We start from the raw sequence: 61,620 nt of genomic DNA on the forward strand, positions 1-61,620 counted from the left end.
AACACATTTCTCACACGAGGATTCGGGTTGCCCTAAACTTGGCCTCAGATTCTCTGTAGCTTCGCAGAACCGCTCAGTTCTACAGGACTTCGAAAGGTCGAATGCGCCCACCCCTGCCGCTTTGCATTCTGGCCCTTGTAGTTTGCCGTTGTTGAGCCGCGTCGAAAAATGGCGGAGGACCGAGCACGTTGCCTATCTTGGCATGACGGGACTTGTAGTTCCCGGCGGTAATATAATCCCTCGACAAATGATTGGAAGATGGCCTCGTTTTTCCTCATGGCTTCTGGAAAGCCGACGAATGCCGGCCATCGATGGTACCAGCAGAGAAGGCGGTGTTTCCGGTATTGGGTGGGGCTTCCTTGAAAAAAGAAAACTCCCCGGATGCTGCCTAGCCTGAGACCGGCTCGGAACTTTCCAGAAAAGTCGCGGTCGTTTTGTCTGTGGGAGAGAAAGAGGCAGGCGAAGGTGGCTCTCGGCGGCAGGAGCGGGTACACTTACCGGGAAGACGTCAGGCTGCTTTTTTTTCGGCCGAAAGCGCGAGGTGGGTGGAAGACAAAGGGAAGCCGTTGGCCGCGCCTTCCTTTCTCCCCCCCCCACCGAGCCCCCCCCTCCTCCTTTCTCCCATCCTCGTCGCGCGAGGAACGACCGCCTGGGCAGCTTCGTCCGCGCGCCTGGAAAGCCGAGGCGGGCGCGCTGCGCGAGCCGAAACCGTGCACTTGAGGGGAGGGGGGGGGAACCGATACGAGGTGGATGAAGGAGGCACGAGGGCGGAAGGGGTGGTGGTGGTCGGTGAGGGAAACTGGGGAGAAGCCTGCGAGAAAGCCTTTTGGGAACGGGGCAGGAGGGGGTTGGCGCCCATTGTCCGTGAGACGAGGAAGGGTGACCATGAAGAAGCATCCTTTCTGGGTGTTCTGTAGGGGAAAAGCGGGGAGGGAGGGCCTGGGGTCCGGTGGCGGGGGGGGGAGGGGAGAGTAAGTCCTTTTTCAGGTGAGTGACCTTCATCTGCTCGGAAACAGGCAGGTGTGCGACTCTAGGAGCGGGACCTTATTCAGGCAATTTAAGCGAAGGTGGCCGAGTCAAGCGGGAGGAACAAGAAAAGGTGCTTCTGTGTCAGATTTAGTACTTGTTTGTATAGCCATTTAGGCTGTGGGAGGCTAGTGCGGGGAAGTGGATGAAAGATGGGGGAGGATTGTTTCTGTTGAGGGTAAAAGAGGTATAAGGGAAGGGAAATAAGAAAGTGTGGGAGAGTCTCAACAGCTGTTTTACTGTTCTCTTCCCCACCATGTTCCCATGCAGGTACTGTTGCATCATGGTGAAGGAGACCACATACTACGATGTGCTTGGGGTAAAACCTAATGCCTCTCAGGAGGAGTTGAAAAAGGCTTATAGGAAGTTAGCATTGAAGTATCACCCAGATAAGAATCCTAATGAAGGTGAAAAGGTGAGTAAATACGTTTTTTAAATCTTCCTCCTCCCACTTTCTGCTAATTAGGTACCGGTATGTGGCAGGTATTCTGTACCCATTTCATTTTACATCTCGGTGTGAATGTGTTGGATTCTGGTTGTTGAACCCATATGCATACTTATCTTCAGGACATAATATTTCTTCAGGTGTTCAATGTTTTCATGTTCTGTTTTGCTTGACTGTTGCTTGCCCTTGAACATTCTTGTCTCTCGTTCTGCAGACGTCTCTTATTGAAAATGCAACTTGGTTTTTACAGTAAAGTGTCTTTTTGAGAAGATTTGAAAAACTTACATAAAATTTTCTCTTCGTGTCATTCCAAGTGTGATCTTCGGTAAAAGTTTTCATGATGAGCTTGACTCCTGGTGACTTATGTGGACATATCCACATGCAAATCAGCATGGTTTTTTTTTACTTCCCAGTCTGTTTTACAATCACTGCCCTTTGGAAAGCTTGCAGCCTAGCTCTTGTGGCAGCAGCTAGTCATTGTTAGCTGATTTTGAAAAAGCTAAAGCAGCGTTGAATCAGTGAACTAGACTTGGATATGCAAGACAAATATTCAGCAGAAAAGAGTAACAAATCACTTTATCACTATATAAAAAAAACCTCAGCAATCATTCAGTGCACCAGGACTTAAAGATTTACAATTAGGAAGATTAAAATTTAGATTTGAATTCTTCTGCTGAAATAAAACATTTTAAAAAACTCCTTCCTTTTCAATAAAATGAGAAAATTCAAATCCATAAAGTGGACCAGTCATCTGTAATTATTGTATGTTACTAATAATAGTATGTAAATGTAGTAGAGCTGATCATGATATAAATAATAAATATCATTTGGTGACAATTACATAGACTAAGCCTTTTGATTTTTTTTAAAATGTTGTAGTTCAAACAAATTTCCCAAGCCTATGAAGTCCTGTCTGATTCCAAAAAAAGAGAGTTGTACGATAAAGGTGGTGAACAAGCAATAAAAGAAGGTGGTAGTGGAAGCAGTTTTGGATCGCCAATGGATATATTTGATATGTTCTTTGGAGGAGGTGGAAGAATGCAAAGAGAGAGGAGAGGTAATGCACAACTTTCTTTCATCTAACGGAAATTTTAGTGGTTAATTTTTTATTAGTTAAAAAAAGGGGTGGTTCCCTGCAGACATTATAAAGATAAAGGTGATGATGTGGTTTCAAGGTGAACGGGTAATGATATCTTTTAATTTCAGAATTTTTATTTAATGTAAAACAATTCATTTGATTCTTTGTAATGATTGCTTTGGGAGCTGTCCACTAAAGGATCTATTAGCATTATTTGAACATTACCTCAAAGTCTGTTTGCTGTTATTGCTGTTAATATTAGCTGTATAAATTATACAATTAGTCCAAATGTTTTCAACATGATTTAAACTGCACATGAAATGGTCTTTGTAACTCTTTACTTAGAAATGCCCCATTGGATCCAGCCTAGTTTAATTTCCATTACAATAAATGTGGTTTTTTTTCTCAAAAAGTTCTCAGCTAGGAACTGAATTAATTCTTAATAACATGCTTTTCATTTCAGGTAAAAATGTTGTTCATCAGTTATCAGTAACTTTAGAAGACTTGTACAATGGAGCAACCCGGAAACTTGCTCTGCAGAAAAATGTGATTTGTGACAAATGTGAAGGTATGCTAAAACATTAATTTTATAGACGCTTAGGAGAAATTTTAATGTGAAAAAATGGAGTCTGTTTAATCTTAATTTTTTTTATATGTTTTCTAGGCCGAGGGGGCAAGAAGGGTGCAGTAGAATGCTGCCTTAATTGCAGAGGAACAGGCATGCAAATAAGAATTCATCAGATAGGACCCGGAATGGTTCAGCAAATCCAGTCTGTGTGCATGGACTGCCAAGGCCATGGGGAGCGCATCAGCCCCAAGGACAGGTGTAAAAGCTGCAATGGAAGGAAAATTGTTAGAGAAAAGAAAATTCTGGAAGTCCACATTGATAAAGGTATACTAAAGGAGAAATTAGGAGTTGTGGGATATTAAAAGTCCTAGAAAAGATTTACATATTAATTTAGAAAGGGATGATAAATTACATTTGGGTTGTCTGCCATGAGATCTGTGTCTTTCACTAATTTTTCTTCTTCAGATACCCTGTTTGATAAAGAATATAGTTCTATAGCAGTGATGGTGAACCTTTTTGGCACCGAGTGCCCAGACTGGAATGCGTGCGTGCGCCAGAGTGTCGAAAACCCAAAGACCAGGTGGCGACGGGCGTGCCCACAGAGAGGGCTCTGCATGCCATAGGTTCGCCATCACAGTTCTATAGAATATAGTTCTCCCACTACCTGAATTTCTAGGCCCGTGATGGCGAACCTATGGCACGTGTGCCACAGGTGGCATGTGGAGCCATATCTGTAGGCACGCGAGCATTGCCCTAACCCAGTTCCAGCATGCATGCATGTGCCAGCCAGCTGATTTTCGGGCCTTCCGGGCCCACTGAAAGTTGGGAAATGGGCCGTTTCTGGCCTCCGGAGGGCCTCCAGGGGTGGGGGGAGGCTGTTTTCGCCCTCCCCAGGCTCCTAGAAAGCCTCTGTAGCCTGGGGAGGGCAAAAAACGGACCTACCTCGCCCACCGTGCCACTGGGTACCAAAAGCGTGGGGAGCGCGGGGGGGGTCATATACGCATGCGCAAGGGGCGGGGCACATAGAATTATGGGTGTGTGCACATGCCCGCGTTCCCCCCGCTTTTGGCACTCGATGGCAGAAAGGTTAGCCATCACTGTTCTAGGCATTAAACCTCAATACTTCTGTCAAGAGATGGTGCTTTCATAAGATAGTACAACTTCCATAATTTTTGTATGAATTGCTGTTTAATGACTCCCAATAAGAATTGAGAGATGCTGTATCGGTGACATAATGACTGCTTGAACACTTGACATCAGATGGCTCTGGAAAACTATAGTATTTGGATAAAAATAATTTTGACTAAGGGCTGAAATAAGTAAAAACAAAAGGAAAACTACTAAAACATGTTCAAATTAAATTATTACAACTAGTGTACATCAACAGTTCAATTTCAAAATATCTAAAAAATTCAAACAGGTCATCTGTACATTCCATAATAAGAACTAGAAATTTTGGCAAAAGAAAATTAGTAAGGGATAACTCTTGAGACCAGCTGGCTTTTCACTAGCTGTTAAGGGATATGCTTTCTGTTCCTGTTTCATGCTTCTACTTATGTTTTACCAAATTATTTGCAGAGTGAAGAATGCTAAATTTATTAGAACAATAATTTGAAATATATTGTGTAGATTTTTAGCCTAATCTGTTCCTTTTGAAATAGGAATGAAAGATGGTCAGAAAATAACTTTCCATGGTGAAGGTGATCAAGAACCAGGATTGGAGCCAGGAGACATTATCATTGTCTTGGATCAAAAAGATCATTCTGTGTTTACAAGGCAAGTTTTAATAATACTGTGGAAAACACATTTGGGTAGTATGTATAACAGCTTGGGAACATAGGTTGCCAGACATTAGGGTTTATTTTTAGAAGACACTAATTGGAGCAGGTTTTAAATTTTGTAGTCAGAATAGGATGGTCAGGGTAACAATTGCACGCAGTTTCTCTTAACTTTCTTTCTACAAGATTAATTATTTCTGCAATACCTTACAACTTTTCCAATGATTTCTAACCTACTAAACAAATGTAAATCACTACATTGTAACTAATATATAGACACCTACTACCTTTATAAATGCATATTAATATGCAATTGTACAGATGACTGACTGATTCTGTCATAGTTCTGTAGCCCTTCACTAGTTATGTCAAGGTATGAAGCCTGGCACAACAGTTTTTAATTGCCAACTCCTGGTTCTTTGTTTAGGAAAGTGTATAATATACTCTCAATTTTAAGAAGTTTGTTTGGTCTAATGATTCAAGGTAATTAAACTGGTTTTAAAATGGTTTTCCTTCTCAATTAACCTTCGGATGTTAAGTAAAATGTTACATTGATTTTAAGGCTTGAAAGTCATCTTTTCTCTAGTTTAAATGCTGAAACAATTTCTTATGTATAGATGTAAATAGTATATATTTGATTACTGTACAGTAGCAAGGAAAATCAGTTTAGTTTTTTCCCATGAAATTGTGGCTGTTTTTTTTTTTTCTTTAACTTTTACTTAGATAATTAAACATGGAATGTCATTGAGTTTCAAGATATTCCTTGATCTATTATGGGGGTCCTCATCCTTTTTGAACATAATTTTTGAAAACATGATAGGAGCCCTGTGGCTGTTGGATGGGGAAAATTGCCTATTCACAAAATGGCTGCCATGGGAAAGTTACAGAGGGCCAGTTTATCAGAATGCTATGTGTTGTGCTGGTTAAGTATTTGATGTTGCCTGCTATCATGCTTATCTTTGTGGGATTTTTGGGAACAAACAGAAATTCCCTTCCTCCTAAAAGTATTCGCCTACAGCAAAAATATTTTATTTTTCAATAAATATTATAGTGAGAACCCCCACCCTAGATGTCTGTGTGTTCTATGGCACCCTGTGGTGTCATGCTGGGGATCACTGGTCTGCTATATTATATATATAGCATAATATTTAAACATCAGATATTAAGGTAAAACCTTATTTTTTTTTTATTTTCCCATATAATCAGATCTGGTGCCAGAATAGTCTTATTTCACTAACAATTTACCATTTTAAGTACCGTTTCCCCCAAAATAAGACATCCCCTGATAATAAGCCCAATCAGGCTGTTGAGCGCATGGCAATAAAGCCAAGCGCTTATTTCAGGGTTCAAAAAGACAAGGTCTTATTTTTGGGGAAACACGGTATTTAGTTTTTTTACTTGTCTTTTTGGAATTGATATCCTATACAATATGGTTATAGCCCTGCAATTCTAAAGCATATAACTTTTTCTGCAGGCGAGGTGAAGACCTGGTCATGTCTATGGATATACAATTAGTGGAAGCACTCTGTGGCTTTCAAAAACCAATTGCAATGCTGGATAATCGAACTATAATAATTACTTCTCATCCTGGTAAGTCTGCATTGCTCTGAAAAACAAACTTTGGTACAATAAGTTTAAATTTAAAAGACCATTGTTTAATAGACTTTGGATGTAAATCTGTCCATATTACTTTATGTGTATAGTCTTATTTATCTTTTTATGATCTATAAACTTCCTCTTCAGTTAAATGAACATTCTACTTTAACTGACAACTGCTCCCTACTATTAGTCTGTTAAAAGTTTGCAATTATACTGGAGTCACTATTAATTGGAACCCATCATAAAATAAATGTTACCCTGTTGAAGAATCCAAGTGAAATGCTGTAAAGATCTTAAGCAACTATAACTCTTAAATTAGTACTGTAATTAAATAGCTTTTATCAAACTCCTGTTGTCTTGGATTGACAGGAATGGCACAATCATTTGTAACTGATGAATTAGAAATCTTCTAAATGTATCTTGGAAAACCTTTTTTATCATGATAGTGCACTTTAGGAATATGCCATGTTTGGATTCAGTTACAAAACATTTCTAGCACTTGGATCTTTTCCCAGAATCAGGTTATTACCCACTGTGGATGCCTTGTTCACATGTCTTTAGTTTGCTGTCAGGATAAGTTTCTGCTTGAGCAACTTTAATTTTATATAAACTTTGTTAAACATAAGTTATATCTCTTTAATTTCTAGGTCAGATTGTCAAACATGGTGATATTAAGTGTGTACTAAATGAAGGAATGCCAATCTACCGTAGGCCATATGAAAGGGGTCGTCTTATAATTGAATTTAAGGTAAGTGACGATTGAATTACTAATTAAATATATCATGGAAAATTTCTTCAATCTATTTTAGGCAATGCTGCCTTATAATGCTGATTTCTTAAATAATTGGTGTTAGTTATACAAATCAAGCAAATGTATCTTTTATGTTAACATTCAGACACTTATTTCATATTTAAAAGTATATTTATGAGAGGCATTCATATTTTTTTCTAATTTTCAGGTGATATTTCCAGAAAGTGGTTTCCTTTGCTCAGATAAGCTATGTCTGTTGGAAAAACTGCTACCGCCAAGGCAAGAAGTGGAAGAAACCGAAGACATGGATCAAGTAGAGTTGGTAGACTTTGACCCATCTCAGGAAAGAAGACAGCATTACAATGGTGAAGCATATGAAGATGATGAGCACCACCCTAGAGGTGGTGTCCAATGCCAGACTTCTTAAGCTGGTCTCACAGTTACACTTGTGCTGCTTGTCCTGTATGTCAGTTGTGGATGAGTGAAGGACTGAAGTTGCTATATTCAGAATTGCTATTGTCTCTGTAATATTTAAACTTAGTTGTTTTTAAATCAAGTTAACAAATTGAAATCGGTAAAACTACTTGGATCAAGTTGGAATGTTCATATTTCTATATGGCCTCCTAAGGAAACCTGAAGCCACTTTACTCTGGCTTATTTTATTTTGTGCATCATAAGTGTATTGTGTGCAAATGCACTGGCTTAGTATTCAGTGATTTCTGTTTAGTATTATAAATTATATTCCCTCTTATGTATGCATCTGTATTTATGATTCATGTTAAAGATGTGAAATTAAATTTTTGTATTCATCTAGATACATTGATGTGTTTTGGATGTGCTATGGCTGGTTGAGACTTTGCACAGCATCTGTATGAGACTACTTATTTTCCATTCTGGAATGTTGAACACCCTTCATTCTCTACTGAGCTTTGCTTAGAATGCTGTATAAAACTCATTGATGTTAGACAGGATCCTGGCATGGTTCTTGGGTAGGAGTAAAAAATTCAACAAACGTCTAAGTGTAAATGGGACAAAAGCTGAAATCTTAAAAAGGATTCTGAATAGCAAATACATAATTTTTATAGAGGTAATCGTGTAACTGAAAAATAATATGCCTAAGAATAATGGTACAAAACTACATCCATTTTGAGTTTCATGTCACTAACATTCAAATTCCATGCTGCATGAATACTAGCAAAAAAAAAACAACCATTAACACTAAATGACTCCTTAATGAACTGTTAACAGTCCATAAGGTTTTTGTGTGTAGTTTCTGAAAAAGGCTACCTTTTAATGGCTATTTCAAAATGTCAATATAAGTAACCTACTATAAATTCATCCAAAATAATAATTAGGCATTGCATCATGATGGGGGGAAGGGTTAGCAAAGAATTCAAGTACCTCTTTTAAATATACCTAAGACTGCTATTTCTAACAACTAAATTGCTAACATTGTCATTTATGATAAGCCCTAAATTTACGTAACTGCTATATGTATATATCTGTATATGGGCAAATAGGATAGCAGAAAATAGCATTTCAGTTCCATATGTAATTTTAAAACAAATCTCTCACCATTAGAATCTTAAATTGGCAAAAAAAAATTGACTATCTTAAATCCTTGGCAGGGATTTAAGTTGTACAGCAAATTATTTTAGTCCTTGTGATAAGGATGAGTTACAGTGGAATTATGTGTCTTTAAAATGCTTGATTATTGTACTTTACACTCAGTTTGTACCTGTAGGGGGAAATAAAACTATCCTTCTAACAGCTTCATCTCTTCTTCCTTTTTGGCCTATATAACCATCCATTCCAAATATACATTTGTCAAGAAAATGTCCTTTTAAAAAATCCTTGGTCTAGTTTGGCATGTTGCTAAATGGGATGATCCTGAGGCTCATACACTTTGGCATCTTTCTTTATCCCACTCAAGCCAGTTACAAGAAATAAGTTTGGCAGATTGATTACTTAGAAGCAGAAAAGCACAGGTCTGCCTCCTGAGTTGCATGAGGAAAATACATGAGCTGAAGACTGGTTTGAAAAATTAAATCTCTCTAATGCCAATAAACAACATACCAAACTATTTCAGGTAAAATGAAAAAAGTAATCTTAAAAATGTTAGATAACTTCAATAGGTTTGCAATTCAGTTTTGCTAACTATCTACTGCATTTAGCAGAATTTGTTTTAAAAATCAAATTTCTATACTTGGTAAAAGGTATGGTGCTTTATTTACCACTGTAGACCATGACGACACCCAGCTGTACATCTCCACCCCCGACCACCCCAACGATGCCCTTGAAGTGATATCCTGGTCCCTGGAGGCCGTGCGGATCTGGATGGGGAGGAATAGGCTCAGGCTCAACCCATCCAAGACAGAGTGGCTGTGGTTTCCGATGTCCCGATATAGTCAGTTGGTGCCATCACTGACTATTGGGGGCGAATCATTGACCCCCACAGAGAGGGTGCGCAACTTGGGTGTCCTCCTGGATTCACGGCTGTCTTTAGAAGAGCACTTGACGGCCGTGACCGGGCGGATTTTTCATCAGGTTCACCTGATCCGCCAGTTGCGTCCCGTTCTGGATTGGGACTCGTTACGCACCGTCACTCATGCCCTTGTCACCTCCCGCCTGGACTATTGCAACTCTCTCTACATGGGCTCCCCTTGAGGAGCACTCGGAGGCTCCAGCTGGCGCAGAGTGCGGCCACACGGGTGGTAATGGGAGCGACATGGCATTCCCACGTAACACCCCTCCTGCGCGAGCTGCATTGGCTCCCAGTGGTCTTCCAGGTGCGCTTCAATGTTTTGGTTACCACCTTTAAAGCGCTCCATGGCTCAGGACCTGGGTACTTGCGGGACTGCCTACTACCACCGGCCGGTACGCTCCCATAGAGAGGGGCTCCTCCGGGTGCCGTTGGTCAAACAATGCCGACTGGCGGCCCCCAGGGGGAGAGCCTTCTCTGTGGGGCACCTACTATCTGGAACAAGCTCCCCCCGGAGATACAGAGGATCCCGGATCTGCGTACCTTCCACCGTGCTCTAAATACCTTATTATTTTACCAGGCGGGCCTGGCCTAATTTTCTCCCTCTTTTATAAAAGATTTTTAATTTTTTAATATCTTTTAGTATTTTATATATTCAGATTTTAAAATTGGTTTTAAACAGTTTGGGGTTTTAATTTGTCTGGGCCAAAACTATTTAATTTGATTTTAATTCTACTTTTAAATTTTGTATGTATGTGTTTTATTGTTTGGCTGTGCACCGCCCTGAGTCCTTCGGGAGTAGGGCATTATAGAAATCAAATCAAATAAATAAATAAATAAATAAATAAAATTTTCTATGGGTAATGGCCTGCTCATGAGGTGGCTATAGATAGTTCTTGCACATTTGGGTACAATGCTGCAATACAGAATAAAAACAAGCATTCAGCCAGCTGTGGTTTAATAGCTACGATAAAATCTTGGGCACATGGTGGACATTTTAGGTAGTAAGGGCCATAGAGGGTCTTTCCAGTTAAGAGATGGTCAGTGTTTGAGGAGAGTGGAAATGAGAGCAAACTTTTGTCATTCTTATAATAAATCCTCCCCAAACTCAGAAATGTTTCCCCAAACTCATCTTTTGTAAAGGAGATTAGAACATGGAAAAAGGAAAAGTCTGGGGCACATAGTGGCCAAAATTGTAGAAACCTTTTGGGAAAAGTATTTTTGAGATTTGATTGCTAATAACACCACTTTGTTTGCAGTAGTATCATGAAATTATATATCAATGAAAAGAATTTGATCAATGTAATGCAACAAAGTTTGTTCAATTATCTGTATTCTATGAAAAGATATAGCCATATAACCAGTTGTGCTTAGGTTGATATTAGATAGCTTTCCTTCATCTGATTGTAGCCAATGAGCATGAGTATTCAGAGAGCCAATCAGGTGTCATCTTGTTTTGTCAATAAGCCAATCAGATCACAGTAGGGTTCAGTTATCGATGCCATGTATTGAATCTGAGAGGACAACATATCAAGTTGGTTGGGTTTTTTGTGTTCTTTCATTAAGTGAGCTTATAAAACATAAAATTAAAGTAATGGTTCAAAGAGTTGACTGATAGCCCAGAAAATGATGTAAAATAGTATTTATTATTGAGTGAACAAGGCTACAGTTATAAAGAAATTAGAAGAAAAATTGGTGGAAACTTAACCAAAGCTGGCATTTCTAAGTTTTTGAAGAAGTATACGGAGACTCAAGTCACTACAAAACCACACTGGTAAAGGCAGGAAAAGGTGTACAACAGCAAGTGATGATAGAAGAAGAGACTGTGCCCACGTGAGAGAAGAAAATCATCTGGGTGTATACAAGATGAAATGGCGCAATGCAATGTGAAGTTGAGTGCAAGGACTGTTCGGTGCAGATTGCAGGAATTTGGTCTAAAATCCAGAATTTCACGAAAAAAGCCACTTTTATCTCTCAAACAAAGGTTGAAAAGCATTACATTCTTGATTAAATTATCTTTCCATTGATATATACAGTATAATTTTATGGTACTACTCCAAAATAAAGTGGTGTTATTAGCCTGAAACCTCAAAAATACACTTTTCCCAAAAGGTTTCCACAATTTTGGCCACTACTGAAGTGTTACCATTCCTTAAACACCCAGCCACCTGAAAAGCTGTCCTAGATCATGCTACCAAGTACAACACATACTATAGTTAATTCTTTAGCATGCATTCTCTCCCTCTCCCTCTCTCTCCCCTAATTGGCTGGATGAATTACCATAGCTTGCAAAGAGAATGATTAGTCATAGTTAAGGAGTTAGACATCAGGGTCAATCTCACCGCAGCCTACTCCAGAATATTAAAAAAGATTAATTTCCTCTTGATGCCAATGAATAATTATAGGAAAGATGGATATACATTTAATAGTACTAATTTGCAGATGCAACTCAGTAAGTAACCGTTTCTTCACCCAGTCCAGAAAGTAGTATAGTTTCTTTATAAACATGAAAAATTTCAAGTTTGGTCTTATTTTAAAAGAAAAGTTAGAAAAGTTCAAAGCCAGATGCCTCTTTAAGAAATATTTTATTGTATAACAGGCAGGTGTTTTTTTTAAAAAAGGAGCTACAAAAAAATTGCACAAATTTAGAAACAAAATGTCCATTTTGAACAGCAAAATTGCAATTCTTCAAGGGAAAAAATATTTTCTTATTTCTTATTTTCTGAAAATAAGATGAAGCTTATAACATAAACTCAGTATATTTCAGAACATCAAAAAATCTACAAAACAATAGCAATTAGTTTCTATCCTATTCAAGACAATTTATATATTCTAAATAGGAGAGGGAAATTAACATTTAACCAGAGCAGGAATTCCCAGCCCCTCAAAATTCCCATTAAGTGGTGCATTTACCTTAATAACAAGGGGTCTCACTCAGCCAAGTTAACATAATCTGCAAGATCATAACTTTCAACAGACAATGTTTAAATATATGCTTTACATTTCCATGAATACTGCCAGAATTTTTAACATGCCATTTTAAACGGTAAAACTGCATGTATTTGCTCTTCATTTTTCCCTTAACTAAAAGAATTCATCTCATTTTATTTTTTAAAAAATCCAAAAATATGTAGAAGTAATGTCATTCACATAAGAAGCAGAAATGAAACATATGAAAAGAACATTTATAGAAATTGAACTGATTTTTCAATTTGCATACACAACTAGCGATATATATAGCTAAAGGTTCCTCTTGAAACATCTGAATATGAAATTCAGTATAAATTAAAACAAGCCTTTTTAGAATCTTTTTGGAAACATATCCCCTGCACATGGTACACACTTCCCAGGGATTCAGAAGCCATATGCTGAAGGAATTTATGCAGTTCTATGGTTTCCACAGCTTCAACAACCCATCTTCACTATAGGTAGCAATCAAATTCTGATGGGGATGGTGAGCAATACCGATGACATCCTTTTCATGAACCTTAACATCAGAAAGAAAGAAGAAACATGATTATCTCCAGAATATAAGATCAGATGAGGTATTTTCTCATCCATATTTAGGTATCCTAAAAGGAAAAAAAAAACTTTTACAAAATAATCAAGAAAAATAAGTGTTTTCTGGAAGAATGGATTCTGAAACTAGTAGAACTAGCTGAGAGCGCAAAATTTACTGTTTTAATAATAAAACACCTGACTACTTGTTTCTTGTGGCTTGGATATCCCTATTAGACTTTCTACAGGAAAAGGAGAAAAATTAAATGTTGACTTTGGGATTGCGGATTACATTGGATTTGATTAGAGAAACATTGGGGTTTGTTAAATACATGGTTTATGGTTTACTTACAGTCAATAGGTGATTGTATGTTGAATTAAAGTTGAACTAAGTCCTGAGTGAGCAAGGCTATAGTCTTAAATCCTATATAAGTCCTGAAGCCACAAAGCAGGATTCCAGACACTCCCCATATCTGAAGACTTCAAATGTCAGCCATGTTAGCAGGCCAAAGGATTCTGAAGTTGAAGTCTATACATCTGGTAGATATTTGGGTTTGGGAAAAAATGGTGTGGCAGTCAGGAAACAGGGTGGAGAGTTTTGTAATCTTCACCAGTGATTCTTTGAGGAGGAAACCTGCTCTGCCAGGAATTTTGTTAAGTGTAAACTGGGGAAATATTAGATTTGGTGGAAAAGTCTATCGGGCCAGGGAGCCAAATCTGGTCTCTACTGCATATAGAACTGCTGCTAGGTTGCCACCAAGACGCCCTCTGCTACCCACCGTCAGTGTTCTCTCCAGCTTGCCAGTCACTGTGCTGAAACAGTAGAGGACAAAATCTTCACCCACACAGTAGATCCACTCGCCTCGAGGAGAAAGGGCACAGCAGACAAAGTCACCACCTTCTCTCTTACCAGAGCTGAAACTTCTCACAATCTACCAAGTTGAAATATTAACAAGAAAAAAGGAAATCAGCAGCCATAGTATAGTTCAAGGTATAGTATTCATTTCTCATGACAATGCCCTTCCAAAGGACAGAGAGTAAAACCAGAGGTGGGCTGCACAGAATTTAACAACTAGGTTCACCTAGTGCAGAACCGAAAATGTGAGCGCGCGCGCACAGCCACGCTTTGTGCGTGGCTTCAAACACATGGCGATTTTCATGCACGTGGCTTCCAGCACACCTTCTCAGGCAGTCGCGGTGAGTAGAACGGGCAAGGTGCAGAAATCAGCTGGGCTGTGTGGGTGGGGTGAGTGAGCCAGAGAGTGAAATATATAGGACAGGAGAGCACCAGGGCGGGTGGGTGGGCCCACACGGTGGTCGGAACTACCAATACGGGCGAACCAGTCTGAAATGGCAACAGCCCACCTCTGAGTAAAACGTTAGGGAATTGCAATCTCTACTGCAAATTATTAGCAACAGCACAAGTAGCAAGCAGATCTTCAGAGGTTAAAAGATGCTGATGGACAAAGACCAAAGGCTAAAAAGGACTTTAATCTCTCCACCTGGAGAAAGGGGGCGGGGGATTGAGCTGAAATGTATATATTAAATCTTCACCGTACTTTTGATTCAATACACAGTACAAGTATTATGATGTGCATATTTCAAACCTCACTAGCTCCTTTCCTTTTGTTTTTGGAAATATATTAAATGTACAGCAGGAGAATACCAGCTAACCTTACAGTATAAGAGGATTTTAGTAATAAGCACCTTTAAAAAGTGAGATGTGCTCTAAATGATGTTACTAGAGATATTTATAAACCTTGATTAAAAATATATATAATCTGTAAACTGCTAGAGTCACCTTCCAGGAGAGATGGGCAGCATAAAAATTTAATAATAAAAAATGAAAATAAATAGATAGAATTGAAACCTGAACTGTTTCTTCTAGGGATTATTAAAGGAAATTACCCTAAAAGGATTAAATATTTAATTATTCATATAACCACAGCAGCAAGAATTGTACTCGTGCAAGCCTGGAAAATGTCTACTATACCAACAGACTATGCAATAATCTGGAAAATTTTCAAAAGTGCAGAAATGAACAAACTTACTTTAGAACTAAATATTAAAGAAGATTCAGAATACTACTTAATTGGGAAAATTGGTATCAATAGATAGAAATTAAAAATAAGGAATGTATAGAATAAAATAAGATACAAAATGTGTTTAAATATGTCGATTAAGTAGGAATATGCGGGAATAGATGAACAAAGTTAAGAATTGCGTACTGCCAGAATGACATTGAATCGTATAATTATTACGGATGTATTTTTGTTATAGATGTATTTTAACTTGTACTTTTGGATTTTAAATGTTAATAAAGGTTTATAATAATAAAAAGAAAAAAAATGAAAATAAAAAGTAGTATCAATATTATGGGCTAATAAATGGGAAAAAGAGGATTTTTCTCTCAGTACAAATTTCTACGATCTCTTTAGCATTTGTTAACTGATTACATTCATTGAAGCAAAAGCTAAGAACCTTCCAAACCAATTTAAAATTGTGTATAAATGAAAATATAAGCTTTAACCAAATAGCTAAAAATATAAGATAAAATAGGGTCTTTTGGATTACTTGAGAATCCTAAAGATTAATTCAGCATCCGCAACCAACCAATGCAACATTTAAACATGACTTTAAAATGTCTTACAAATCAGAAAAAGTGGGAACAATGACTTCCCATTGTCAACTCTAGTTACTGAGTCCAAAAGGAACACCAATTGTGTTCTCACAGATATTTAAAACACAATCCCATTACGTACTTGCCCCTGCATGTTCATGATGACAACTGTATTTGATCTGTTACAAACAACAAAGTGCTCTGGATTTTTAGGCAGGAGAATCACACTGTTCACAGTGATGTCTGTTCCAGCAGTGCTACCCAGGGATTTGAAGGTGTTACAGCATTCTGTAGTCTTCATATTCCAAACCTAACAAATAAACGGGAAAGGGAAAATATGCAAATTCCATATTAGAATGAAACCCAAGCTACCCCACCTGTGTCTTCATGCAGGGTATATAATGGCCCTAACCACAGCATTATTTCCCATAATACATAGGCCTTTTCTCCATCTGTACACACTGTCTCTTATGATGGGTGCTAATACAAACATTTCATTCAAAGGTGATTTTAGTACAGTCAAAAAGTCACCCCGTTCTGTACCAATATTAAAAACAAAGAAAAAAAATCTACTAATCAGTCACTTAAAAGAGATTGATCTGAAAAGAGCATCCAGAAGCTAATTTAACTCAAAACTATGGGGGGGTCGCCAAAACCCAAAAAATGGTATGATATGTCTGAAAATGCTGCAGTAGGTAGAAATCATTTGAGACAGAAATTGCATTTAGTTTAATTTTACCTAGACCTGGCACCAAACAGCATTTGTAAGTATTTCTGTATTCAGTACAAGTAGTCCTCGATTTACAACAGCTCATTTAGTGACTGTTCAAAGTTACAACAGCACGGAAAAAAATGACTTACGACCATTTTTCATACTTATAGCTGTTGCAGTATCCCCATGGTCATGTGATCAAAATTCAGATGCTTGGCAACTGACTCATATTTACGACGTTTTGCAGTGCCTTGGAGTCATGTGACCAGCTTCTGCCACCTTCTGACAAGCAAAGTCAATAGGGAAGCCAGATTCACTTAATAACTGTGTTACTAATTTAACAACTGCTGTGATTCATTTTAACAAGAAAGGTCCTAAATGGGGCAAGAAAGGTCATAAAATGGGGCAAAAATTCACGTAACAAATATTTCACTTAACAACAGAAATTTTGGGCTCAACTGTGGTAAATCGAGGACTACCTGTACTAAGAATATGTTTTTTAAAAAAACAAAACACCAAACCAACAAGCAAAGATTTTAACTAATCATGCAAATTACACCTAGTGATCGGGACTTGGGAGCGTACCTTCACAGTGCCATCAGAGGATGCACTAATAATATAATGTCCATCTTGTGTAAATGTAGCTTCATTAACAAATGAGGAATGACCACGAAATTCTTTGAGTGTCTTCCCTGATTTCAGGCCATGAATCCTGTTACAGCATAAAAACTACATTAGGGTTATTTGTCCAAGTCAGATGTATTGCAGCCAAATGTATTGCAAAATGAGACATACCTGATTGTCTGATCGAAGGCGGCACTCAGAATCTGACTGCTATCCTTTGAGAAGCTCAGGCAGGTGACACCTTTGCTATGGGCTCTTTCAAATCGCCTCAGACACTGCCCACTCTGAATCTTCCACACCTTCAGAGAAACCAAGGAACTGATCTTACCATCACACAACAGTAACATTTCCTGCCAAATTGCCTGGCTTACTCAGGTAGACCCAAAACATACCCTGCTTGTCCTTATGAATAAAATAATTTCTCCATGGCAGCAGATTGGCCATTGTTGGAACAGAATGTTGAACGAGATAGCAATAGCAAAAACACTTAGACTTATATACCATTTCCCAGTGCTTTACAGCCCTCTCTAAGCGGATTACAGAGTCAACATACTGCCCCCAACAATCTGGGTCCTCATTTTACCAATCTCTGAAGGATAGAAGGCCGAGTCAACCTTGAGCCTGGTGAGATTCGAACTGCCAAATTGCAGGCAGACGGCAGTCAGCAGAAGTAGCCTGCAGTACTGCATTCTAACCACTGCCCCATTGCGGCACTTGTACTCAAATTGGGCCCTTTTATTAATTGAATATCTGAGATTAGTGAGTCATTAAATTGCCAGCCCATGCTGTGTGCTACAAGAAAAACATAAAGAAAAACCAAAACAATCTGGACTCCAAATGTGCACCCAGAGAAAACTGCTCTTTTTCTGCATGATTCATTGCCATAAACTTGTTTCCTTCTATGCAATCTTGGAGGTTGAGAGGAACAGTTTACTTGTCTGTTTCTTTATACACCATGATTGAAGACTGTGCAAACTGTTCCTGATGCTAAGAAAGAGTAGAATTACTTTCCTTCAGGAAAATATCCCAAAGGTCCTTTTCAAGAGACAACTGGACTTTCTGTTTTTTCTTTGAAGACACTTGGCTTCTCATTCAAGAAGCTTCTTCAGCTCTGAGCTTCTTAACCAAGAAGGTTCTTGGATGAGAAGCGAAACATCTTCAAAGAAAAAACAGAAAGTGCAGTTGCCTCTTAAAAAAGCGCCTTTGGGACAACCATGACCTGGATGACTGAGAATCTCAACAGACCTTCAGGTAAATACTTCTAATCTCTCTCCATGAATCAATGCTTAGAAAGCAGTACAGAAAATTATGGAGAAAGGACCAAGAACACATTCTCAGAAGATGGTTAAGCCTTGACAAACTCCCAGTATTGTGTGTCTGTCATGTCTTAGAAGTTCAGGACACATGGCTTATAAGGGAGTTCTTGGGTGCCACTATGGGCCTCCATCTGTCCTTAACAGCATACCTTGATTTTTCCATCTTGTGCTCCAGTTGCTAACATTTCAGTGTCTCTGCTGAAACACATGCACAGCACTGCATCATCCATCATCATAAAATTATCCTGTGCCTGGTATTTCAGATCCTAAACAAAGCAGTGAACAAAATAAATTAATAGAACTAAGATAAAAACAAGCATTGGGAAGAATGGATGTATACAAAATCATTTCAGAGTCACACTATGCTGAATCATACAATTAAAATCCAGACTGGTGGTGGCTCTCCAATTCAGAGGGCAATTTTAGATCTAAACTATAAGATTCTTTGAAAACGAATAAGTCAAGGATTGAGGCTAAGCTCTTCTATACTCAAAGTGTGTGCCTCAAATGTTGTTAATTGTTACTCAATAAATTTGGGGTTTCCAACACTGTACTTATTGTTTATACAAATAACAATCAACATTACTGTCTCTTTGCAAATCTTCTCCAAAGCTCATTTTTTCCACTCATATTTATTTCTAATTTTGAAATATAAAAGTAACCAACAAGAATTAATTCCCATTCTATTTCCCATTTTAATCTCCCAAAATTTTCTACCCACCCCCCCAACAGCAAAAATAAAGCAAAGAAGAAAATATTTGATATGGATCATGGATCTTACACCTTATAACATCTTCTATTAGCTTCCATTTTGAAAAGGACTATATAATAAGTGCATTGAACTGCATTGCTTAAAAAAAAAAAAGCAAATAGAACATTTGGTTCGGCACTGTATACCCTAATTTTAAATTCCATTCCAATTTCCTCTGGAAATCCAGAAGAGTTCATATTAACTCATCTTCATTTATTGTGCCCAAAGAATTGATGTACAGTTTTCAGGAATTCACATGGCAGTTAAGAAAAGTCATAGAATTACCTTCCTGATTTTCCCAGTAGTAAAGTTCCAGACTTCAATAAATCCATCCACAGAACCAGTGACCAGATACTGACCATCCGGAGAAAATCGAGCACATTCCACATGAGACTTTTGACCGAACTATTTCATGGGAAGAAAGAAATAGCATATAACAAATAATATGTACTAATCTAGATTGGAAAGGTAAACACATCCTCAAATTAAACTTAGTTCCCATTGGATACATGGATACACTGTTGAGAGTTCTCTTGGCATCTGTACAAAAGTAGTTTGCAGTGCCTTTCTTCTCTACAACCCTGGAAATGATACCCTGGTGATCACTCACTAGTTGGATCTTGATCTTACTTTACTCTTGGATCCAAAAAGCATTGGCTTGATGCTGCACCTGAAGCATGTGCAACTTGCGCCTCCCACCATCACTTACCTCCCTACCAGCCCGCTTGCAAGCCAGCTGGGACTTGCTACTTCCTGCCAGCTTCCATTCTGCTTTTGTTGGAAGTTGTGAGGAAGTTACCAGGAGGTCTTTACTTATCAATAGCAACAGGGACTAATGGGATTGTCATGCTTAAGCAATGTGGTCATGTGATGTCATGCTTTACAACTGTTATCGCTTAGCGACAGAAATTTTGGTCCCAATTACCATTGTTAATTGAGGATTACCAGTACCTACTGCTGAGAGAGAAGGAATAGTTCAAGTCCATCCAGCTGGCTTTGTGCCTAAGCTGAAAGTCCCAGTTTCTAGCCAAGCGCCTTAACGACTGTACCAATCTGGCTCTCACCCAATTCCTTACTAAAATCAACTTTGCTTTTATTTTTAAAAATACAAGAACGAAAATGACATGTGGAAAATGACTATTTTAAAATATTGAATTTTTGAAGTCATCTAAAATATATTAGAGTTTGATCAATGAATCACAGTTGGATTCTCTAACAAGCTAAATAAAATAAGTCATACAATAATATTAAATCCAGCCAGTGAGATATATTAAGCCTTAAGCATATTCTTCATGTGATCTAATAAAAATTCCCTAATCCCAAAAGGCCTGAGACTTGTTGCTGAAATCATGGTGAAGGACAACCCACCTTAATATGTCTACTCAGCTGCGTGGGGAATTTTTCCTCTTCCACATCTTTGACAGCTGCTTTTCCTCTGAACAAGTCAATTGTCATACCAGGGGGAAGTAGCCCCTGATGCTGCTGCCATTTCAAGGCCTACGATACCAAAGAGGATTACAGACACAGATTGTAACACTTTTGAAACTTAATACAAAAGGACAATTAAACATTAAAAGAAAAGTTCTAAGCACTGTATTAAAGATTCATAATCTTACGCTTTAAGGAACAATCAGTCTTCCATTTCATACCCATCAATTAAGCTTGGGGGGGGGGGAATACCTGTCCTAATAACGCCATAAGACGAGATGGAGGTACCACACTAACTTCACCAGCCAAAGCCTGGGCAATGGCAGCTCTCCGCTTCTCTTTGCTGCTTCCATCTGGGTATGCCTGAAATGCAACAATAGTCATTGGATTTACATGCTGCCAAATTAATTCAGATACACAGATATACAGAGCAGTAACTTCCTTTTGAGAAATCTGCCACTTTTTCAAAAACCAATAACTTGTCTAGATTGTCAACTGGATGTTTTATTGAAAATTGACACATTATATATGCAATTCTAAATCCACAACAGTTTTGAGTGTTGGGATAAATTTGTTAAAAATAACTATATTGGGAAAGATCAACCCTATTTAGTTTGAATCAGAAGAAAACTTTAATCCAACCTTCTACTTACCGGTATTGTTAAAATGCACATTACTTTTGCTGCATGATAGCTTCAGCCAGAGAAAGTGGAGGACATATCAAATGAAAACAAAGTCTTCATAGTTCAAATGTTACCTACCCTCAAAATAGCAATTTTCTATATCAATACATAATAAAACTCAACCATCACTCATACTTATGACCAAATGACCAAACATCATGCTGACAGCCTTTCTAACATATAGTTCCAGACAAACTGGACAATGTAATGTGAAAAGTAAATAATTATTTTTTTGAAGAGCATATCCAATGTAGAAACATTATTTTTTGTCCTTCATTGAATACTGCGTGCAGAATTGAATCCAGTCAAGTAAGAAACACTGATTGCTTATTTGTATAAATTAGACTGATCTAAAGGCACATGTAAAACAAAACAAATTCTGGAAATCAAAAGAGTTACTGTATTTTTCAGAGTATAAGATGCACCAGAGTATAAGACGCACCTACCTTTTTTGATGAGGAAAAGAAGAAAAAGAAATCTCCCTCTGTCTCTGTCTCTGAGCAATTGTGCCTTGTTGCAGCAAACATCAAAAGAGCCTGCTTTACTTTCATTTTCATTTTCAGCATAGCTTGATTAGCAGAAGGGGGGAAAAAAAATCTGCTCCAGCAATTTATCTCTTCGCAGCAAGCAGCAGAGCCCTGCACAAAACAGCTGAGAGCAAATCAGCTGAGAGTCGGGAGGCCAATGCAATCAACTTGTGCTAATTACACTGTGCTGAAGCTGAAAGGAGCTGTTTTTTCTTGCTGTTTGCTTGCAAGGGTGGGGGCCAGTGGGTGGGCAGGGTTACATTCGGTGTATAAGACACATCTAAATTTTCACCCCCTTTTAGGGGGGAAAAAGGTGCATCTTATACTCCGAAAAATACTGTATTTAAGTTCTGGAAAGGCAATTTCCAACTTTGAAAAGAAAGTTAGTATCATGTGTGTTTAATGAAAGGAAGAAATTCATTCTGGCTTATAAAATAAAAATTTACACAATGAAACAAAATATACACTTTGTACAGTAACAAGGAAGAGGGAACGCAAAATACATGAAGGAACAAAAAACATTTTTCTGTCATTCATCAAAACAACATCTGGATGAAGAGAGCTTCAAAGATGTAACAGTAGGTCAATGAAAAGCAGGTGCCATCAATGAGAAAATTGTGAGTTAGTTGAGATTTTCTACAATTTTAGGCATTCACGGTAGTTTGTCAGTCAGCCTGACCTACAAAGATAGCAATAGCTATCCTAGTGCTTTTACAGCCCTCTCTAAGCAGTTTACAGAGTCAGCATATTGCCCCCAACAATCTGGGTCCTCATTTTACCTACCTTGGAAGGATGGAAGGCTCAGTTAATCTTGAGCCAGTGAGATTTGAACTGCTGAACTGCAGCTAGCAGTCCGCTGAAGTAGCCTACAGTAGTGCACTCTAACCACTGTGCCACCTTGGCTCTGTGCGCCACCTCGGATCTGTAAGATGAGGGCCTTGAGCCCAACTGCTTCTACATAGGTGCCACAGGTGCACAATGAAGCATCACACTCAACTTGGTCCAGGAAAGGGCAAGGTTTATAGACTAGATGCTCCCAGTCACAGTGGTTTCTTGGCCTCTAATGACAGTTGTTAACTGTAGACCTGTTCTTTTTGAGAAATACAGCAAAGATTTCCAGTTCCTATTACCTGAAAATCATGGACCCACAAGATTCCTATTTGTGAAGATTCAATCTTAACTGATTGGCCCTGTTCTAATCTATCATTCTGACTGTCCAGCAATTGGTTCACACCGTGCAGGCCCTATTGTTAGGGTTTCACCGTGGCCTTCTTTTCTTTCAAGCTGCTTGATCAGTATATTGGGTTTTATTCTTGGAAAAGGAAAGCTCCTTTTAGCAGATGGGTGGTTTTATAAATTAGTTAAATAAATAAATGCACAACCAATGTTGATTAAGAAATATACAGAAATAGAACTGTTGTCAGAATACTGGGAACCCTCTCATTTTCCTCCACCCCAAAAAAACTTCTCTATGACTGTCCCAGTAACTTTATATAAATGTTAAATAGAACTGTGGACAAAGCAGTGCCTTTTGGTACCCAACAACACCACTGCCAGATCTAAAAGTAAAGTCTGTTATGTAAAACCATTCTGCAAATAGGAGAGATACCTCCATTGTACAGGACCTCCAACTCACAAAGACAATCAAGGAAGAATAGATTGTTGATTATATCAAAAGCTATCTCAAAAAACAAGCCAGAGCAACAAAATTGCATTCTCTTACTCTCATATAAAGAAAGACAGAGGTAGCATACTGATTCTATCCCAAACTAGATCAGATCTCAGACTGAAATGTAACAAAGAAATATTATTTACGACAGTGAAACAAATGTCTAACATGAAATAATTCTAAATTTTAGACAAGGCACAAGATCATGGATTATCAGCATCTTTCCTCTGTATAAAGTCATCTTCTTCTTCTTCTTCTTTTTTTTTTTTTGCTTTAATTTATATGCGGCCCTTCTCCGGAGACTCAGGGCGGCTTACAATGCGTTAAGCAATAGCCTTCATACTGTTGTATATTTATACAAAGTCAGCTTATTGCCCCCACAATCTGGGTCCTCATTTTACCTACCTTTGAAAGGATGGAAGGCTGAGTCAACCTTGAGCCTGGTGAGATTTGAACTTGCAGTAATTGCAAGCAGCAGATATTAATAACAGTGTGCTTTAGTCCACTGTACTACCAAGGCTCCTTTCATGTTTTATCTTTGTATTTACCTCAACTTGTTTAGACAGGTCAGGTTTAATCAGAATTTTCAAAGAAAAAACATGTCACCTAAGGTAACATTAGTCAAACAAACACATATTCTATAGAGAATATGTGAGGCAAAAGGAAATAATGAATGCGGAAACCAACAGAGAATTTTAAATTCTTAAATCTGGTTCCAGGGAGGTATCTGAACCAATCCAAAAAATATTAGAAATATATCTAATTCCTTCTTCTGATAGATAGCATCTATCTATCATTTCTTTATTAATTACATTTATATGCTGCCCATTTCGCTATCTAGGGGATATAATGGGATAGAGAGCTGAGTTGTTTTAAGTACGTTTAAACATATTTTACACTCATCAAACATGCAATGGTATTACAAATTGAATTACATAATTAACTAACAATAACTTTACAACTGAGATAGCTTACATAATTTGCTTTGCATTAAACAACAAAATGTATCTGTGCAAGAAGAGATATCATTAGCTATAAAAGTTTTTTAAAATTGTAAATTCTAATTATATCATTGTGAAATGCAGAAATTAGTAAACAAGCTAGATCTTCCACTATGCAGAAATGATTAAATGAGATATTTTATATATTACAAACTGTAAATGAGAAAAATATTAAAGTAACTATGAGCTAACATAATTTTACCTCACGTGGGTCAAAATAGGACCTAGCCAAAAGGTTCTCAAGATGAATATATCGCTCTGGTTGGGTTTGCTTTAACATGATCATTGGATCAGTCTGTCTCAGAAGAGATCTAGCAGCACCCAATTCACGAAGTTCTATCAGTTCCAGAACAACCTGAAATATCAACAGAAAAAGAATTATTAGTCATACAAAAATGTATTAATGCACCAAAGTATTACAATTATGTGACTTGTAAATTCAGTTTAAATGGAATTTCTTTTTCTTCTTCTTGTGACATATCCATCATCAGACGTTGGCGATCATGTTAGTAATCCTATTTTTATGAACAGCCACACGAAAAAGTGCTGCTGAGTTTTGTTCAAACCAGTGGAATTACCGGTGGAATTAAATGGAATTACACTGCTGAAAACTTTGGTCAATGTTAGCAAAATTTGATTCAAGTTTCAAAACTGAAAGAGTGCAGATCATAAGTCTTGAAAATTCTTATTTTTTTAATGAAAAAAAAAGTCAAATATGAACAGGTGGGTGTATATAAAATGCACTGTCTTTAAAACTGTTACGTGATACCAATATTATATTGCAGAAGCAATACAAAGCTTATATTCTTGAAAAAAAAATCTTTAAAAAATAATTGACACATTGTAAAAACTGGGGGGAAAATCAGATTGCATCCAGAGCTAATATAGTTTTATACTAAATGGGGATGGTTTAATTTTCAGACACAGCAGCAACCATAACATGCCATGATATATCAAATGATATGTGCATGACACCATGGCATAAATAGTTATGTGATGACGCTGTGATATCTGGCACAAATATTAAACTGTGTTATCTGCGTGATCATACATATGATACATCATACATGTATTATCATTTGCCTATTCAAAAGTGAAAGATTAATATTCTGCAGAGTTACAAAATACCAATTCATTTTCTAACAATTAAAAATATACCAATAAATAAAAATACATCAAAATATTATTGCAGAGCTTGCTGACCTGTTCATACAGATCAATGAGTGTTTTGTCTGGCAACTTTAGTGACTGTATTGCCTGCAGTACTGTATCCCAATGGCCACTGTTAATATCTGCCACAAAGCTCTCAATGCTGTCCACTGTATTCAGAGACACTGTAGTTTCCTCTTGCAATATAGCCAGAGCACGATGAAGGCTGTTCTCCTTCAGATATTGCATGATTAAACGGATAACACTGAAAAAAACAATTAGTACAATTAATTACTGATATTTATTCCATTTGTCAGTCTTTCTCTGTCCCACACATATAACATACATACTATCTCATTAGAAGGCATTTTCCAATATTCACTTCTGCTTCAAAGAGAGAAAAAATTCAATCAGTAAACTACACAATAGTGTAGTGAACTAAGAGATGCTTTTGCTCCTTTTTGATTCTACAGCTAGTCCTCGGCTTACAACAGTTGGCTTAGTGACCGTTCGAAGTTACAACAGCACCAAAAAAAATTAAGTTGTGACCATTTTTCACATTTATGATGCTTGCAGCATTCCCATGGTTACATGTTTTATCTTCGGATGCTTGACAACTGACGCACATTTCTGACGGTTGCGGTGTTCCAGGTTCACACGATCCCCTTTTGCAACCTCCTGACAAGCGAAGTCAACGGGGGAAACAGATTCACTTAACAACGGCGTTACTAATTTAACAACTGCAGTTTGTTCAGTTAACAAATGCAGCAAGAAAAGTTGTAAAGCGAGGCAAAATTCACGTAACAAATTTCTCATTTAGCAACATACATTTTGGGCTCAGTCGTGGTCGTAAACTGAGGACTACCTGCATTGACGCTGCCAAACGCATTTCTTTCTCTCCGCTTCTCCAGCCCCCACCCCCACCCCCCTCCACCCGGTATGTTTTGCCTTCCTTATGAATAACTAGTAAATAAACAGGCGCGAAGCTTTGGCCGCCTTCGGAATTTCCCGGAATGAATTTAAGAGCAAGCCGGTGCTCCCCACCGCCGCTGGACTGCAGTTACGGCAGGGGAAGCGACGCACCAACGGGAAAAGCTGTAGGGCGGCCAGTCCGGAGGGACTAGGCCTGGGACAGGCCAAAGGAAGCTGGCACCGAGCGCAAAACCCGCCCCTTTGCCCACCACACTCACTCCGAGGACTCGATTTCGATCGACATCTTGAACTAAGGACAGACCCGCCACCCTCGACACCGAAACACGACCCCCAACCACCCCGCTCATCCACTTCCGGGTCAACTGCTCTCTTCGTACCATAGATACACTACATGATAAACTCTCGATGGCTTTTTATTTCCGGGCTCCTTTGACCGCCTTTTTTTTTCTTCCTTCTTTTTTAGGCTTAGAGAAGCGGGGAAAATGATCAGAAAAACGTGCGACATATGTCATTATACAGCAGTATATCTGTCAAGTAGTATCGAAAAATAAGTTTTTTTCTGTTTCGCGGGGAGTAGGAGTGGGAAGCGGTGGTCCCCACTGAAAATTTTTCGACTTGAGATGTAAAATGTTAAAAAAAAATCAATATTGTGAATATTGTCAATAGTGAATAAAAAATGTTGATTAAGGGAATATATAGAAATGATGTATTAGGAATATAGATATAAGAGATAGGTTAAAATAAGAAATAGTAAAGGAATAAACAAGAATATAGATTACCGATGCGACAAGTTTGAAAAGAGAATGCTGATTTTTGTTTACTTGTTTGTATTCGTATGTTTTATTGTTGTTTGTTTGTTTGTACTTTCTAAGAAAAACTTTTTTTAAAAAAATCAATATTATGCAGCCTGGACGGCTCAATTTAAGCCAACGATGGAATATTGATGAAACCTGAAAATGCTGATTTTCTTTTTTCTTCTAAAGACTACAGCGGCATTTTTAACAAGTAATACGAATCTGGAGGAGGAGGAGGAGTGTGAGATTGCCCTAATCCCCTTCATGATGACAACCTGCCTTTGCCTCCCCGCAACATGTGATTGAGAAGTGACTTTTTCTAGAATTTTTTTTAAAAAAAACCGTCTTTTTTTTTAAAAAAATCTGGTTTCGCAACATTATCCACACTGAAATATATAATTGGCGGAAGATGGCACTTGGTTGCCCAATAGCGTCGTACAAACATTTCTGTAAATTGCCATTGGTATGCAGAAACGAGGCTGAATCTGAAGTGGGAAGAAATGTTTTATAAACATTTATATAAACTTCCCAAGGGGTTCCTTAAATGGACGTGCCGTAGTACAGGATAACAATATGATTTTTTTTACTTTTCGTACTTCTACGATTTCATGATATTTTGGGGGGGGGAAATAAAAATAAAAGCGAGAACGGGCAATCCTTGTCACGTGATATGTCGCGCACGTGACCCTGTAACTAATCGCCTCGGGAGTTCTGTATGACGTATTTCGCACGAAACTATCCCGCTGCTTGGGGGGAGGGGGCGGTGCCATTGTGACGTCACAGAATTCGACCTGTTCTCACTCGGCTTTTCTTTGGCTCTTTGCACCTGCCCCTCCCTCCCGTAAGTCAGCCCCACCTGATTCTATAGGGTTGCTTTCCAATAGAGGGGCTCAACAGACAGATGAACTGAAATCCTTCTTCGAGTACATGTTACTGTATAATTGAATTTATTACTACCGAATGGTAAGAGCATTGGTATCTGTAGCCAGCTCTAACAGTGTCAAGGTGTGCATGTATCTTGAGGTCTCGTATAAACTCTGCATCTTTTGCAACAGGAGCCACGGGTCGTCGTTTGCCCCTCCTGCAGATACCTGTGGATCAGGGATGGGCAACTGTGGCCCTTTTACAACCTGTGGACTTCAACTCCCAGAATTCCTGAGCCACCTTGGCTGTCTCAGGAATTCTGGGAGTTGAAGTCCACAGGTTGTAAAAAGGCCACAGTTGCCCACCCCTGCTGTGGATGATAGTAGCCACTCTAGCAATTTAGACAGCTTTAAAGGGGAATTGAACAAAACCCTCGGTGCCGACCGGTGATGAGAGCGCCTGCAAAGATCCCTCGCAAAATGAAGCTGCTTTAAAGGATTCAAGTGAATACGGTAGTACATTCGGACTTCTACACCCGCCAAAGGAAATAAAAACACCTGCGTAGCTCCAGTGGTCACCTGCTCGCCTCCATCTTTACCATCCTGCAGATGACATGCCTGTAAATTGGAAGATGCATGAGGGGATGAGGAAAGATTGATAAAAATGGGAAGCCGTCATTTGTATTGAGTGCAATCTGATATTGCCTTGTACCAGTTCTGTTTTAGTGTATTTCAGCAGAAATCAGAATTGGAAAGGGGGCTGTCAGATTCCTGATATGGCATTTCCTGTGATAGTTCCTAGTCTCTGAGTCTACCCACTGCATCAGACCACATCTTTTCCGGAAGTGCCATACCTAAAAATTACTGCTGAAAATGAAGAAGATCCTTGTATGTTGTGCTAGTGTGCACTGGATTTCCTTGATGAACATCAGTATCTTATAGGTAAAATCAAGAGTTAACCTGAACTTAATCTTCAACAGGAGAGCTAGGTGTAATACTATGTCTGTTGGATTATAGAATTTGCAGGGAAAATTAGATGAAATGGCAGTATCTAAGTCATGGAATGGACACTTTTAAGTTAAGAAATGGTAGCTTGGGATGGTTGGGCGCCATCAGGTGAAGCTCAACTCCTAATTGTATGTATACAATTGCCAGTTGCTTGATCATTACTTAAGACTTCCAATGACTTTCCAGTTAATTTAATTTAATCCATCAATGCCGTCCATTGTCTTCTATTTTCTTCAGCCTTGGAACTAGATTTATGTGAGTTTCTGCTTCATCAAGCATCAGCTTTTATTTGCTCAGGACTTATAGTTATTCTGGTGCATCGTGTTCTTAATGACCATCTCAAAATCTATAATTTTACTTTTCTTTCTTCCTTTCTTTGTCATTCATTCATTATTGATTCATTCATTCATTGTAAAATTTATTAGCCGCCCATCTTGCCACATGGTAATTCTGGGCAACTTACAATGTTAAAAGATAAACTATTTAATTTATCATTATATATAAATAAATATTTCCCCTATCCAGTCATGTCCGACTCTAGGGGGCAGTGCTCATCTTTGTTTCTTGGCCGAGGGAGCCAGCATTGTCTGACGACAATTTCCATGGTCGTGTGGCCAGCATGACTTTATGCCGAGACGCACGGAACACCGTTGTCTTCCCACTGACGTGCTATCAATTTATCTACTTGCATTTGCTTGCTTTTGAACTTCTAAGTGGGAAGGAGCTGGGGCAAGTAAGAGGACCTCACCCTATTGCATGGCAGTCAGGTCAGGAACCTGGGCTGTCAGCTTTCTAGCTGACAAGCTCAGCGTCTTTAACAATTGAGTCACCGCACCCCTAAAACTATAAATGCAATACTATAAATACCATAAAGTCAACCTAGCTAAAAAGATTGGGGGGGGGGGATATGGGATCTGTTGTTAATCAATCAACACTTCCTTTTATCCTTTCAGTGTCCATAGCCATACATTATCCCTGTAAAGAAAGACTATTGTAATCTTTATTAAGTCGTCCTTATTTTTATTTAACTTTCTTACTGTGTTCTTCCTTAGGATTAATCTTTTTATTTCCCCACAACTCTTTCATTACTTATTTGTTCTTGATCCATAAATTAAACATACTACGTGTGTGATCCATTGAACATCTACATTATATACTCATATCCTACTATTCTCTTTAATCTTTCACGGATTTTATTCTATGGTAATACTTTTTGTGTTCATGTACTGGAAGATTGAAATGCATTTCACCATTTCCTGTTTCTTATTATAGCCTCATTTGATTTCAATGTTATCTCTCAAGTGATATCCATATGCAAAACCTGTGTTTTTGATGTTTGAAACTAATATCAGTAATTCATAGAGAATTCTCTCCATCAAACATTATTATCTTGTTCCTTGAATTATTCCTCTGGTTCATGTCCTGTGATTCCAGATTCCTTCATTTCATACAAATTTCTGTTTTTGTTCATTAGTAGTATTCCTTTCTCAAAGTTGCTTCTAGCATATCTAGCAGTTTGCCATAAAATTCCTCAATGTCTTTTTCTATTTGCCATAAAATTCCTCAATGTCTTTTTCTATACTAGGTACATATAATTGTATCACACTGCTGAATATTAGGCTCTCATTAATTTTAATTGTTACGATTGCGAATAAGTTATAGCCAAGCATATCTTTAATCAATGAGTAGTAATGCCACTCCATTCTCTTGTTTGGACTCAGGCTTAGAATAGTGTATCATATTAAGTGAGTTAAATTGAACCCTCTTTCTGCTAGATATTTTCTCACTCACTGGGGACACACTGACGCTTTTGGCTATGTTTACATTTCACAGAAAACATAATATGCATGGGTAACTCAATTATATACTGCATCAATCACAAACTCAATTAAACATAAACTAATCATACTGGATATATGTCCCACAACTGATCAAAATCAGAGCCAACTACATTATAGGTAAGCATGCTGTGTGAATGCAGCCTTTTACTTCTAGCTGGAAAAAGGGATGATGAGCAAATTGGGGAAGGAGGCTTGATAGGGAGAGGAGTTTCTGAAAAGCTAGAATCATTTTCCATTTCATACCAGCCCACTGTCTAGGTTTGAAAATGTCTCCCGCTTTCCAGATATTGTGTAGAACTTCCTTTTAAAAACACACCTGGCATATAGTTTGGCATTCTAGCTTCCTGCCATTTGTCTGACCAAAATAAATATTTTGTTAAGACTGGAAAATCATGCAGGAAGGATATTAACAGGAGAGAATGGGCATTTTCACACAAGGAGATGGCATCAGTTTAAACCAAGTCCAGATGTTAAATCTCATGGGGCTGACAATGTTTGAGAGTTGAATGGCACATAACACCAAGTAGGACTGTGGCTGGAGGATGGGACAAAAGATAGAAAAGATTATTTTATTTTCCTTTCATATGAATTTTGCGAATCAGTAAATAACCCTCCCACTGCCTGAATTTATGGTAGCTTATTTTGCAGTAGTAATTTTTACCAGCATTCTAAGGCCCTCAAAAGAGAGAATGATCGAAGAAGATTTAACTAGCAAAAACAAAATATTTTGGGTATAATAATAGGTGTGGAATAAATTTCAAAGTGAATTGATTTTGAAATGTTTGTAAGAGAGGAGTAAAATATTTTATGTTGGTCTTTAGACGCAATTTTGAAGAAATACTGATTTAATTTGGGTCTTTGAAGTAAGGAAAATATATGAAATACTGATTGTTAAAATGATAAATGAATATTATAAAAAGCTGTTTAGATTTGGAATTTAAGATTTAGGGTGATATATAGTAGAATGTTAAATGTTAGATTGAATGATAAAAATTGGGTTTAGATTTGTTTTTTCTTTTTCTTTTTTTCTTTTTTTTCTTTCTTCTTTAAGATGTTAATGGATGAAATTTGGAATCTATACTTATTTTATACCAGATCAAACTTTTGCTGTAAAAAGATATGTTATATGTTTAAAAATAAATTTAAAAACATTTTCAAAAAAAAAAAAAGAGGATGATCATGGTTTCAATGGTTTTGTAGGATTATAGGACAGACATGATGGCAATATGGAAGTTTCAATAATTGGGAGAAAATGGCAAGTATTAAAAATTATTTGAGAAGAATATGTTTGATTTATATTTATTAAGATATTTGACTTCTGAATCCAAAATTGTCTCTACCAGCCTTCCACAATCTGTTATCCAGTAAAACAGACCTTGTTTGTTGTTATGTGAAATGATCTTTAGCTTTGAACTATATAAGGATGGTCAAATTTGTGTTTGGAATAATAAAATAAAAAGGAAAGGAAAGGAATCAAATGAGCAACCTCTGTATGATGAGGAAATTCTCCACTTCTATGTTTCTTTAATCACATGAGAGGTTTTTCCCAAGATGCATCTCTTAAGTGGTCTTCCGGGTGCGATTCAAGGTGTTAGTTACCACCTTTAAAGCACTCCATGGCATAGGACCCGGGTACCTCCGAGACCGTCTTCTGCCACCAATAGCCTCCCACCGACCAGTCCGTTCCCACAGGGAGGGTCTCCTCGGGGTGCCGTCAACCAAGTTATGTCGACTGGCGACGCCCAGAGGGAGGGCCTTCTCTGTGGGAGCCCCAGCCCTGTGGAACGAACTGCCCCCGGAAATTCGTAAGATCTCCGACCTCCGGGCGTTTCGCTGCGCACTGAAGACCCTGTTGTTCCGCCAGGCCGGACTAACAACACAATAGTTTTTAAATTGGGATATTTAAATTTATTGGGGTTTTAAATCTGAGCCACTTTATTTAATTATTTTAAATTTTATATTGTTGTTTTCTTTGTGTTTTTTTAAACAGGCTGTACACCGCCCTGAGTCCTTCGGGAGAAGGGCGGTATAGAAATAAAATTATTATTATTATTATTATTAAAAGGAGACAGATGCTTTTAACAAATGAGAAATGTACATAAACCAAAATAAAGTACTTTGACTTTGAGAAATCCATATCCTTATGGTTTTCTCTTCAACACAAACTGCAATTCTAACCAATGAAACTTAAAGTGGCATCACATTACACTGTTTGGTAAGAGATCTGGCATGCTTGGATCTAAGAAAGACAACGTCCTACACATACACACACCAAATTCATTGATGCTTACTCTTTGGAAAGAGAATGCAGTATCATAATGCCAGTGGACAAATTGGGTAATCAGAATGTGAAGATAAGTGTTACTAAGATGAGGGTTTAATCACAACTACTATTGTTTTTCCAGAAAATTTAAACATGCCCCCATGTCCTCTTGCTCACCCCTGCTCTAAAATCTTTTTTTTTTTTTTCAATTTGCAGGAACCAATTGATCTGAAACATGGGGGAAATATTAAAATAGAGTTTTCCTTATTCTGAATGGTGTTAGTGACACTAAGCAATGGTGCTTCTTTTAACTCCACTTGCAATCTGCTCCAAAATGCATCTGCCGAGAAAGAAGTCCTGCATATTCCTATTAGATCTGCTTTTCAAACAAATTGCTGAGGTTTGCAGTCTTCAGTAAAAAAAGAGAGAGAGAGACATAAACAGATTTCCATGCTCAATTAGATGACACTGTGCTTCACTAACTGCTCTGACTAGCTCATGAGTCACCGTGGTGGCTTTCCTCGAAGCCTTTGCCTTGGTAGTCACTTCTTTTTCTTGTGCCATATCCGTCATTGGACGTTGGCGATCATGTTGGCAATCATGGTGATCATTAGCAGGAAGAAAAACTTGGACTTCTCATATTTCCTCTGTTTATTCAATGGATGTCAAATTTCTAATCCACTCAATAGTTCTGTGGCAAAGAACAGTGTTCAGATTTTGTGCAAACTTGCTGCCAAAGCCCCTTCGAGTTTGCTTTTACTCAAAATCTCTCTCAGACCTTCACAAAGGCTTGTTGGCTCATTTGCCAGCTTGCTGTTTGCCAAATCCCTGTCGTAGTGCACAGAACCCATCAGGGTACAAGATACTCCTGCCAGATCTGGCAGTAAATGGATACTGCAGTGTTTTTTCCAAGAACTCCTTGTTCTTATTCTTTCATACATGACTAAAAGATTTTGGCATTCTTGGTCTCTGTATCTCAAGGGCCAAAGGAGAACTGTGGGGCTGCAGAATGAATTCACTACTGCCATTCTAGACATCTTGATCAGCCTCTAGGTTTCTCATCCTGGCATTCAGCATGGACTGAGGAAAAGATGAAGGCCCAGTAGGATAAAGAGGATGCAAGGAGCTGTTTCTACTTCAAGTAAAAAAAGTTCTGAATAAATGTTTGCCCAAAATCATCAACACTATTTTCAGCCAATACTGAAGCCTGATCTCTTTCCATTCAAACATTTCTTGGTAGTTTACACAATATTGAGAAAAAAAAAGGAGAACTAAAATGTTCATAGAGATCTAATATATGTTTGTTTCACTGCCGTATCAGCCTTGTGAGGTAGGCCAGAAAGCAGGGTGCTTAGATCTTGCTTGTGGGGCCGTCCTGGGAACAGCGAAGGACCAGTCCGTGGTGCCTGTGCCAATGAAAACGGAACTCAGGAGGGCTGCATGTGCTTCTCCCGAGCTCTGTTTTTGCTGGCAGAGGCTTGCAGGAGGCCGTCGCAACTGAAAACAGAGCTTGGGAGCCTGTTTTCGATGGCAATGTGCTCAGGCCACCACAGGTGGTCCCAACATGGGTGATGTTGAACTGGCCACGCCCATGCTGGCCACACCCACGCTGGCCCCTCAAAGTCAAATACAACCCTGATGCGGCCCTTAATGAAATCGAATTTGACAACCCTGCATTAACAGAATCAAAATACATTTCTACCCTGTCACCTAAGAGCTGAAGGAGCTAGGGAGGGTCCCTTCTATGACATGTAGCACCCTCACAGTTCTTTTAGGGCTAAGTTGCTGCTTATGCAATTGTTCCCCGGGCTGAAGCTCTTCCCCCTCTCCTCTGAGATCATTCCCACATAGCATTATACTTCTATTATTAAAAGCAGATATAAAACCATGAAAAGTTTGAAATCTTGAAATAATGTTATGTTAGGCACTGTTTATATACTGCTACATTCTTTTGTGTTCTGGTTATAAAAATATGCATTTTTCTAAGGATACATTGGATTTAGCAACCATTGTTTGTTACTATGTTTACATGTATATTTGCTCTGTACCACCCTGTTATAGAAGATATTTTATACATTATGCTCTAGTGCAGTTGGCTTCATTAGATTTTCTTTTGATATCCTAAAGAAAGAGGAACTAGCCCACTTTCTCTCTTTTTCAGGTTTCTAAAACTTTAGGCAGTCTTAGGCTGCATAAGAACTAACTAAATAAGAATAAGAACAATATATCAAATGCATATGGCTTAGGATGGATTGTCCAACAGTGGATCCATGTCTTGTTCTTTTTGATGCAACCCAGTGGACACATGACCAAAAAAAAGCTAAGAAGGGAAATCAACCTGACGGCTGTGGAGCAGCTTGAATAGGAGAGGAAGGCCAAGTCTTCCTTCCAGCCAGGACTGACAGAATCACAGAAATGCCTGTCTGCCAGATGGGGAAAAGGGTTTTGACATGTCTGGATCTCCAACTTGCACTGCTAAAAGGCTGTTTTTCTGAGGACAAATAGAACAGTGTGTGCCATTCAAGAAAACATCCTGATCTGATTATGCATTGAACAAAATTGGCAGCCGCTGCATGATCAGTAATTTTTGCATGAGTAAAGCTCTCCAGTGATGGCCCGGCAATCCCTTTGTCTGCAGAGGCTCAACGTGGCTAAAAAAAAAACACATATCCAAATCCTCCTAAATCCCCAAGTCCCAACAACCAGATCCTGCATGTCTGCATCATACAGCCACAGCTACAAATATCAGGATGTTGGACCAAATGCCTGCAGCTTGCACCACTTCTAGATCATTGCCCCACTGTTGCAACCTTGCCTTCTGAAAATCTTAAAAATATGGTCAGCACAGATAAACCCTCAAGTGACCTCAACAGCTCCCATAGAGAGCGCTAACAACCAGATGACTGCAAAGAAATACAATCCTTCCATTCACCCCCCACCCCGCCCGCGATCCTATCAACCTATTTTGGGGGTGACTGAGGCCTTCAAGAGAGATGGCAGTGCCAAGAAGATGAATTTCGGAGTTGGGGATTACCGGGATGACAGTGGGAAGCCCCATGTCTTTAACTGCCTCCACAAACTTCCATCCACCCCGCCATCTAGTCTCCACTGTCAGTACTTATACTTCTATCTCCCCACCATCATTCACAATTGATGAAGCTTCTTGGATGAGAAATGAAACATTTTCTCCTTTTTCCTCAAGGAAAAACAACAGCAGTCCAGTTACCTTTTGAAAAAGCACCTTTGAAACAACTATGACTCAGATGACTGAGAATCTCCATAGACAATTTTTAGAGCAACACCTAGCAGATACAGGCAGATGCAACAGCTTTTTTTCTGGTTAAAAAAAAAAAACAGCATGCCCACAAAATCAACCACAGCCACGAGCCAATATCCCACAAGGCAAGAATCAGAGACTAAGCAGACAATTCAGCAAAGAGCTCTGTAATTAATCCACTTTATATTAATATTTTTTAAAAGGCAATTCTTCATACTAAGACTTCATACTAAAACTTATGGTGACTTCATGGACATTTTCTTGACAACATTACAATTGATTTCCCATCCAGGATGCCATTGACTCGCTCCAGGATGATTCACTGGCTTTCCAGCGAAGCCTGTAATCCTGGGATAACTTTGAGGCCTCCCAGACCAAATTGTAAACATATTTAGCGAGGCCTGAAATGCCTCAGGTTGCCGATCCCTGGATTACAGGAACAGACCTGTGATGTGATAATCCATGGCACAAGTAACTTGAATGATAATTATTTTCTAAAGTTTCAGTATTGAAAGTACTTAGGAAAAGCTATTTTAAAGCAAGGGTTGCTATTATAGTTCATGCCACTATGTGGCATCAGTGTTCTGTGTTCCCTTTTTAGATTATTATGTTCATATCAAAAAGTGTCAAAAGTGACTTAGTGAAGTGACTTAATACACAACTTCTCTAGCTTGCCAAAAAAATGTAAAACTCTTTTTCACATTTTTATTGGACACTTTAAAGAAAATATATAAACAGGCAAAAGTAATGGTAAAGGTTTCCTTGTCCAATCCGACTCTAGGGCACAATGCTTATCTCCGTTTCTTAGCCAAGAGAGCCAACGTTGTCCAAAGACATTTTCTGTGGTCATGTGGCCAGCAGAGCTATATGCCAAAGATGCACAGAACACTATTGCCTTCCCACCAAAGTAGTACCTATTAATCTACTTGCATTTGTGTGTTTTCGAACTGCTAGGTGAGCAGGAGCTGAGGTAGGGAGCTCACCCCATTGCTCAGTGCTCGGGTCTCAAACCCAGGCCAGGGGTAAAATGCTCCCGGATCGGACCAGATCATTACCAGGAAGTAATGTTTTTTACCTTCTGCGCATGCACAGAAGGTTTTGCACATGCACAGAAGGTGTGCATGCACATTTGATGCGCACATGCATGCGAGCAAAGGGAGAGCACGCGTACGGCCCATGTGCTTCCGAACGGGTAAGGAAGGTAAGTAGATTTCATCCCTGACCAGCTAACAAGCTCAGTGTTTTTAACTGCTGAGTCATCACACTACCCATAAACAGGTACAAGAAAGATTTTTTAGAAAGAATATAATACTGATGAATAAATCAAGGATTTTATAATGTTTTACCTTTCTAAGGTATCATTAGTTATAAAAAGTTCAATATATTAAATATATCGCAGTAAAAGACTAAGAGTCACTGTTATATCTCAGCTAAAGTGAATATTAAGGCCCATGGTTAACACAGTTTTATATACAACCTATCATCCTTTTCTTCTTTTTCCTTCCAGCTATCCCAGCATTAGACCTTTCTCTAAAGGCACAAAAAACACGCACTGTGTAAAAAAAGAAAAATCCCTTCTTTCTGAAAACTACTAGACTGGAGTTTTGAAAAAGCATCTTTGGCAAAGGTAAATGGCATGGTACAATATTACATATTGTGAACTGCAAGGACTTGTCCATGAAATATGAACTCAGGGTACTCTTCGCTTTGCTATAGCTTTACACACAGATTAAACCAGAGACGACTTTTCTGAATGTCACTAGAATGGCCCCATGAAGAGATCAGATTTCAGCAACTCTTTCTGAGTTATTAGCATACCTTGCAGCAAATCGGGTCCTTTCACACACAGTTGTACCATCTTTACCCCTCCAAGCAACAAAGGACTCACTCCAAAGTTTCTTACCCACAAAAATCTAATGTTCTTTATGACACATCAAAGTTTAGGTTTACATACACGCCCTCTCTTTCCCTGCCCCCCCCCAATTTGGTTGGGTTGAGGCTCGAACGATCCTGGTGAATGAGTTACCTTAGCAGTGAACAATGTATTTGGTTTGTCTTACAGACTTTAGATTTCTTCCGCTTAGAGCCACAGAAGAAAAAAGACCACTGCATTGCCATGAGGACAAGGGGAGGCAGATGCAGAAAACATGTAGACCACTTCCTTCCTGCCAAGGTCATCAGCAGAGCTCTGCTTCTCCTTCCCAAACAGCTTTAACTGTTTTGCACGTTTGGAAGGAGGGGAGAGGGGAGGCAGCCAACAGGACATCATTTGAAATGCTGTGGGGTTGCCTATGGTGGCATCTTTAACAGAGGAAAAAAGACTAAAGAAACAAAAGAAAACAGTGAAGAAGAAGAAGAAAAGAAACTCTAAATATTTGGAAAGAAAGCTAAGAACTGGGTGAGATAATGACAAAGTTTATCCCAAGGAGAAATTAACTGCAAAGTTAACAAATAAGGACAGGTCTTTTAATAGTTTATTTGCATTTGGTATGCCACAAAGCCACAAGCTCGGAAAATAAATTTGCTTTTTGTAATGATCACAAAAAACAAACCAGTGTTCTTTCAAACTGTCTTTGTTATTCTGCATTACATTTGGTTTTCCACTCTCTTTCTTTGGTCTATGTAACTTCCTTCCCCCTTGTCCTGTTGTGAGTATATAATAAAGAAACACACACACATCAACAGTAAAGGTTTTTAACAGCAAACCATCATTTTAACATTATGCTTAATGTTGATGCTTTATTTACTTTTTTATTACATTCTAAATAAAATAGGTACTTTGATTTTGAAAGTAGTAAGTAGAAAGTAGGAAGTTAAACCAGTTCAGGGACCTTTTTTTCCTTTTGTTGGAAGAAATGTCCATCTGGGTCCAGTTCCAAGTGGGGAGAAAGACACTGGAAACATGGAGACTGCTTGGAAAGATGGTTTAATAGTGGACAGGATCACATGGGTTTTTTGGGTCCTGGGCAAAATGAGCACATGGAAGATATATATTTATATCCTCTCTTGGGCCCCACCTTAGAGTTTCCTGTTCCTGTGTAAGTATCCTGATTGGTTGTCAGACTCCCATGGGTCCATGCAGGGGTAACTTTGTAGGTTATCTTGAGTCCCAGGCTTGGTTGAATCTTCCTGGGTGACGATGTAATGAAGAGGGTTTTAGGCAATTCCTGTTATGGCTGAGGGCTAATCCTACCTTCCTTGGATCTTGGGTGAGGGTATTTACTTATGAATAGATCTAGCCATCTCTTTATCTGTTAAGTGCTGGCATCTGCTGTGGGCTATTGAGGAGGGTGGGGGCTATTAAAAGTGAGTCTGCTTCCTGCCTAAAAAAAAGCATGTTTCTCCATTTCTCATCCAGGGAAATATAATATTCTGCCTTTTTAATATTTCTTAGAATATTTCATTCTTGGAGAGGCGCGGGTGCTAACTTCCTACATTTTTAATAATGAAATTAGTATGTTTTTAAAAAGTGTGAACAATGTAGCATGGTCTTTCAAGATTATATTTATCAGCAGATACACAGCAGAGCTAGCTCTGCTATTGAGTGAAATGAAGCTCTACCATCTCATAATGTAAGAAGTTTCCTCCATCAGGCCCTACAAAGGCCAACCAGATGCTTTCAAGAAATTCACAATAGTAATAGGAAAAAGCATCTCTCACTCCCATTGTTACTATATATTAACTGTCTGGGATTCCTGGCCATTGTTAGCCCAGTCCTCTATCAATTTATCCAATTTGCTTTAAAATCTGCAGCCATTGCTATACTGAATAGCTCCACAGTTGTTGAATCAGCTTTTCTTACTAGTCCACTCTAGTTGGCTGTCACACCTCATCACCATTTTGTAGAAGATCACGGGGAAAAATTGTGAGAAGCCCCAGAAAATGATGCAAGCAGCAGAGAGTCAACCAGTCCAGGGCATGCACAGAGCAGTGCGTCATGCTGAGGCTGCTGCCATACATTTTAACTTTTGAGCCAACAGCAAGCAGATACTGGGGAAGTTAGGAATAAGCATTTTTCTGGTGAGACTGGTCTTCTCAGGGTAATTTGGTCTACCCAAAAATGGGCCAGAGCACACTGCTTCTGTTTTTGCCTTTCAGCCCCAATTCAAGAGCCTTTGCAGGCAGTTGCTTCTGCTACAAACTATTTTGTAACCTAGCTAACCATCAGCTAGCCATATGCAAGTGGCCTGGGTTCAAATCCCAGAAAGGTATGTCTAGCTGAAATAGCTATATTAGTCTTCCTTTATTTCTTTGTCGGTAAATTTAAATTTAACACTAGGGATAAGCAGTTGCAGGATTATTGGGCAGAACTGCATGCCCACTAAGCTGCTCTGTTTAGTGATGAGTGGTGAAGACCTGACTGGTCTGCACCTGTAAGGGGAATGAGGAGAGGCAAGGACACAAGGAACAAAATGTTCTGGGCCAGCCTCAAATGATTGAGAAGAAGAAGATGAGTTGGAGAATGCCAGAACTTAATGGTAGATTTTAAACAGGCATTGACATGCAGATGGGGTCAGGCTGATCCTTGGCCGGGATTCTTTTTGAACAGAGATCATGCAATTATCCTTTCACCTTTGAACAGGGTCAGGAGTCGGTGCGGCTCTTCTGTATTTTCAGAAATCTTGGGCTGACTATTTGGGGGGCAGATGAAGAGAGAGGCAACTTCTCCTTCTTAGGCCAATACAAAGTGCTGGTTTGGAACCAGTCTTCCTCCAGCAGGATTTGAGGGGCCATTCCTGTCTGTCTCTAGGCTGGAGTCACACTCAAGCAAAGTCATTGTTTGTATAATCAGTGGTGGAATTCAATTTTTTTTACTACCGGTTCTGTGGGCGTGGCTTGGTGGGCGTGGCAGGGGAAGAATACTGCAAAATCTCCATTCCCTCCCCACTCTTGGGGGAAGGATATTGCAAAATCTCCATTCCCACCTCATTCTGGGACTAGCCAGAGGTGATATTTGTCGGTTCTCTGAGCTACTCAAAATTTCAGCTACCAGTTCTTCAGAACCTGCTGAATTTCACCCCTGTGTATAATGCTGAACCACCTGAAACCTTAAATTGACGCTTACAAACTGTAATATCTGGATTCATACAAGATGCTAAATCAAACCTTGGTAACAGTGACTGGGAGTCTTGGGAGTTATAATCCAGTACTTGGGAAGACAGAATATGAGGATACCATCATTGAAAATAGAACACCAATTCGATGTAGTGGTTAAGACATCAGTCTAGAAACCCATAGACAGTGATTTATAATCCTGCCTCAGGCACAAAGCCAGCCACCTTAATTCCCTCAGCCCTAGGAAGGAGGCAATGGCAAACCATTTCTGGGGGGAAAACTTGCCAGGAAAACTGCAGAGACTCGTCCAGGCAATTGCCAGAAATCCTGACTCAAAGGCAGCCCCCCCAAAACTCTATGAAAACGGCATCTGTTGTAATGCTGTACTGTACATCTGTTATTAATCATGTTTTAGATGAAGAAAACCACAGTGATTGTGTGTTTGTGCATGCACATGTGTTAACGGGTCTTTTTTTTTTCTTCTGTTAATTAACTATAACTGTGGGGTTTTTTCCTAGTCTGACATTGTATTGTTTGCTATTTGCTCTTGTAATTCTTCTACTAATAAAAGACGAGTTTCAATGTTATCTTTGGCTTTCTTCTCATATAAAATGCTTGTCAAGAAATCGTTCTTTTCTTGTATGTTAACATGTCGTACTTTGAATTCAGTCACATAGAGGGTATAATATCCTTACTTTCTATCCCCCTATTATAAATGTAATGAATGCATTTATGAACCTATGATGGTCTGCTCCAGATTCATGCTGTGGCTAACCAGATGCTCCAGAAAGGTTAAGCTAGGACACCAACTCATTCCTCTTGTTGCTTCTCAGACATATAATTTCCTCAGTTTACATTCTTTTTTTTAAGGAATGACTTTTAGATATTAAATATTTGAAGGAACATCTGTCCTTGGTTACATTTACCCATCCCATCAGCTCTGGCAGGAGGGCCTGCTGTGGGTCCTGTTTGCTAAAGAGTTTCATCTGATGGGACCCAAGAAGAGAGCCTTTTCTTCCGTGGCACCCACCATTTGAAACTTCATCCCCCCCCCTTCCCCCATTTAGCTTTAACACTATTGTCTTTTCAGAAATACCTTAAAATCGGGGGTGGGGGGGTGTTAGTAGGCTTGGGGATCCCAAGATGGTTGCATTGTATGTGAAAATTGAGTGCAATCTCCCATAATCCTGTTTGTGTTTTGTTAATGTTTAAATGTCTACTTAAGATTCTTTTTTCTTTTCTTTTTTAATTGTATACTGCCCAGAGTCACGTTAGTGAGATGGGTGGATGTATACATTTGATAAATAAATATTGTATGAACATAGGACACATAGATATATCATCCCTTCGTCTGGCTGGGGATCTCTGGCGTGTCAGAGAGCATAGGGGTTAATCTAATACCATTTGATCTTGCATCTGGTATAGCAATGTTAGACTGGCTTTATTGTTTTGCTTTAGAAATATCTGTGGGTAGTTAGTTGTTGCCTTTCCCTGTTACATTTTGCATGCTTATCATCTTCTTTTAATTGCTCCTCAAATCATTCCCATATGCAAAGTCGCATGTTATCTTGCATCTTTTCAGGAAATCACTAAGTTTTTATTCTGTGTTTGCTTTCACTCATTCAAAACATCCCAGAGAACAAATTGAGGTCATTAAACTGTTCAGCTGAATGGATGGAGCGAAGGAGAGAGATTACTTGTTAAAATAAGAAGTTTCTTTCTTCCACAAATCCCTCTCATTGAGACAGAGACAGAAACAAAAGTATATTTTGAATATGTTAAATCAATTCAGGATCTCTGTACCAACGATGATTGAATGATCCGTTTGGACCTAATGTAAAAATAAGTTTTAGAAATGAATTGTTTAATTTTACCTACATGTGTACTTGAGAGACAATGCTAATCACATAGCAGTGACGTTGCATAGACATACTGAGGTGCACCCATTAATGCTCATGTTGTTGCATCCTGGATCAACTGCAGCTTCTGATTTTCTTCAAGGGCAGCCCCATGTATAACCCACTGCAGTAATCCATTCATGAGGTTACTGGGGAATTAGTGACCAGGAATGAGTACAACTAGTACACTAGATTGAAGATTAAAAGTACACACATCCCAATTATCCACAGCCATCCAGTCCTATCATGATTGAGCCTGACTCTGTTCCTCCCCATCCAGATGTGCACAGCTTCCAGATATGGGAACAGGACCGACTGCATTGCTTGCAAGGCCCAGGATCAAGATGTAAAATTGGGTGTATGGACAAAACAATATCTTGCTCCATGCTGTAAACAGCTATCTTTTAAAAAGCATTCAATTTCAACACAGAGTACACTGGAATATTGCACACCTATTCACCCCACAGATGTTTTTCCTGTTGTCCTAAATCAAAGCAAAATAGATTCTTTTTTTAAAAAAATGTGTTCTCTTTACTATCTGCAGCAGTAACTATTCCCAGATGCCACACCATGATCAATCAGTCCTATTTGCCTTCTATCTCCATCCTGGCCGCCTTTAGCAAAACAATGTTACATATTTGCCCAAGGATGCCATAATCACATTGTTGTCAAGGTCAACTTCGGCTTGAGAGAAAGGACATCCATATAGCTTGCCAGCTAATCGGTTCAAAGTAAACATACTTGCATACTTTTATATAATCCACTGCTGTCTGTTTCCAAATTTTTTTACCTTTCAGAATTTCAAAGTGTTGTCAAGCTAACTCTCAAGGATGACAAGACATAAGAGTCCTAAGACTGGCAAAATGAGAATGATAGATAGCTGGTGCTGGGAATGTGAGGTTTTGTTTGGAAGCAGTCATTTTGGAAGGAGAGTCAAGAATGTGAAAAAAAAGAAAACCAAACTAAACACATATGATTGAGAAACTTCACTGGCAAGAATCACTTTTTCTGGAGCCAAATTTAAGAGTTTGCTTGATAAGAAACTCTGCATTTAATCTAATTTTAATTAGAATCAATTGAGCACCTATAATCTGGTTCTTGCTGAGATCAGATTTTGGTGAATTCTACCAATACCAGCAATACTAGCATTACCAAAACATTATGTCAATTTAAATACCATTGAACCAGGCAGGCTTAGTGCTACTTTCAGAGATTACGTAATTCTTACTCTGCTTCCAAGCCACCACTCTAAAGTTCAGCCTTTGCCCCCAGAGTTCCTGGAATTTGATAAAGTTTTTTGCTAGAAAACTGCTGGGTCATTTTGTACAGAAAATACAGGAGCCATACGGTTGATTTATTAAAGCTGTAAAGAGGAAGACGTCTGTCTCTCTCACGCTTAATTTTTGGACTAGGTTTTATGTTTTCTTCCTGTTTTTCTCAGTATGAAACTTTATGCGCCAATAATCCATATTTTTCTAGGGATGTGCTGTATTTTCTGAAGTCTGTGTTTGCTTAAGAAAAAGGGGTGAACTTATGGTCACCCAAGCATTGCAGAATTCCAACTCATGTTCTACTTCACTATCCTGAGCTGTGGCTGATGGGAATAGGAATATCTGGAGGGCCACAGTCGTCTCTTCTCCTGGTTTGAGAGAGAGGAGTTTAGTTTGATTGCCATAATTTGGTGACAGACATCTCCAGTTCATTGAATTTCAATGAGCAGAATAGTCTGTTAGTTCATTTAAACTCTGGATAAATCAGTGGTCTAGATCGGGGTGTCACATGCAGGCCATACCTACCCCAGCTCCACAAAGGGGAAAAATGTCGCAAAACGTCATGTAATAGCAATGTGAAGCGGTGAGTTTGACATCCATGGTCTAGATTTACTCTTGGTGAGCCTGTGAGCTTTGAGAAGCTACTGTATAAAGGCTGTATTTGACAAAGGGTAGTAGAGAATAAGGCTGTGTAACATTTCAATTTGGCAAGAATGCCACCAAGAATCATAACTAACCCAATGTGGGGGGGGCAGAGTGGAGAATGGGTAAGAGCCAGCAGAAGGTATGAATGCATACACAAACAGTATCTTAATTAATAGGGTTGCATGAGTCATACAGGAAGAGGGTTTAATTTATGGAGAAATTATCATAAAACTAAAAAGAAAATTTTGAGACTCCCTACCTGTAACTTGCTTAGTTTATTCAGGCTGTCTTAGATGAATTCAATTTTGCAACACACCAGTTTCACTTCCTTCTGCTACATAGTAATTACCTAGACCAAATTTATGAAAGGCGTCAGAGCTTCCACCTGTATCAAGGCAACAAATCTCTTCTGAGAAGGGCAAACTGGTACTTGTGATTCATCAGTGGGAGAGTATGGACAAGGCTCAGAAACAAGTTGCTTTTATTGCAGAGGCAAACAAATTTCTTACCGTATGGAAGATCAGCTGCTCCAAAATCTAAGAATGTCCCCTACTTATATGTCAACTCCAGGATTTCACCTATTTCTCCCACTATTATTTGGTCTGTTTCTCCCGTTATTACTTGGTAATTGACTTTTTTCCAACCATTTTTCAGCTTTGGATTCTGAAGGCAATTGCATACTGCCAGAAAATGAACGCACTGTGGCCCATTTACCAACACAACTGCTCCAGAAGTTCATTGAAGTCAAGCAGGTATGGTTAATCCATCTACAGTATGTGCACCTTAAATAAAATAAATGTTCTTTGCATTATCTTAGAACTGTTGCAATATTCTGCCTTTTGGAGTCCAGACCATGGGAGTCTTCTCTTCTGTGCAAACAATATTACGGTTCTCAGGCTTTACAACTGCAAGCTGTAACGGATTCTGCTGATAAAGAAATTTTTGAACTAAATATCTTGGTTATTTTCATTCAGCTAGCCTGAGGCATCCTAGCAGCCTTTTCCATCTCACAAAGCAATTTTCTTTCATGTTGGCACTGCTATAGTAACAGGAAATATCGGCATAGATGTCTTTTTATTGCTACAAGTTCTGGAATTAAATATTAGTACTGTATGCCCATAATTTTATTTTAAATAATCGCATGTAGTAAATCAATCCTCCTGTCTTTCTGTTCCTGAAAAAACCCACCATATAGTTAAAGTTTGGCTACCATACAAACTTAATTTAACATAATTAAACCAAAGAAAAAGCAGGTAGTTTAATCAATTAAAAGAAAACAATTAGATCAGTGGTGGGTTGCCCCCGGTTCGCACTGGTTCTATAGAACCGATAGTATAACTGGCAGGAGGCTCCACCCACTGACCCCGACATCATCAAAATGCTTCTGTGCATGTGCAGAATCTTCTGCTCTTGCACAGAAGAGCGCGTGCGCGGCCCCACTGCAAACTGGTAGTAAAGGTAAGTAGAACCCACCCCTGAATTAGATGATAGTACCACAATGGCAATTGGGACTCGAATTTCCATCATGAAGCAGTGTAGTAATAAAATGAGACATCACATGACTGCCACTTAAAAGTGGCCGTTCCTGCACTTCCAGTTGCTGTTATTAAGCAAATCACAGTGCAGGATGTTAACCGAGGACTTCACATGGTTGTTGCCATCTGCAACCTCCTTCCCCATTGACTTTGCTTGTTAGAAGGCTAGCAGTGAAATTCACCAATGGCGATAACAGGGACTCTGTGGCTGTTTACGTATGGGGACTGATCATAACTACTTGTTCAGCACCATTATAAGTTCAAACAGTTGTTGAATGGATGGACATTAAGTAAGGACCACTTTCTCTCTTTAATCAGACCCACACATCGGGAACAGGGGAACAGTCACAAATCTGCCAATGAATAGGTATTCTACATACAAATGGGAAAAGACAGCAGTGTATCACTGGTGTTCCTTCCTCCCTCCCTCCCCAGATTTGTTCTGAAGCAGCATTTGGTACAGGATGTTGCTGCTTTTTCACGAAGAGGTGTTGAGCAGTTAAGACATTGGGCTCATCATTTAAAAGGTTGGCAGTTTGAGACTACAGTACCATGTGACGGAGTGAGTTCCTGTTACTTGCCTCAGCTCCTGCCAACCTAGCAGTTAGAAAGCATGCAGAATGCAAATAGATAAATACCACTTCAGGAGGAAGGTAACGTGGTCCCATATGCCTTCTATGTGTATAGTCATGTTAACCACACAACCCCAGAAACGTCTTCAGACAACGTTATCTCTTTGGCTGTGAACCGGAGATGAGCAGCACTTCCTAGAGTTGGACACAACTGGCAGGGGAAACATTTATCTTTTTTTCTCCATCCCATAAATAACATTAGCAGTTACAGTAATGGCCAATCACTTTTGGGCCCAGATCAGTTTTTTGACATTTAAAGGATCAAGCCCAGGAACCTTACTGCCCTTTTCAGCTATTTCTACACTACAATGCCCAGGAGGCCCAGACATCGCAGTCAATGGTTAGAGACTATAGCTCCACATTGGGATTGTGGAATTCCAGGCTGACTAGTGGCATGTTGAAACCAAATACCGGGTTAGAGTGAACTGTGTTTCAATCTAGCAAGTTTCTTCTTTGGCTCAGGAGGACTTAACTCCAACAGGCCATTCCGTGTGATGGAAAACTTTGAAGAGGAAAAACCTGTTTGTAGACTCTTCAGCTTTGTTTATTAATGCTGGCAACCGATATGTTAACTGTTAATAATACACAGCTGCAGGCTATACAATAATTCTCTCTCCCTTGCTTTGTACTCTCTTTATTTGCTGTATCTGAAATCGTGGAAAGAATTTTCCCTCCAGGCAAGCTGGCTGATAATTATGAATGATGTTTGCTTTCTTCTTTAGCAATGTGCCAAAGAGCAAAGGCCTATCACCTATTTACAATTTTTCCAGTTGTTTAAACTGCCTTTGACAAACAGCAGAACATCCCAATTTCTTTCACCCTGTAATTATGCTTTTTTTTAATAATGTGGAAAATATGGACTAAAAATAGGATATTGTGCTTTCAGGTCTGACAGTGGATGGTTCATAGATAAATTTTGCTCTATAATTGCATCATAAGGAAAAAGCTACCCCACAATCCATCCTCTACATATCCACTGACAGTCTCTCTTGCTCCTGCGTGGCTTATAAACAGACGGGGCTGCTCCTAAACCAGTGGTGGGTTTCAAATATTTTTACTACCGGTTCTGTGGGCATGGCTTGGTGGGCATGGCTTGATAGGCATGGCAGGGGAAGGTTACTGCAAAATCCCCATTTCCTCCCGATCAGCTGGGACTTGGGAGGCAGAGAATAGATGGGGGCGGGGCCAGCCAGAATTTTTACTACTGGTTCTCCAAACTACTCAAAATTTTCACTACCAGTTCTCCAGAACTGGTCAGAACCTGCTGAAACCCACCTCTGTCCTAAACCACGATGTCACCAAAGTGCAAATAGTTGTATCCAATGGGACATTCACTGCAGTTACACTTCCAAAGAACTTCAGCGTTTTCATTTTTGTTAATCGCATTTTTAACTATTGGGAGTAGAAAGCACCTAAAAAATAAATATGCAATATGTAATCAAATCCTTCAAGCCAGAGATTGAATGAGTTGTCAAAGAGTGGACAACAGAGCTCAAGTAGTCTATGTTCCACTTCATTACACTCTCTCTCTCTCTCTCTCTCTCTCTCTATATATATATATATATATATATCTATATATATATATATCTGTATTAATAATATTAAGCATCTTAGTACATTGATGAATCTCTTCAGTAGAGTTATTTATACTGCAAGCCACTTATATTGGCTTTCAGGATAACATCTAGAGAAGTTAGCTTGCAAAGAATAGATTACCATGTTTGAAGTAAAATTAGCCTTTGGTTAAACTTGTAGCATCCTGACAGAAAAATCTTTGGTATTGCAAAAAGGAACATAGTATATAGCATAAGTGAACATAATAAACACACAGGATTAGTTTATTAAGTACTGTATATCTAGGAAGGTGTTTGGTCCAATTCTGACTCAAAGGGTCGAATGGCAATAATTAACAACATTTGGAAAATGCAAGATGCCAAGTAGGGTGTATACAGACCAGATTTTTGTTCTTCAACAGATCGCTGAGTAATGCATAAATGTAAGAAAAAAGTGTTTGTTAATTAAAAACAAGTTTATAATAAATTAATGGGTTTGCGTTATGGAAAATCAATGCATATTCTGTATAGATTTGGAAGTTAATTATTGAATTCAATAACAAAGATATAATGGAAGCATGAAATAAGACATACTGTATGTAAACAACACTTGTGGTGGTATGAGAGATTTGTTGGTTGAGCATGTAAATTCTTATATGTAGATGATGCTATTTGTTCACTGGGAACTCAAATATTTCAAATTGTAAATAGATTATATGAAACAAGGAGTTGTTGCTTTAACTTCTAAATTGTTTAAATTGTTTAAACAATAAATTGTTTCAATTTCTACCCTCAAAATGACACTACAGGGCACTGCACACCAGAAACTAGACACAAGGACAGTTTTTCCCCGAATGCCATCACTCTGCTTAACAACAAATTCCCACAACACTGTCAAATAATATACTAAGACTGTATTACTATTATTCGTCCCTTCCTTACTACTATCTATCTCTTCTCCATTGAGAGTGGAGACAGCAGCCAGCGTGGGTAGTGCCCATCCAATCAGCTAGAAGGACTGAGCCTGCCAATTATTCTTAGTCCCGCCTCTGTTGCCGGGCAGGCCAGCTTTTGGCTCAGTCCTTCAGCGCTGGCTGGTGTGTGGGACTGCTCTCTGCTAAAAATCTACTTTTACCTCCTTTGTGTTGGATTTTCTTCGGTTTTATTGACTTGGACTGTTTGACTATTCTCTGGTGATTCGATTTGAGCTTTATCTGCATTCTTCGGCTGACCTGGACTGTCCTGACATCGAGTTGAAGGTTTTGTGAGTACTATAACAGGCCTCGTTAACATCGGCCTCCCCTGGCCTTGCCAGGGGCGTGGGATTCCTCTCCCTCTATCCTCTCAAGGAAGATCCTGTTGTCTGATAATCTGAGCTTCGAGGGACAGTCTCCCTATTAGGATCTCCTCATTCCCTTGTTTAATTCCGTTTCTGGCCCCTTTTTTGTGATCGGCAGTTTCGGCGGGCTTTCAATCAGTGGCGCCCGCCATTTTGGATTTCTAAATTTCGATCCGTTGGGGGGAGAGCACCAGTTTTGCGGCCTGCTAGCCTCATTTCCTCCTGGAACGCTCCTTTGCGGCCAAATTACTTAAAGATTTAAGAGTGGCGGGCCTATTTATTTTGCTGAGGAGCCTCGCGCCCCCACCTCTGCGCTTCTGCGACTGGCTTCTGCGGCTTATTTGAAATTACCTCGTGGCCACTCTGCGCAATTTAATTGGATTGCTGGCTGCGCTCTGCAGCTGAGGGGCTTCGCGCCCCCCTCCCCCCCCTTCGCTACTACAGAGGCCCTGATCCGGAGGCCTTCAATTCTGCCCAGTGGAGCTTTACGCCCCCTCTTTATTGCAGCCATTGTGGTTTGGGTCCTGCCTGCCTTAACAGACTAGTGGAGCTTCGCGCCCCCGCTTGGGTTCTTGTCTTATAACGGTCACAAGTTTGTGACCTTGATTGGTCTATTGGCTGGATTGATTAATATTCTTCCTCCTGAGACGCTTTTACAGGCCCTCTCCCCTCCCACACCCTTCCAGGCCGTGGAGTTGCTACGCTCCCTTCTGATATCTCTGACCTTGGTTTATAATAATTACTGACAGCTTATTCGAAGCTTCTCGTGTGGAGTTCCTTTCGCTCCCTCTTATCTATTCAGAGTTGATAAGTGAGACACAGTCTGGTGTGGAGGGGTTACCTATCTTATTGGCTTCCATGCCTAAGGCCCTTTCTAAGTCTAAGCACGGCCGTAAGGCCAGTGCAGGTAAAGTTGGCCAATCAGACTCCACGTCTGTTACCCAGCATTCTGCCATGGAAGATTCCAGATCTCATTCTAGAACTTCTCAATCCTCACGTTCTCATCACAAGTCGTCCACTCGTGACGTGTCATCCTCTTCTTCTAAAGTGGAGAAACGTAGAGACAAAGTTTTAACCAGGTTATGTGATAAGGCATGTGCCCAGTTGCCTCCATCCACTCTTCAACCTCCTGCCTCTTCTGATCAACCTCCAGTCGCCGTTCATTCGCCTTCTCCTGACCAGCTTTCCCTGCAAGATTGTCCAGTGACTATTTCTGAGGAAAATTTGTGGGATCCTGACTCTGTTTCTCAACAGCCGGTGCCTGATCCAGCAATAGTACAGGCGGCTCCTTCATCTGACCCTGTTCCTGCCCGCTCCTTGGATCCTTCCATTCTTCCAGATCAGCTGCAACAAATGATCGAGGCGGCGGTTCACCGGTCCTTGGCCGCCCGTTCGGGCCTATCCAGTCGACATGGTTCGGTGAGAGAGACTTCACCCTGTTCGGCTGGCCGCAGTGACGAAGGATGTTCACAGTCCGTTCGCTCCGCTTCTCCTACTTCTTCCCATTACAGCCATTCTTCAGCCTTCATCGATGAAGGAGATCCTGATTCCGACCTGTCGGAGGATGAGAACCTTCCCCCGGATCAGCCGGCTTTCACAGGTCTCTTTCCTCAAGCCTTGTTTAAATCGTTGCTCTTCAAGGCTGTCAATACGGCCCGTTTATCCTCTCCGAATGCGGATCCTGTACCTCCCTCGTCTTCCTCTGGATCTCTGGACCCGATGTTCGCGGAACCAGCTAGGCCTATAACATCCGTTCCCACTCCTCCCCTCTTTCTGGACGTTGTCAAACGACAGTGGGAATCTCCGGCTTCTGCTCCCCTACCTTTGGCTAATGACAAGAGAAATTTTCAAGTTTCCTCGGATCTGGAGGCTCTTCTTCAAATTCCTTCAGTGGATGCCCCAGTTGCAGCTCTTCTTCCTAACTCCAATGTCCCAGGCGAGCCGGACGAAGGCCTCCGTCCTGATGAACGCAGATCTGATCAGGTTCTTCAAAAGACCTTTCAAAGCGCCTCCTGGGCGATTAAAGCTACCACTACAGCATCCTTCTTTAATCGAACAACGTTGCTTTGGCTGCGCCAGTTACAAGATAAGCTTGCCCCCGGAGATGCTCGTATCAGACAAGACTTGAATAAAATCGTAGCTGCCGTCCAATTTTCAGCTGATTCTACTCTGAACGCTGCCAGGTTTTCAGCGAAATCTCTAGCTTCATCAGTCACGGCTAGGTGTTTGTTGTATCTCCGTCACTGGCAGGCTGATGCCAGACATAAGTGGCGATTGGCCTCGGTCCCCTTTAAAGGCACGAAGCTTTTCGGGGATGCTTTAGATCCTTTCCTCACAGAAACCAGGGACAAAAAGAAGGTTTTAGCTGCTGTTTTCCGGAGAGGAGCGCCCCGTTTCTCACCCTACCCTTCTCGTTCTTACTCCAGAGGTGCGGATGGGGGGTCCTCCTCTTCTTCTCCTTTTCCCACCTTTAGGAGAGATGGGTCTTTCAACAGGCAGAGGGGTTCCTCCGATAGATCATTCAGAGGACGTCCCTTTAACTTTAAGCGGCCCTTTCGAGGGGGAGGAGGTCGTTTTGCCCATCGCCGTCGCTGATTGCCCTTTGGATCCTCCCATTGGTGGTAGATTGGGTCTCTTTGCCGCTATCTGGGAAGAATCCACCTCGGACAAGTGGGTCCTCGCCACTTTAAGAGCCGGCTTGGCCATTGAATTTGTTGCCCCCCCCCCCGCTCACCTTTGTCCGCTGTCCAATTTCTCGTAATCCAGTCAAGAAGTCCCTTATGGATTCATCGGTTCAGCATCTCCTGACCATCAGGGCTATCCAACCTGTGTCTCTCGGTCAGGAGGGTTCAGGATTCTATTCAAGGGTGTTTCTAGTCCCTAAGTCATCGGGGGGGTGGCGTCCCATTCTGGACCTCAAACGTTTAAACAGATACGTTGTGTACCGAAAATTTAAAATGCAATCATTAAAGTCAATTCTGGACGGTGTTCGGAGGGGCGATCTCCTCTCCTCCATTGACCTAACCGAGGCCTACCTTCATATCCCTATCCTCCCTTCCCATAGACGGTTTTTAAGGTTTTGTTATGACGGGGCTCACTACCAATATAGGGCTCTCCCATTTGGCCTTTCTTCGGCCCCCCGCACCTTTACAAAGGTGTTGGCTTCCTTGGCGGCTCAACTCCGTATCCGTTCAGTTCGTCTCCTGTGTTACTTAGATGATATTCTTTTGTTGTCCCCTTCTGTACAGCAAGCTGTTTTAGATATTCGTCTGACGGTTGAGACTCTGGCAGCTCACGGATTTTCTGTTAATTTGGAAAAGAGCCATCTCTCTCCCTCCACTAGATTAGTGCATTTGGGTGCCCTGATTGACTCTGTTCAGGGCAAAGTTTTTCTTTCTCCCGACAGACAAGCTAGTCTAAGGCAGTTGGTTTCCCGGGTTGAGGGGAGTCGGGTGGTTTCACCCTATGTTTTGTCTCAGCTCTTAGGTAAGATGATATCTGCAATATCTATTGTTCCCTGGGCTCAACTGCACGCTAGGGAACTCCAATGGTTTCTCTTACCCTTGCAGAAGGCCGGCAGAGGCACTTCATCAAAGCCGATCCCTCTCCCTCCTGCGGTACGAAGATCCCTTCGGTGGTGGCGCTCCCCCGCTCTCTCAGCAGGGTGCTTCTTCCTCGAGCCCGTGAGGGTGGTGGTGACGACAGATGCCAGCCTCCTGGGCTGGGGAGCCCATTGCCAGGGTCAACTGGCTCAAGGGACATGGAGTCCCTCGGAAGCTCGACATCCCATCAATTGGCTGGAACTGAAGGCGGTCTTCTTGGCTCTAAAGTCGTTCCGCAGTCTGGTCACCGGAGCTCATGTCCTCGTCCTCACGGACAATGTCGCCGCAAAGGCTCATTTGAACAAACTGGGGGGCACCAGATCGAAGTCTCTTCTAACCCTGGCAGTCGCGTTGGGTATCTGGTCGGAGCGTCACCTGTGTTCCCTTCGGGCGGAACACATCTCCGGGGTTCAGAATGTTCAAGCGGACTGGTTGAGTCGCCGTCAGATAGACAATGCGGAATGGCGTCTCCTTCCGCTCCTCTTCCGGGAGCTGTCTCTTCGCTTCGGCCATCCTGTGATCGACCTGTTCGCGACTCACGAGAACTCCCAACTTCCGCTGTTCTTCTCGCGATACCCTCATCCTCGAGCAGCCGGCGTCGACGCTCTTCGAACTCCATGGCCGCCGGGCCTTCTGTACGCCTTTCCCCCGACGGCCCTCCTTCCCAGGGTCATACGCAAGATTCTATCCGAGCGAGCGGAAGTGATCCTTGTGGCTCCTCATTGGCCTCGGAGACCCTGGTTTGCGGACCTCGTGTCCCTATCGGTGACCCCATCGTGGCGCATTCCTCTCTCGGACAATATTCTCTCGCAAGGCGCCCTGAAGCACCCAGATCCGGCCTGGCTCAATCTAACCGCTTGGAGGTTGAGCGGTGCACTTTGAGGGAAGTTCAAATTCCGGCAGATGTTGTGCATACCTTACTATCCTCCCGACGGCCGTCTACGGAACGCATTTATTCTGCCACCTGGCGGAGTTTCTACAGCTGGTGTAGTCGGGTTGGTGTCTCACCCTTACAACCGTCTATTATACATATTCTGATGTTTTTGCAGAAGGGTCTCTCCCAAGGTCTCTCCCCCAACACTCTCCGCCGTCACATTGCAGCATTATCTTCAGTACTTACCTGCGGCTCCTTGCCGTCTCTGGCTCATCACCCTTTGGTTCGGCGTTTTCTCCGGGGAGCAAAGAACTTATGCCCCCCTGTTCTGCATCGCTACCCGACCTGGGATCTCCCTCTGGTCTTACAGTCTCTTACGAGTCCTCCGTACGAGCCACTTCGGACTACCAGTCTCAGACTTCTCACCTGCAAGGTTGCCTTCCTAGTGGCCATTACTTCGGCTCGCCGCATATCCGAGCTCGCCGCTTTGTCCACTCGTTCGGACCTTTGTTTTTTCCACGCAGACCGAGTGGTACTCCGTTTGGACCCGACATTCGTGCCAAAGGTGAATTCCGTCTTTCATCGTGCACAGGAGCTAGTTCTGCCAAATTTCTGTCCCCGACCTTCTCATCCTCGGGAACGTCGTTGGCACTACCTTGATGTCCGGCGGGCCCTGCGAATTTATCTAAAGAGGACAGCCCCTTTCCGTCGTTCGGAGTCGCTTTTTGTCTCCTTCTTACCTACATCTCAAGGCGGTAAGGTCTCGTCTTCAACTATCGGCCGTTGGATTCGCCAGACGATTGCCACAGCCTATGACGTTAGATCCCTTCCGCGTCCTTCAGGTTTGACAGCTCACTCCACCCGAAGCGCAGCTACGACGGCAGCTTGGGCAACTCAGGCTCCCTTGCTAGAAATTTGTAGGGCAGCCACGTGGACTTCTCCTAGCCCTTTCATCCGGCACTACAAACTCGACCAGTTTGCGTCGGCCGAAGCCTCCTTTGGTCGCCGGGTTCTACAACGGGTTGTTGCCGGAGAGGACAATGCGGTCCAGCGTGATCCCCCCCAGACATCGGGACAGTGAACTTGGGTATGTCCCACGCTGGCTGCTGTCTCCACTCTCAATGGAGAAGGATCGTTGGTCTTACCTGATACGTTCCTTCTCGTTGAGTGGAGACAGCAGCCAGACCCTCCCCTTTCTTGTCTTTGAGCTGGACTCGGCATGTTTCTGTCTTTCTATCTTGGTTTCTTCTTGGTCCCACACACCGAGTCTGTCTTCAGTCTTCGCCAAAGCTGGCCTGCCCGGCAACAGAGGCGGGACTAAGAATAATTGGCAGGCTCAGTCCTTCTAGCTGATTGGATGGGCACTACCCACGCTGGCTGCTGTCTCCACTCAACAAGAAGGAACGTATCAGGTAAGACCAACGATCCTTCCCACTTATTACTATAACCATGTTGCTTTTATCTTTCAACTTATATTGTTTTTATTTGTTTCCTAGTACAATTTGATAGCTTATTAGTAACCTTGACTATCACGAAGTGTTGTATCTTTTTATTCTTGATGAATGTATTTTATTCTCCTTATGTACACTGAGAGCATTTATACCAAAGACAAATTCCTTGTGTGTCCAATCACACTTGGCCAATAAAGAATTCTATTCTATTCTATTCTATTCTATTCTATTCTATTCTATTCTATTCTATTCTATTCTATTCTATTCTATTCTAATATTATTATTTTTTAAATCCAAGATGATTGTGTTTGAAGTAGAAAACACAGCAAATGATTCCAGGTCAGAAAGAAACTCAATTATTGCAGCAAGCAGACAAATGTGTGTGCCTAATAAAATGTTTACTAAAGATGTAGTATTGCCTGGAGACAGTTTCAAATATACAAATGTTAATAGGCAGTGGGTAGTACATCATATGTTGTAATGAATGAACATTTGTCAAAATAGCTGTATATATGACATGGTGCTTTCTATTTTACAAGGAAAGCTGGGTATTTCAAAAACAAGTTGAATACAGTCTGCTTCTTAGGAAGCATAGAAAACCAAGAGATCTGGTCAAAAATGAATGTGTGCAAGTAAATACAAATTGCATACAAAAATTATTAACCAGTGTGAAAAAAGGAGATTGATATGGTTTGGCAAAACAAAGCGGTTGAAAAAAAAAGGAAAAGAATCAAAATATCGTGATTGAGTGGATTAATGAGCTGTAACTAATAAAAAAAGAAGGGAAAAGATTAAAAATACAAATCAGTGTATGGGACATGTTAGACAAAAATAATGGTTTGCAAAAATAGTAAGAACTCTAGCAAAATATCAAGATGTAAACTATTCTTAGATTTTCTTTTCTGTTTTTCTTATCTCTGCCTTTATTTGGCTTATTATTTTTTTACACATTTTTGTAAAACATGGCTTTCAATACTGAGAAAGAGAATGATATTTATGTATGTATGTATGATTTATTAATATATATATTTATAAAATAAAATAGATATTATATGTCAACCTAGGAATTAAAAGAAAATATATTTAGCAAATTAACAAAGCAAATACTTGTTAATATACCAGAATCTAGCCCAAAGATACTCAGAGTCATTGATATGGTTCAATCATATGCTCTCTTACAGATGTTGCTGTAGAACTTGATGCCCTCGTGTGTGCCCCTTAAGTACCCAGGAGGTGTGGCTAAAGGTAAGGAGGAGCTGTAGTGAGGGAGAGGGTGTGGGTGTTAACCCTTGATGTACCAGAGGGTGGATGGTCTGGGAGTTAGGCATTTATATGTGACAATACTTTAAATTAACAGGATGACAAAATGAATAAACTAAAGCAAGTGGTTACCACATTGCCACAAATTCTTCCTCTTTACTGCTCTGTTAAAAAAGAATTACAGTACTTTAAACATTTCAGCAAGTCACTGCTATGAATTGAGAATACATTCATTATCTAATATTTCCACGTGTCTTTCCTTATGCTCCAACTATCTATAATCCAGTGGTGAAATCCAAATTTTTTTACTACCGGTTCTGTGGGCGTGGCTTGGTAGGCATGGCAAGGGAAGGATACTGCAAAATCCCCATTCCCTCCCCACTCCAGGGGGAAGGATATTGCAAAATCTCCATTCCCTCCCTACTCCTGGGGGAAGGATATTGCAAAATTTCCATTCCCACCCCACCCTGGGGCCAGCCACAGGTGGTATTTGCCGGTTCTCCGAATTATTCAAAATTTCCGCTACTGGTTCTCCAGAACCTGCTGGATTTCACCCCTGCTATAATCCTTGATAAAGATCCTTGGTAAGTCTCAAAAACTGTGCTATAACTCAGATGAACAAATGTGTTTTGGACAAGTAGGAATTGCCCTTAAAATTTGCAGACATTCCTATGAATTTTAAACCAGTATTTGGCAACAGTAAAACCATACCACCAATTTTCTTGAATTTTCTTCCCAACCAAATTATAACTGTTGATGCAAAACATGAGTAATTGCATATGTTTGCATAATTCAAATAAGTTCTACAGATTCCAGAATGGATTTTTTTCCTGCTGTAGGATTTGGCTTTTATTATCCCATTGAAGTCTCCTGCAAAATTCAACCTCTGAGTTGATTTATTCTTGGCTCTAGCAGTTGCTAATATTAGAAGAAAACTTTGATTAAAAAACCCTCAACCACCTCTGCCCCCCCCCCCCAGTTCACAAGGCCTCGTTGCTTATTCTGTTATCTTGGCAATATCAAATACATTGCAATAAGCAGCCCCACAACTTAAATCTATGAGCCTTATAGGATTTCCTTCATTATACTGTAAATGAGGACCTGTTAAAGCCTAGTTAATTGATTTCAGGAAATTGAGGCTGTCTCGTTATACTTGGGTGAGTAAACATTATGAACATACTTGAGGGGAGAGTTACCAAAGCAGAAAATTTGATTCTTCCCAGATACAAGAATGTTTGCAATAAGCGAACATTGGCTACATTTCTTTCCTTCCTTCTTTCTTTTCTCACCTTTGTGGAAGAAGCCACTTCAAGATAGAATCATTTTGGGCTCCCAGCTCAGCAGCCAAATGCTGATTACTCTAAGGCAGGTGTGTCAAACTCGATTTCATTGAGGGCCGCATCAGGGTTGTTTGACTTCGGGGGGGACACGGCGTGGCCAAGGTGGGCGTGGCCTGCTCAACATCACTCCTGTTCAGGGCACCTGTGGTCACGCAAGCAATCTGCCAGTGAAAACGGGCTCCAGAGCTCCATTTTCAGTTGCCATGGTCTCCTGCAACCCTCTACCCATGAGAACGGAGCTTGGAGCCCGTTTTTGCTGGCAGAAACACTGTGGGCCAGTCCTTCTCTGTTTCCATGGCGGCCCTGTGGGCCAGATCTAAGTACCCCACAGGCCAGATCTGACCCCTGGGCCTTGAGTTTGACACCTCTGCTCTAAGGATTCCTAGAGCTCTTAAGGGGAAAGAATAGCTGGTCCTCTGCCCACTAGTCAGGAATTTTGGAAATGCAAGTGCATCTCCCCTGCTACATCTGGAAACTTCCTATGCCACTTTCTTGGAAATGATTGCATCACTCTCAAATGTGATGCAACAATAAATTTTAGGGAGGAACAAGGAACAGAAAATTAGCTGGAATAGAACACACCCGAGATGAGTGAAGATGTGGCATAAAGCCAAAGAGTAAAAATAGCCTACAAGAGACATTTAAATAAATAAAAAAATTCCTCCGAATTCTTCTTACCAGAACACAGCAGAACTAGATTTTTTTGTATTGCAGTAAGTCATAATTTGATTTCTTTTGCTTTGATTTGTGGTCATTAATACCCTTTTGACGACTTCCCATAAATTCATGTCACTTTGTTTCCGCTGTTGGTTACTGAAAAATCCCTGGATTTTGAGGCAGGAAATTCATGCCAATGGCAGTGCAAACCATGAAATAGACTTTACCACTATTTAAAATATAAAGACCTTCCCCTACCAAAAACAAAACTCCCAAAAGGAAAAATCTTAGTTCTGCCCACGTGTGTACAGTAATGAAGATCCTCACAGTGTGATTCATTCCCCCCTAGTAGAAACTTTTGAATACCCCAACCCAAATGTAGCACAGATGTGGACAACAGATTCATCTACAGCATGCTGTAGTATGAACCTGATAATGGGCTAAATACAATTGGGGAGGAGCAATCATGGAAACCCTCCCAACTCAGAAAACCCTGGAAAAAAAGGAAAAATCCAGAATCACCAACTGTGATTGACCTGGGCCTTTGCATCCTCCTCTTCCTCATTGTTAGCAATATATTAGTCAAGATTTAGAACATTCTGGAAATCCAATCATTTGCCATTTGTTCTAATCTTGACGTACTAAACCAAAGAGGTCGCCCAGTTATTTGGTTCTCTGGCAGAGATACTTCTTTGGAGATTAGGGTCAGGGGAGTGAGGATATTTTATCAGAAAAACAGATAGATTTGACTGGGATGGTATAGGCTACTGCAGTGGTGAAATGTAAAATTTGTTACTACCAGCTCTGTGGGCATGGCTTGGGGGGGAGGGTAATGTGACTGGATGGGCGTGTGCAACTTTTTTTTTTTAACTTTTAAAAGCATTTTTTCTACAGCCTCTTTGGCCGAAGAGGTTGTAGAAAAAATGCTTTTAAAAATAAAAAAAAGCCTCTGATGATTGCGCGACTCAGCTGGGCATGGGGGGAGGGCAGGGATTTTTGCTACCGGTTCTCAGAACCATCCACCACCATCGCTACCGGATTGGGCGATCAGGTCCGAACCGGGAGCATTTCACTCCGGGCTACTGCCTTGAGCAGGGGGTTGGACTAGAAGACCTCCGAGATCCCTTCCAGCCCTACGATTCAATGAAACATGTTTAAGATGGAAAATCCCTCCACTTTTTGTATGTTACTTGACTGGAAACATTGTGGTTAAATGTAAACCACATATACAAATTTACATTAGCCTGAACACAGAGAAAAATAAACATTTCTCTCTGCCAAGTTCCTGTAAAATTCAAAGTTCAGTTGTTATGCTCCTTAAACCAAGTGGGGTGGGGAGAGAATGTGTGTCCCTTGAAGACTGTCATAAGGCATGTAGCAAACATGTGCATGCGTATGTGTGAAATAAAACCTTCAGATAAAAAACGGTATTGATGGCTCATGGATGAGTTAGATCGGGGTGTCAAACTCAAGGATCCGGCCACCCTGGAAACAGTGAAGGACCTGCCTGTGGTGTCTCTGCCAGTGATAATGGTCTCCCGAGCTCTGTTTTTGGCTGCGACGGCCTCCTGCAACCCTCTGCCAGTGAAAATGGAGCTCAGGAGGGCCGCATTTTCACTGGCAGAGGGTTGCAGGAGGCTGTCGCAGCCAAAAACAGAGCCCAGGAGACCATTATTGCTGGCAGACTGCTCAGGGCACCACAGGTGCTGACACAAATAATGATCTGGCCATGCCCACCCAGCCCCCCAAGGTCAAACACAATCCTGATGCGGCCCTCAATGAAATTGAGTTTGACACCCCTGGGTTAGATAATGTCATCCTCTT

General features: G+C 40.3%; 2 protein-coding genes and 1 long non-coding RNA gene across 3 annotated transcripts; 2 read left to right on the top strand and 1 right to left on the bottom strand.

Annotated features, from left to right (window-relative positions):
• Window positions 1–325: 325 nt before the first annotated feature.
• DNAJA1 (DnaJ heat shock protein family (Hsp40) member A1) lies at window positions 326–9,015 on the top strand. Its single transcript, XM_034410821.3, has 9 exons — window positions 326–541; window positions 1,297–1,441; window positions 2,351–2,528; window positions 3,013–3,117; window positions 3,214–3,441; window positions 4,779–4,893; window positions 6,370–6,485; window positions 7,142–7,242; window positions 7,454–9,015. The coding sequence occupies exons 2-9, from the start codon at window positions 1,310–1,312 to the stop codon at window positions 7,670–7,672; spliced, it is 1,194 nt and encodes a 397-aa protein (XP_034266712.1). The 5' UTR covers window positions 326–541; window positions 1,297–1,309; the 3' UTR covers window positions 7,673–9,015.
• A 3,280-nt stretch (window positions 9,016–12,295) lies between these two features.
• On the bottom strand, window positions 12,296–27,029 carry SMU1 (SMU1 DNA replication regulator and spliceosomal factor). Its single transcript, XM_034410824.3, has 12 exons — window positions 26,896–27,029; window positions 25,760–25,970; window positions 24,759–24,911; window positions 20,929–21,039; window positions 20,617–20,745; window positions 19,534–19,653; window positions 18,647–18,763; window positions 17,353–17,480; window positions 17,143–17,269; window positions 15,988–16,155; window positions 14,005–14,157; window positions 12,296–13,214 (listed from the first exon to the last, which is right to left on the bottom strand). The coding sequence occupies exons 1-12, from the start codon at window positions 26,919–26,921 to the stop codon at window positions 13,116–13,118; spliced, it is 1,542 nt and encodes a 513-aa protein (XP_034266715.1). The 5' UTR covers window positions 26,922–27,029; the 3' UTR covers window positions 12,296–13,115.
• An 8,429-nt stretch (window positions 27,030–35,458) lies between these two features.
• On the top strand, window positions 35,459–39,235 carry LOC117662034 (uncharacterized). The gene is made up of 2 exons (XR_004590251.3): window positions 35,459–38,311; window positions 38,747–39,235. It is a non-coding gene; the product is annotated as an uncharacterized LOC117662034 (long non-coding RNA).
• Window positions 39,236–61,620: the final 22,385 nt, after the last annotated feature.

This window comes from Pantherophis guttatus, chromosome 2 (genome assembly GCF_059756535.1).
Source record: "Pantherophis guttatus breed Tessera chromosome 2, ASM5975653v1, whole genome shotgun sequence".
NCBI lineage: Eukaryota > Metazoa > Chordata > Lepidosauria > Squamata > Colubridae > Pantherophis > Pantherophis guttatus.

Coding starts and splice junctions, on each gene's coding strand:
- DNAJA1 (XM_034410821.3), top strand. CDS start 1,310: ATGGTGAAGGAGACCACATACTACGATGTGCTTGGGGTAAAACCTAAT. Junction 2,529..3,012: donor AATGCAAAGAGAGAGGAGAG/GTAATGCACAAC, acceptor TTTTCATTTCAG/GTAAAAATGTTGTTCATCAG. Junction 7,243..7,453: donor GTCTTATAATTGAATTTAAG/GTAAGTGACGAT, acceptor TCTAATTTTCAG/GTGATATTTCCAGAAAGTGG.
- SMU1 (XM_034410824.3), bottom strand. CDS start 26,921: ATGTCGATCGAAATCGAGTCCTCGGA. Junction 17,270..17,352: donor GCCTTCGATCAGACAATCAG/GTATGTCTCATT, acceptor ATGCTGTAACAG/GATTCATGGCCTGAAATCAG. Junction 16,156..17,142: donor CCTCTGATGGCACTGTGAAG/GTACGCTCCCAA, acceptor TTTATTTGTTAG/GTTTGGAATATGAAGACTAC.